Source organism: Salvia splendens, chromosome 15 (assembly GCF_004379255.2).
Source record: "Salvia splendens isolate huo1 chromosome 15, SspV2, whole genome shotgun sequence".
In the NCBI taxonomy this organism is placed as follows: Eukaryota; Viridiplantae; Streptophyta; class Magnoliopsida; order Lamiales; family Lamiaceae; genus Salvia; species Salvia splendens.
This window is the reverse complement of record NC_056046.1, coordinates 24,536,135-24,608,223: the sequence shown is the minus strand read 5'-3', so window position 1 is coordinate 24,608,223 and position 72,089 is coordinate 24,536,135. Positions and strand designations below refer to the sequence as shown.

Sequence of the window (72,089 nt, the reverse complement as noted above, 5' to 3'; positions counted from 1 at the left end):
GTTTGGAAAGTGAGTTGAAGGAGAAAAATACTCCCTCCGTCCCGGGCTACTCGCCCCTTTCCTTTTCGGCACGGAGATTAAGGAATGAGTGTATAGGAAAGTCAAAAATGACGGCTGTAGGTGAAAATTTTTACTAAAAATGGAAAGAGTGCAAGTAACTTGGGACGCCCAAAAAGGAAATAAGTGCGAGTAGCTTGGGACGGAGGGAGTATATGTTAAAAGTGTCTTGGGTTTTTAGAAAAGTGGAGTCATTTTAACTCTAATTGGGATATTTTTATTTTGAGTCACTTTTTAGCCAAATATTCCTCACCTGCCAAAGAGCCTACATTACAACAAAAAATAAAGACCTTTCGGACTTTTGATGCTTAATCACATAGAGTAGAGGAGGGATTAGACTTTGAACAAGCCTATGGTAAACTTTGCATCATGCATGATTTGAGTGCTTACACACTTTACCTTTATACACTTTGAAAGTGAGTGAAAGAATCACTTCCCATATTTGGAAGTTTGCCACATGTGAGTGCATGAATTCAAGGTGTTACACTAGTTAGTAATGAAAGTGCACTAATAAGCCTTGCTTGATTTGATTATGTTAATACATGCTTGATCTTTCTATTCCATACTTTGAGGCAATTACAACGTCTAGTCCTTATGCATTCTGTGCGTCTATTTTGTATCTTTATTATTTTGTTCGAGGACAAACAAAAATGTAAGTTTGGGGGAGTTGATACGCTCGGATTTTGCACTGTTTTAAGGCCTTTATTTGGTCTATTTTTAATGTCAAAATCACAATTTATGTCTATATTTTGCATATTTTCTCTATTTTGGTATTTTTTACGTGTTTTGTGAGATTTGTACGCATTTGAGCCTAAAAAATAGCAAAAAGTCGAAGTTGGAAATCTGGAGAATTCGAGACACCCAGCGGTCCGCTGCAACACGCATAGCGACCGCTGGGGTCCAACGACCGCTGAGCTAGTAGCGGTCTGCTCCGGAGAAAGTTGTGCTGAAACGAAGAACACGCCCAATGACCGTTGGGGAGTGCGCAGCTACTGCTCGAAGTGTTTCCGAAGCTACGGGATTATTCACAGTGACCGCTGCAACATAGTGTAGCGACCGCTATCTAAGAGGCAGAGGCTACGGATCAATGTGCAGCGGCCCGCTGCAAAAACACGGCGCGCGAATTTGACCTACTTTCTCCCCAAGATTTACCAAACTTAGCCACATTTTACCTTATTTCATGCTGCTCGATTTTTTCTCTATATATATCCCTTCAAACCTCTTCATTAGGATCTTTTTGCCTTATAATTCTAGAGCATAAATTTGAGAGAGTTCTTCATTATGCAAGAGATTGAAGAAGAAATCAAGAGAAGATCAAGGCTACAAGGATTCAACCTTTGGGTTTATTATTTTAGTTCTTATGTTCTTTTTGTTTTCCCTTCATTCTATGTTTTTAGATTATTCAATTATTTGTAACTAAATTCATAGGATTCTAGGGATGTGTTAGTAACGACTTTGGTATATAATTTCGTTTTCTATTTAATATCCATTTTATTTTTACTTCGTTTCTTCCCTAAGTTTTTCCATAATACTTCACGTTTGAGTGACATATTCAGTGATGATTTAATATAACGTGCTAGATAATCGTGAGAGGAGATTGGTGAGTTAGATCCACTTAGTAGACACTACAATTAGCTTCCCTTAAAAAGACACTGTTAATTGAGAGTGAGGACTTTTCAAGGGTCTTAGGAGTTTTTTTTTTTTTTGCTTTTAGGAGTTACGGATCTAGGATTGACAACCCTAGTGTTAGTAATCTACGCTTGCGCAGCATGGACAAAACTTACGTGACTCATTCTATCGAAGTATAAACTGTGTTAGGGTATTGTAGTTGGAATTTGTATAACCATAACTGTGAACGCACATCTCTGGAATTCTCTTATCTCTCGTATTTTACCTCTTTAATTATCTGCAATTAGTTGTTTTATTGCTTTCAAACTGTTTTTAGTTTTCAAAATCTCCAAAACTTTTGGTTTTCCAAATAGTGAACGAAGCTTAGTAGAAGGTAGCCAATTTGTGATTATTTTCCCTGTGTTCGATATCCAGAACTGACCTTTAGGTATACTATATATACTATGTATACTTGCAGGTTAATTTAGTGCTAATAAAAAGTGCATCACTTAGCCAAATTGTCAAGACAACGATCATTACACTTCCCAAAAACAGAAAAATCATCCATAAAGACCTCCATCACATTCTCAATCAAATCATGAAAAATGGCCATCATACATCTTTGGAAAGTAGCAGGAGCATTACACAAACCAAAAGACATCTTCCTATAAACTTATGTTGTTCCCCGGGAGCGATTGCAATTTGATTATAACCAGAATAACCATCCAAGAAACAATAGTAATCATATCCCCCTAATCTATCAAGCATTTGATCAATAAAAGGCAAAGGGAAGTGATCTTTCCTAGTGGTTGCTTTTACCATCCTATAATCAATGCAAACTCTCCATCCCGTGGATACTCTCATGGCAATCATCTCACCATCCTTACCGGGTACTACTGTCATCCCCCCTTTCTTAGCTACCACTTGTGTAGGACTTACCCATTCACTATCAGATATAGCATAGATTATCCATGCATCTAGCAACTTAATAACTTCTTTTCTTACTACATCTTGCATGATAGGGTTAAGTCAACGTTGGTTTTGCACACGTGGCTTATGCCCTTCTTCAAGTAAAATCCTAGGCATGCATGCGGTTGGGCTAATCCCTTTTAGATCACCAATAGACCATCCTATAGCACACCTATACTTGTTTAGCACACACAACAACTTCTCACACTCTTTTTCGGTCAAAGCAGAGGAAACCACAACAGTGTTAGTGTTTTCCTTTCCCAAAAATGCATACCTGAGGTGCTCGGGGAGTGGCTTCAATTCTACTTTCTGCGGTTGATAAGGCTAATTTCATGCATAGGTCTAGGGGTTGAATTCATACAATTATAGGGTCTAACACATGTTTTAAGCCAAGTGTGCAGAAGAATTCACCAGGTCGAGGAACAAAGAAGATGAATTACAAGGACCATGCAAATACGACGAATAAGTGAGCAAATTCGTAGGAAAATGACTAGACGGAGGGATCGTAAAACTGAAGGGCAGAATGGAGATTTCTGCGAAGGTTTCTAGAAGATCCTACCGCATCTATATAAGGAAGAGAGCATGCAATGCTCGGGGACTTTTGGCACTTCGGCCTCTAGTTCTTAGCTCACACACTTCTGCATACTTAGGGGATTTTCAGAGTTTCGAAGGGGGTTGCGTTCGCCGTCACTATTGCTTTCAAATTCTCGACATTTGTGGTGTAATACTGTCCTTGCAGAGGGTGAAGAAACAATTTCCCATTTTTATTTAGTGATTGCTGAAGATTTCACCGAGCTTCGCCGTTCGAAGCTCGACTCTATTTTCGGTTAAATTTCTGTAGTTTATGCAATTTCTATTTTCCGTATTTGAGCTGCTGTTGAGTTTTGGTTATGGATGTTCATTATTTTGAGTTTGTTGTGATTACTGAGTTGGATGTTTGAGTTTTGTGTTGGTTGCTGAGTTTGGGTGGAATCGTTGGAATCTGGTGTTGATCGAAGTAGAACTGGGTGAATCGGGAACTATGGAGTTGATTTTGGTTGCTGTTGGGTTCGGTTTGCTTGGATCCGGAGTGGATTGAGTTTTCGACGTTGGATCTGAAGAGTGATTGAGATTTATGCCTAGCTTTCGTGTTTTCATTTCATTTCGCCTAGTATACGTAGATCTGTTTTATTTCCGGTTGTTTGCTAGTTTCCGACGTCTGAATTTTTACATTTTGTTCGAATCCCGGTATGTTCTCTGTTTTCTTTATCTTCGTGTTTGATTCAGTTGAAGTTAAGCATGCCATTGTTAGTTAGGTTCTTAGTTTGTTAGTTGCAGCTTTTCTTCCGTACTTGATATTTCTGGAAGTTGGTCCCCACTTCTATTTGCGTTCTGTTTAGCTATAGTTGGTAATTGTTTGTTTGGTCTAGGAAGTAAGTTTAAAATTACATTTATCTAAGGATGTTCGATGTCTGCATGCTGTTTATAGTTTACTAGGTCTAGTGTTTAATTTCGTGCTTAGGTCTAGAAGTAGTTATATCTCAACCCAAGTTTGCGTGGCAGCAGCCGTTTTCTAACCAAAAATCTCTATATGCTTTCTTACGTGTCCATCTTCGTGGGATCGGCCCCTTACTTCTCTATACTAGTCTATAGTATAACGGGTTGAGGGATCTTTGAAATGCGAGAGTTTGTGTGTCCATCGACAGAGCCTCCCGCGTGGCCTTCAGTTCCTAGACCTAGTGTTTAGTGGATTCATTGGACTTGGCAGCTCGATCTAGAAGTTTATTATACACACACTCACACTAACGACAAGCATGCTTCAAATGGCACCGTTGCCGGGGATGGAAGGCGTAATTTGTGATTGTGTTTAGAGAATTTTGGTGTACACAGTTCTTAATTTTTCTTTCTTTTCCTTTATTTTCAGTTTATGATCAAAGACTCGCGGTTTAGACACTATGGTGACTCATCTGAGTGGAGGAACGAGCAGTTTATTTGGCAAGTCAAGAACACAGCATCTACGGTCACCAACAGATCGGGTTTATCAACAGGAGATCCATTTCCGTTTGGTTCAGAAAGCGACGAGAGTTGGAGTTCGTCAGGAAGGGAGGATCCCAAATCATCTTCAGAGACAGATACAGAAGAGGCAGAAATAGGAGACATGGCACAAGTGGTCGATCCAGATCCGGAGATTGGTTCGCTCACGGCCCATCTCGATGGTGAGCCAGCCCAAGCTATAGTGATGAATCCGCGCCAGAGGGCCATTGAGATTAAGACGAATGTGCTCGGCATTCTGCCAACATTCTCTGGGCGTAGGAATGAGTGCCCGTACAAGTTCTTAAATGAATTCAGCAAATTGTGTAGCATTAGAAGAGGCCAAATGATGCAACGGAGGAGGACTATCGCCTGCGCGCGGTTCCTTTTACCTTGAAGGGGGAAGCCAATACGTGGTTATTGAGGTTACCCCCAGATTCTATTCGCACATGGAGGGACATTAAATTGGAGTTCCTAGATTATTTCTTCCCCTCCAACAAGACAAATGCTCTGAAGAAGGAGATAGTGGAGTGCAAGCAGGATTACGACGAGTCGTTGAGCCAATATTGGTCGCGATTCAACGGTTTGTTGGATGCCTGCCCGAATCACAGAATGATCGAGGCAGAGATTTATTATTTGTTCTATGAAGGAGCAAACCCCGAGTCGAAGGATTTGATGAACTCCTCGAGCGGGGGAAATTTTACGAAGAAGAGGGGTAGCGAGGAAAGAGAGATTCTGGGAAAGTTAATAGAGGCTAAAAAGGCATACGACAGCCCGAGGAATGTTATGAGGAGAGGATCAGCAAATTCCCTAAGGGAGCAGGATGACGAGAGAGTCGAGGCACGAGTAGATAGGCTCGAGAAAGCATTGTTGAATGCAATAGAGAAAACCACTCCGCCAGCTGCACAAGTGAAGGATAAATCTCCAGGTCCAGGAGAAATTCCAACACAACAGTATTATGATCCTCACGGAGGATATTACCAGGCTCAGGATAATGCGATGGGAAGTTGGAACCCAGATGGGAGTTGGAACCCCGGAAGACAGAGGGATGCACCGTGGAGAAACCATCCCAATTTTAGATGGTCAGACAACGATCCGAACCAGCCACCTCCACAACAGAACACTCAGTTGACGCATCAACCAGAAAGATAGACTAATTGGTCTGGGAGAAATCAGGAGGGGCAAAACGGCTGGAACAACCGGAACCAGGGAGATCACTCTAATTGGGGGAACATGAATCAGAATCAGGGGAACTCTTACGTGCCGCCACATCAAAGGAATTACACCGGGAATTATCAAAATCCTCAACCTACCTACCAGGGGAATCAAGGGCTGGGAAATCAGTATAACAACAATTCAGGAGGTCAAGGAAACTTCCACCAGAATCAAGGAAGTGGTCCACATCTGGGTCCAGGACCAAGTGCAGGACAGTCTAATCCTAAACCACCAAGGAATCTAGATGATATGGTACATGATTTAGTCAGTTCACAACAGCATATGCAGAACAACTTGCAGTCCAACAATGACGTGGTGCATAAGCTCCAGGATGCTCAATTAGAACAGAAGGCAGCAATGGATATGTTGGCAAAGCAAATGTCCCAGATCGCTACATCCTTGAGCGAGATGCGAGGAAATGAAGGGAAGATCCCTGCCTCAGTAAGGCCGCCAGACAGAGCTAACATCAGTCAGATTACTTTAAAATCTGGGCAATGATATGAAGGTCCAGCGATGAGGAAGGAGGAAGAAACGCCTTCCGTGAAGGACAATGTAAGGAAGAATCTAACTCCTGAGTCTGAGAATTTGGAATCTGGGGGTTCTAGGAATATAGATGACCTTCAGGAAGGTGATTTGGAGAAACCTTTACCTTGGCTGAGCCATTTTTCCTAGACCCAGAGCCGGAAGTAGAGAATGAGGTGGCGAGAAAAGAAACGGATGAGTTTTCAGCTGGAGGTTCTACGGGTGCAGAGAAACAAATGAAACTGTTCCCACATCGAGGGGAAGCTAGGAAAAAGAAAGAAGAATCGGTAGACTTCATGGACATCTTTGGGAAGTTGGAGATTAATTTGCCGTTCTTACAAGCCTTGAAGTTACCAGTGTTTAGCAAGTTCATTAAGGAATTTATAGCTGGGAAGACAAGACCCAGTGGGAAGATCCTGATAGGCGAGAACGTATCCGCAGTGATTCAAAAACGAAGGATGCCTTCAAAATGTACAGACACTGGTATGTTCACCTTACCCATTTCCATTGGTGATGTACAAATTGAGCATGCAATGTGTGATTTAGGGGCATCAATAAATGTGTTGCCGCTTTCCATTTACAAGAAACTGGTAGGAGTAAGTATGGTAGATACGAAAGTGGTAATCCAGCTAGCGGATAGGTCGTGTATTTGCCCTGAAGGAGTGCTTGAGAATGTGATAGTTAGAGTGCAAGATTTCTTGTACCCAGCTGATTTTCATGTGATAAAGATGAGTGACAATGAGTCTGCTGAGTCTAGTGGTAAACTTCTAGGGCCTTTTCTCCGTACAGCCAAGACCATAATTGATGTTTTTGATGGAACTATATGCCTCGACTACAATGGGGAAAAATATACCTTTACCATCGATGAAACAATGAAAAAACCTCTTGATGTAGAAAATTTGCATGCTATCGATGTTATTAACCCCCTGGTCCAGGAATATCTTGAGACAGAATTGATGCTGGAACAGATTGAAAATTCGGAGATGAGTTACTCTATCGACAGAGAAGTGGCTGGATGGTGTGAAGCAATGAACACAAGTGAATTATCAGATGAAGAGCTGGCTAAAGCAATCTTGGAATTCTGTAAAAATCCAGGAGTAGCTAAGTCAAGGAAGACACCCCATGTGGCGAGCATGGAGACTTCTTCTAGGTCAGGGAAAGAAATGATATCCGATGGAACAGAGAAAAATCCCTTGACCCCGGAGGCAAGCACCCTGAAGAAAGAACTGAAAGTGCTCCCACCAGGCCTCAAGTATGCTTATCTAGAAGAGAATGAGACTTTTCCCGTTATCATCAACAGTAACTTGACCAAAGAACAGGAGGAGGAATTGCTAAATGTGATCAGAAGAAACAAAAAGGCTATAAGATGGACTCTCTCCGACCTAGTGGGAATCAGTCCTGATCTTTGCATGCACCACATTAGGCTTGAGGAAGGTGCGAAGGCATGTAGAGATCCACAACGCAAGCTAAATCCGAACATGAGAGAGGAAGTTTCGAAGGAAGTTTTGAAGCTTCTTTCGCTGGGAATCATTTACTCCATACCCGACAGCAAATGGGTTTGTCCAGTCCATATGGTACCTAAAAAGTCAGGAATACAGGTTGTCAAGAATGACAAGAACGAGCTGTTGCCCACTCGACTAGTTACTGGGTGGAGGATGTGCATCGATTATAGAAAGTTGAATGAAGCGACAAGGAAAGATCATTTTCCCTTACCTTTTATTGATCAGATGCTGGAGCGTTTGGCAGGCAAGCAATATTTCTGTTTCCTGGACTGGTACAGTGGATACTTTCAAATCTACGTGGATCCCGAGGACCAAGAGAAGACTACATTTACGTGTCCCTTCGGAACGTATGCTTATAGAAGGATACCGTTTGGGCTGTGTAATGCACCGGGCACTTTTCAACAGTGCATGATGAGTATCTTCTCGGATTTATTGGAGGATTGCATCGAGATTTTCATGGATGATTTCACCGTGTATGGGAATTCTTTTGACTCCTGTCCAGCAAGTTTGGATGTAGTGTTGAGGAGGTGCCAGGAAAAGCATTTGGTTCTAAATTTTGAAAAATGCCACTTTATGGTCCCTGAAGGAATTGTCCTAGGGCATGTAGTTTCAGAGAGGGGTATACAGGTAGACCAAGCGAAGGTTGATGTGATCTCAAAATTACCTTACCCAACGAATCAGAAAGAAGTTAGAGGATTCCTAGGTCATGCGGGTTTCTACAGAAGATTCATTAAGGATTTTGTGAGGATTGCCCAACCACTCACCCATTTGTTTCATAATGAAGTTGACTCGTTTTCGACGAGGGGTGCAAAGAAGCTTTTCAGCTACTGAAGGATAAACTAGTCTCTGCCCCTATTATCAGGGCGCCTGACTGGAGTTTACCATTTGAAATAATGTGCGACGCGAGCGATTACGCAGTGGGGGCAGTGCTAGGTCAAAGAATTGATGGGAAAAGCTATGTGATTTTTTATGCATCAAAAACACTCAATCAGGCCAAGAAAAATTATGACACCACAGGGAAGGAAATGCTGGCGGTAGTATACTCGTTTGAGAAGTTTCGCGCGTATTTGCTGGGGTCGAGGGTGATAGTCTTCACTGACCACGCAGCTATCAAGTACTTGCTGACGAAGAAAGAATCCATGCCAAGATTAATCCGTTGGGTGTTGCTATTGCAGGAATTTGATTGGGAAGTCAGAGACAAAAAGGGAACAGAAAACAAAGTAGCTGATCACTTGAGGAGGATTTTCCAAGGAGAGACAGATGAAGCTATACCTGATGCATTCCCGGAGGAGCATTTGTACTGTATAGGAACATTTCCTAGACCCATCTATTGGGAAATGGTGATGGCTGAAGGGGTTGGCAGCGGAAGCGTGCAGCATTCAATGATCACATAAATTTTATCTAATTAGCAGATTATTTAGACAAATTCTATTCACGTAATTATCACATGTATCATGCTCATAACTTGAATTAAAACATGCTTTAGCATATAAAAATCCCTAAAACATGCTTACTAAGGAATTAGCCAATTTACCTCGTTGATTCAATCAAGAATCGATGATGGCTTGCTCCGTCTCCACGTGAAGATCTTCAATACTCGACCTTGTATCTTCTTACTGGTGTCCCGGACTATACGCTGATATTTGTATGGGCAAATCTCACCAACGTACTAGGACTTGAATAACGAAGACAGAACTCAGCTCACGGAGGAGGCAAAATTTCGAGCTCTCTCTTTCTTAGAGGGGGACAAAAATTTGATAGAGTAATAATGTGTATTTTCTGTCTCCTTTATTCTCCTATTTATATTAAGTCACATATTGGACCCAGTCAGGGATCTAAGGATGAATTTGGAACATGCCTCACCCAATTAGCTTTTTACCAATTAAATTGAACCCACAATTTAATATAAGCTTATATTGGAATATTACAAGCAGCCACTACAGAATTAATATTGCACTGCCTTCCAAATCTGAAATTACAAGTATTTCGTATTTCCTTTAATTGTATTTAATTTATTTCCCGCGCTTTAGATAGAAACATCCATTAATTAATTATTGTCTTTTATTGACTTAATTAATTAACATATTTTAATCTCCAAGAGTGGACTTAGCAAGAAACTTTTATTTATTATTCATGGAGTAATTAAACTCCAACTAGCTAGGTTCCGAATAATAAAACCTTGTTTCGAGCTCCTCTTGTGGATGTTATCAAACGAGACTCCCCTCGCGCACGATTCAACGTAATAGCAATCCTAGCACCGCCAGATAATGATCGCCACTACCCAATATACCTGGATTGTTGGGTGACGAAAAACCCGCACCTTTGGTAAGTCAAAGTAGTAGATACTCAATATCGTATGCTCAATGCTAACGTACATTGATTAAGAAATTAATTATCAAGACCTCATCTTTCAGTAGATAGCATAAAGACTCGTCTTGCTGTTAGATCCATTCAGTGCTATACCACACCAACGTCATCTTATTTCAATAAGGCTTAGAAATAATCGGACTACATTGCAACCTTTCACGATAGGTAGTCTAGGCCTATCTAGGTTGTGAAATTCTTATTTTTCTTTGTTTAGAACTGACCGTGTTACCTTAAATTGGACGACGCCCACAACCGGTCTACTAAAACAAAGACTTAGACTTTGTTATGTTTGCTTATACATTTAAATATGCAATAAACAACCATTAAATGTAAAACATAACAACATTATGACAAAAAAATAATCTGTTGCATTTATTGGAAAATAACAATTAGAGTTTTATAGTATCCAATCACTCGAAAGGTGATTTCTAGTATACAAAACCCTAACAATCTCCCACTTATACTCAAAACAGCTTTCAAGTATACAAAATGGTAGTGCACACGTCTAAATTTCTCCCACTTATACTGAAAGTGAGTTGAGGTCTTGAATGAGTCGAACGCTCATCCCTTCAACGTGGCACTCGAACGGTTTCACCACCAAAGACCCGAGGCAATCCTAGATCGGAAGGTGCAACAGTTGCGAAACAAGTCGATAGCGTCCGTGAAGGTGTTGTGGAAGCACCATGGTCCCGAGGAAGCCACGTGGGAGTTAGAAGATAAAATGAAAGAAAAGTTTCCCGAGTTGTTTATGTGAGACGATCAAATTTCAGGACGAAATTTCTGTTTAGAGGGGAAGGATGTAACATCCCAAATTTTGTGACATTTATTTAAGATATGTCGATTAGAAATTTCATTTATGAAATTTAAATTGTTGCTACGTGATTGAGTTTGATTATGTGGAATAAATCGTCATGGGGAAATTGGAATGAAGTGCTAGTTATATTTAATGTGGGGAATCAATTTAAATAAAGATCATGCATCTTGTTTTAGCCAAATAAAGTGGCTATTGTCGGCCCCTCCAATTATTGGAAATTTTCTTGGATTTAATTAATTGTTTTGGGATATTCATCCAAATTAAATTCAAATCAAAATATCCCTAAATTGTGCTACATGTAACTCGAACTCTAACCTATTATTTTTGTGAGTTTCGGATATCCTCTACTTGAATTAAGAGAATGAATTAGTTTCTTTGATATAATTGGTACCTTGTTGATTCCTTCATTTATTTTAAATCCAATTAAATCTTGCCACATTTTATTCCCTCACCCCAATAAAATTAAGAGTTGCATTATTTCCTTGTGACTAATTAAGCCAATTTTCGGCCCCCCTATTTGTAGAGGAGAATATATTTGTTTCCTATTTTGTGGAATTCCCTTTATTCAATACCAAATTAATACCTAAGCCAAATTAATTGGGGATGTGAATATTTTCCTTCTATTGTGTCTCCATCCCACACTTTTTTTTAGCTTAATTTCCTTAGGGGAAATCTATTTTATTGCTGCCTATTTTATGGGAGTCTTTTCCTATAAAGAAATTACCAAATTTAAATCATATTCTATTTAATTGAGGTTTAAATAATTTCCTTGTGCACACCATCAAGATTTTTGCCCCTTCCCTCATTATTTCCTACTTGGAGATTTAATTTATTTTGTTCCCTTGTTTATGGAATATTCATTGACTTATTTCCTAAATTGTGAATCTATTTCTCTCCAAGTAAATACCAAATAAATTCCTTATTGACTTTATTAACCTAATTTTCGAAATTTTACCTTCTTTTTAATTGTGGGATTATATTTATTGGCCTCTATTTTATTCCTCCATAATTAATTAATGGGATTAAACCAAGGACTATATAATTACCTAAACTAAACCCTAGCCCCCATTCTCCCTCATAATTTTCGTGCCTCACCTCTCCTCCCTCTCTTCAACCTCTCCAAAATTTCTTCCATCCTTGTTCTTGCATCCATTGAAGTTTTATTTTCAAGAGTTCCCGACGAATCGCATCAATCTTTACTTCTACCGTTTGGTTTTCGATTCAAGAAGGTATAACTAAATCTTTTCCTCATCTTCTCCATTGAAACCTTGTTCTTGATTCATTCATGCATATAGTGAGTGTAGGAATCACAGATCGCAAAATTAATCGGTGGGAATTTGTGTTTGTATGAGAAAAACTATGAATATGCGATTGTGAATGAATATGTGTAAAGTTTGAATGATTCATTGGTGAATGATGTGTGGTTATATGAGAACATGATTGTGAGAACCTTTTGAAGCATGTTTGTGTGTGGGAAGCATGAAAAATTGTGTTTGGTTGAATGAGGAAGAAACCCTAATTTCAAAATTTTGAGACCTGAAAATAGTGGTGTTCGGACAGTGAATTCCGACGTGTGTTTGACTGAGCAAAGGATCTTATTTTGGTTCGAATTTTTAATTGAGTAAACTTCAAGGTGTTTTCTGTGTGGTGTGTAAATTTCAGCCCCTTTTGACAAAAGATGAATATTTAATAAATTTTTGAAGTCGACTGCGCAATTCTGCCAAAAACTTGTATTTTCGCCTAGAAAGTTTCGTTTTCTATTTAACCGACCAAATGGCCTCATTTTGATGTGAATTTTGAACTGGATGAAATTATAAGTGTCTTCTGTGTTTTGTGAAAATTTCAGCCTCATTGGGTATCGGATGAATTTTTGGTGAATTTTTCAAATGAACTGAGCAGTGCTGCCAGAATTTTTATGTTCCGACTAGAGAGTTGCATTAATGTTTTGACTGACCAATCGACATGATTTGAGTGAGAAATTTTAACTGGATGAACTTGAATGTGTCTACTGTGTGGTAAACTTTAGCTTCATATGAGGTCGGATGGATTTTTGGTGATTTTTACAAACAAACCGCGCAGTTCTGCTAGATTTGTTGTTATGTGGAAATATCACTTGTTGCCAAGTTTTAATGAATTATATGATGCATGTATGATTTGGGAAGGTATCCTGTGACGTGATTATGTGTGACACGTTGAGAAATATTATGGCATGTTGTTCCTTAGGTTGATGAATGTTGGGATGGGTAAATTAAGGGAATGATAAAAGGAACGATAGGACATGCATGGTAATGTGAATTTATGGAAGGCTGATTTGTGTTGTGATGATTGGCAAGGGTTATTGTGTGTACGTGAGCACAAGGAACGAGGGTTGCCTTAAGTGGATATTGAATTGATTAAACCAACGAGGTGGGCTTTCTTTACAAATCTTTTTATTTTCCGAAAATATGATGTGGTGTTATAAGGGTGGTTTAACTTGTTATGTCATGCCATGGATTGTCTTGATTGAGATTGTGTGCCTGATGCCTAGTTCGTCTGAGTTTACTCTGTTAGGCTATATGGCTGTGTTGTGCAACGAATTCGGGTCTGAGTAGGGCCGCAAACCCTATCATGCTGTGTACACTGGTGAGATCGGGAGCCGTCCTTGCTAGTCGGCCGGTCTCGTGGGCGAATAGTGTGGCCACACTTTCGTCGCACTGTGGATTGATGATTGTGATAGATGGATTGTTGAGAAAATGGGGAGATTATTTTACTGGCCAGTCTATGAAACGGTTTTGTGTTCTCGATGATATTTCTTTACTACGTATAAAACTCGAGATCACTGGTATGGATGACATAACTGTATAAATGTTTTCAGCATGAGCCCATTGAGTACAACAAGTACTCGGCCCTGCATATGTTTTTCCCTATGTGCAGGTTGAGCGAGATGTTGTGGTGGATGTTGAGTTGGCCTAGGAACTTTGGATGTGTTATGTTTTCATACATAGACGTCATCCTTGACTCTCTTTAAACCTTATTTCTGCTGCTATATTTTTGAACTATGTCTCAAGACTTTATTCTGTTTCGTACTGTGTTTGAGCATGTTTGATTGTGTTAGGCGTTAATCTGATGTTTACCCTCTTACTCTGAAATGGTTTTTCGTGAACTAAACCAAATGTTTTCTTTTGGAAGTTAATTGGATTTTAATATTTATTTTCTCCGCTGCTTCTTTTGAAAAATACTTTGCCATAAGTCGTTCCTAATTAATAATAAATTTATAACATTAAGTTTCTTTAAACTAAAAATTTGTTGTCTAAACTTTTAATGAACTAAAATATTATTCCTTTAAGCTAATTAAGTTTTCATATAAAATGTTATCCTTAAATGTTGTCTTTAATGTTATCTCGTGGTCACTATCGCCTCGTTTGTAGTACCCCTAGTTTGGGCGGTCGTGACAATAAGGAAGTTCTTGAACCATACAGCCTCTTTTGCAGCTTCCGAAGCGGCCACACTCTTCCATGGTCGAGTCCGCAATGTATTTCTGCTTCACACTCTTCCAAATTACGGCTCCACCTCCTAAGGTGAACACATATCCTGAAGTAGATTTTCTCGAGTCCTGATCAGCTTGAAAGTCTGAGTCAGTATATCCCAAAGGACAGAGCTCGACTGCATTGTAAACTAGAGCATAGTCCTTAGTCCATTTAAGGTACTTGAGTATGTTCTTTACGGCAGTCCAATGTCCTTGGCCCGGATTCGACTGATATCTTGCCACCATGCCAACAGCAAAGCAAATATCAGGTCTAGTACAAAGCATAGCATACATGAGACTTCCAACTGCCGAAGCATATGGAATCCTTCTCATTGTTTGTATCTTAGACGGCGTTTTAGGGTACATCTCTTGAGATAAATGGATGTCGTGTCTTAAAGGTAAAAAACCTTTATTGGCATCCTGCATGCTAAAACGACTAAATACTGTGTTGATGTAAGGTTCTTGAGATAAGCACAACATCTTCTTTTCTCGATTCCGAAGAACCTTGATCCCGAGGATGTTTTCTTTTGGAGGTTAATTGGATTTTAATATTTATTTTCTCCGCTGCTTCTTTTGAAAAATCCTTTGCCATAAGTCGTTGCTAATTAATAATAAATTTATAACATTAAGTTTCTTTAAACTAAAAATTTGTTGTCTAAACTTTTAATGAACTAACATATTATTCCTTTAAGCTAATTAAGTTTTCGTATAAAATGTTATCCATAAATGTTGTCTTTAATGTTATCCCGTGGTCACGATCGCCTCGTTTGTAGTACCCCTAGTTTGGGCGGTCGTGACAGAGTGGTATCAGAGCTTTGTTCTTTCGCTCTGGTCCGAGAGTCTTCTTTCACTTTAAGTCTAGATTAGTGAACCCTTATTGACTAGAAGTGTCACGAAGGCTCAACATCCAAGCATCACGCTCAACCAAGGAAAGTGAGGTATGTTTTAAGTTGTTGATGAAATATGAGAACGATGTATAAGATTGATGATATGATGAGGATGGTTTGGGCAAAAGAATGCATGAGCATGTAATTACGTGATGATGTGATGTGATTCTAAATTCGTGAATAAATGATGTGAAAAGGACGTAAATGTGAGCATGATTTGCGTGATGATCTAAACATGTGTTATATGTGTGAAAACGATATTGGGATAGTGTGATTATGTGGAATATGAGCATGATTGGCAATATGATCTAAGCACGTGTTGTATGTGTGAATATGATATTGTTATGGTATGATTATGTGGGACATGAGCAAGATTGGTATGATGACCTAAGTATGTGTTATATGTATGAAAGTGATGACGTAAGCATGTGAACATAGGAAGATGGAGTGTTTTATACGAAAGATGAAGATTGATGAGTTGTTTTGAGAATGTTGTAACTTTTTTAAAAAATATTTGTTTCAAACATACAGGTGAAGTGCATGGTGTCTGATTATGTGGAAAAGAAAACTTTGAGATTGATGTTTTACAATGGTAAGGACTAGTTGTTCATAGTGGAATTTGATTGACAAAACTATAACATGTTATGGGAAATTGTTGAAAATTTCAGAAAATCTTTGAACCTTGAACGAAAGCATGTTAGTTCGTTTCTTTTGGGAAAATTTAGATCTGGAAGTGAATGAGGAATATGACGTAGTTATGCATGGCGATATACGTTTATGCATGTTGAATCTTTTGGTATGTGAATCATGTTTTAAGTTGATGAATTATGAACGTAAAAGTGTGAGGTACTTTATGAAAGTGTTGGTAGAAGAAAGTATGATACTATGAACTTTGTTGCAAACCTAGAATACCCAAGATGTCTATTTGATCGAACGATGTCGAACTTAGTTGTTACAACTACAATATCACTTTTCTGAGGGATAAGATAAATGGAAATATGTAGTGCGAATTCGAACTCCATTAGATGATTACAAATTCATATCGTTTTTCTTGAACGATAAGAATAAAGAGAATACGAAGAGACATTACGTACGAAAAGAACTTCAAGAGGAGATGCTAAATGATTTAATCCTATAACGGGGAGAGATCATACTTGTGATCCAATATGTAAACTCATTCTTGCGTCAAAAGTGGTGGTGCGACGAAGATGATTGTTATAGCACGTTGGGAGCGCGAGTAAAATTGCGATATTTTAAGAGAATGGTTTTTATGAGGTGCAAAGAATATTATGAAGATATGGATTCCGACTAATTATTAGTGGCAACGATACGAAGAATCTCAGCGTGGAACCCACAACTACTAGAGCGATGTTACCAGTTTCGGCTCGTGAAAGATGAATGAGGAGGTGCGATTTTAAAAGCTAGAACGAACTTTTTAATCAACAGTTCTTACTTGAATTCTAAGAAATTGTCTTTCAGGACCTTTCAAATAATCGTGAGCCCCTGTCTATTTAACATCTTGTTTCACTCACTCTTTGCAAGTAACGCTTATTATTTCTTTTCATCCATTGAGTCATAACGCACTTTCAATTCTTGGAAAGTGGTGTTGCCTTCATAACTTTGGACACTTGGATTGGTTGTAGTCTTCCTTGACCTATTAATTATGAACAATATTTTGACCTTGTGAGCCTTTGCTATTAAACTTCATTTCTAAGTTGCTTGCAGTTATGTCCTTCAACATGTTCACGTTTCGCAGACATGTTTTCTATGGGATATTCTTCTTCGAACTAGTTTTTTTTTCAGCCTTCATTCTGTAGCCATGTCTGTTCAAGATCTTTCTTACAGAGTGGAATTCTTTTGGTTCTGTTCCACTATACGTATCATTTCCATATTATAACTTTTCTTTTTACAAAACAAAGTTAAGGCCTACATTTTTTACCTTGCCTTAACGAATTCAATCCACTAGATTTCCTTTCAAAAGTTCCTTTGACCTTCGTAGCCTACTATGAGATTTGAGATTTAATTCGATTTCACCCTATATTCATGATCTATCTTATGTTCTTTCAAACGCCGTGGAGATGATCAAAACCAATTGTTGCAAGTTAGGAAGACCCGGAAGAGTCGAACTAGAGATGTTTTTTTTTCTTGATTAATTCTGCAGCCTTTCTGCTTAAGACACTTTCAGCAGTGTAGCTACAATTTTGAAATCAGTTTATATCCAAGTAAGACTGCTTGATCATTTTTCGAGTTCTTAATGCTACACTTGGAGGAATGGGTGAGGTTGAGCTTTTCGAATGCACTTTATGCGGACGTGTTTGTAGACAGGTTGAATTAGGTTTGAGGTTGTCTTCACCGGTTGGAGGTTTGATTGATTTTGTGCGAACTTGCTCGAACATAGAGTTTGTGTTTGGAGGATTACGAGTAATGGCCCAAGTGATGCACGTTATACCTTTGGAGAACGTAGACATAATTTTGGGAATGGATTGGCTTACCGAGAACCATGCAACGATTTACTATAAAGAGAGACATATTTCTTTTCAAGCCCCGGGCAAAGAGCCGACTATCTTATATGGGATCTCCATGAACCGACGAACCTCCATAATCTCCGCATTGCAAGCAACCACGATGATAAGAAAAGGGCGTCCGGCGTATCTTGTATACTTGAACAGAGAGGTAAAGAAGGATTTGAAAGTGGGATACGTGGCAGTAGTACGAGATTTTCCCGATGTGTTTCCCGAAGCTTTGCCTGGACCGCCACCCGACAGACAGGTAGAGTTCACTATTGATTTGGAACCAGGGTCTGCGGCAGTGTCAAAGGTACCATACCGAATGGCCCCTAAAGAGTTGGCAGAGTTGAAGATCCAGTTGCAAGAACTGTTAGACTTAGGTTTTATTCGACCTAGTGTGTTACCGTGTGGAGCGCCAGTGTTGTTCGTTAAGAAGAAGGATGAAACAATGAGGATGTGCATCGACTATCGTGAGCTTAATAAGATGACCTTGAAGAACAAGTACCCACTGCCAAGGATTGATGATTTATTTGACCAACTTCGAGGAGCGGGCGTATTTTTGAAAATGGACTTGAGATCGGGATATCATCAACTAAAGGTCCGACGAGAGGATGTGCCTAAGACTGCTTTTCGCCCTCGTTATGGCCATTATGAATTCGTCGTGATGCCATTTGGGCTGAACAACACCCCGGCTGTCTTCATGGACTTGATGAACCGAGTTTTCCACGAGTACCTTGACAAGTTTATGTTAGTCTTCATCGACGACGTTTTAGTACACTCGGAGAACGAGGAGGAACATGGATGGCACCTACAAACTGTGTTGGGAACATTACGAAAAGAGAAGCTTTATGCCAAGTTCAGTAAGAGTGAGTTTGGTTGACTCGAGTGAACTTTCTTGGTCCTATCATGACGGATAATGGAATTCAAGAGGACCCAGTGAAGGTCGAGGCTGTGCAAAATCAGAAGTCGCCGAAAACACCGAGTGAAATCCATAGTTTCTTGGGATTGGCGGGATACTACCGACGTTTCATCGAGGGATTCTCTAAAATCGCGAGACCAATGACACAACTGTTGAAGAAAGGAATCAAAGTGGTTTGGACGCCGGAGTGCGAGGCGAGTTTCCAACTGTTGAAAGAGAAGTTGACTACAGCACCTGTTCTAGCTGTACCGGCAGCTGACAAGGACTTCGCTGTCTATACTGATGCATCGAAAGTAGGACTTGGATGCGTGTTGATGCAAGATGGGAAAGTGATAGCATACGCTTCCCGACAGTTGAGACCGAATGAATTGAATTTTCCGACTCACGATTTGGAACGAGCAGCAGTAGTGCATGCACTAAAAATTTGGAGACATCATCTCTATGGAGTGAGATACGAAATATATACGGATCACAAGAGTCTCAAGTATTTCTTCGAGCAAAAGGAGCTAAACATGCGGCAGCGACGTTGGTTAGAGATCGTGAAAGATTACGACTGTGGTATTCACTATCATCCGGGCAAGGCTAACGTAGTAGCCGATGCTTTGAGTAGGAAGAACCAACCGCAATTGGCTTATTTCCTAACGCAAGAGGAAGCGTTGATTCGCGAACTCGATAGAATGAGATTGGAGATAGTGAAAGCGCCCGAGACAGTAGGAGGAAGAATCGCGACACTAGTGATTGAGCCAGATTTGAGAACCAAGCTCATAGAAGCCCAACGACGTGATGAGAAGTTGGAAGAACGTGTGAAGGTGAGAGCCGAGAAGCTTGATCACTACCGTGAGGAGGCGGATAATGTTTTGACGTACGATGAATGATTGTGTGTGCCGAGCGATGAGGCGCTAAAAGATGAGATTTTGAGTGAAGCGCACGACACGCCTTACACAGCTCACCCCGAAAGCACGAAGATGTATCGAGTTTTGAAGCAACATTTTTGGTGGAATGGAATGAAAGGGGACGTAGCGTCGTATGTGGAGCGATGTCTAGCATGTAAACAAGTGAAGGCATTACACCAACGGCCATATGGGAAATTGCTACCACTTGAAATTCCCGAGTGGAAGTGGGAGCATCTAGCTATGGATTTCGTGACAGGTTTGCCGAAGTCACAAAAGGGCAACACTGCGATATGGGTAATTATCAATCGACTTACTAAAAGCGCGCACTTCTTATCGATTAAGATTACTTATGGAGCGGACAAGTTAGCTAAACTCTACGTGAGTGAGATTGTACGTTTGCATGGAGTGCCAAAGACCATTGTATCCGACCGCGATACGAAGTTCACATCAAAATTTTGGATGAGTTTGCAACGGGATTTGGGCACACAATTGAACTCCAGCACTGCTTATCACCCGCAATCGGACGGGCAGTCAGAGAGGACGATTCAAACACTTGGGGATATACTACGAGCCGTTGTCTTAGATCGAATGGAAAGTTGAGAAATTGTTCTACCGTTGGTTGAATTCGCATACAACAATAGCTATCAAGCGACGATCGATATGGCTCCGTATGAAGCTTTGTATGGCAGGAAGTGTCAATCCCCACTCTATTGGGATGAAGTTGGTGAGAGGAAGATGTTAGGACCCGACGCTATAAGGGAAATGACCGAAATTGTACATCAAATCCGCGTAAGGATCAAAGAAGCTCAAGCTAGGCAGAAGTCGTATGCTGACGTGCGTCAAACGGAAATCAAATTCGATGTTGGTGACAAAGTATTCTTGAAAGTATCCCTGACGAAAGGAGTTGTGAGGTTTGGAGTGAAGGGCAAGCTGAAACCGCGTTTTGTAGGCCCTGTAGCGTACCGCTTGGCGTTACCTCCCAGTTTTGGGAACGTGCACAACATGTTCCATGTGTCGCAGTTGCGCAAGTACGTGTTCGACCCCAAGCACGTGATTCATCAAGAAGAAGTGATCTCAACCCCCGACATGAGCTACGAGGAAAGACCCGAGGCAATCCTAGATCGGAAGGTGCAACAGTTGCGAAACAAGTCGATAGCATCCGTGAAGGTGTTGTGGAAGCACCATGGTCCCGAGGAAGCCACGTGGGAGTTAGAAGATAAAATGAAAGAAAAGTTTCCCGAGTTGTTTATGTGAGACGTTCAAATTTCGGGATGAAATTTCTGTTTAGAGGGGAAGGATGTAACATCCCAAATTTTGTGATATTTATTTAAGATATGTCGATTGGAAATTTCATTTATGAAATTTAAATTGTTGCTACGTGATTGAGTTTGATTATGTGGAATAAATCGTCATGGGGATATTGGAATGAAGTGCTAGTTATATTTAATGTGGGGAATCAATTTAAATAAAGATCATGCATCTTGTTTTAGCCAAATAAAGTGACTATTGTCGGCCCCTCCAATTATTGGAAATTTTCTTGGATTTAATTAATTGTTTTGGGATATTCATCCAAATTAAATCCAAATCAAATTATCCCTAAATTGTGCTACATGAAACTCGAACTCTAACCTATTATTTTTGTGAGTTTCGGATATCCTCTACTTGAATTAAGAGGATGAATTAGTTTCTTTGATAAAATTGGTACCTTGTTGATTCCTTCATTTATTTTAAATCCAATTAAATCTTGCCACATTTTATTTCCTCACCCCAATTAAATTAAGAGTTGCATTATTTCCTTGTGGCTAATTAAGTCAATTTTTGCCCCCCCCCCCCTATTTGTAGAGGAGAATATATTTGTTTCCTATTTTTTGGAATTCCCTTTATTCAATACCAAATTAATACCTAAGCCAAATTAATTAGGGATGTGAATATTTTCCTTCTATTGTGTCTCCATCCCACACTTTTTTTAGCTTAATTTCATTGGGGAAATCTATTTTATTGCTGCCTATTTTATGGGAGTCTTTTCCTATAAAGAAATTACCAAATTTAAATCATATTCTATTTAATTGAGGATTTAAATAATTTCCTTGTGCACACCATCAAGATTTTCGCCCCTTCCCTCATTATTTCCTACTTGGAGATTTAATTTATTTTGTTCCCTTGTTTATGGAATATTCATTGACTTATTTCCTAAATTGTGAATCTATTTCTCTCCAAGTAAATACCAAATAAATTCCTTATTGAATTTATTAACCTAATTTTCGAAATTTTGCCTTCTTTTTAATTGTGGGATTATATTTATTGGCCTCTATTTTATTCCTCCACAATTAATTAATTAATTAATTAATGGGATTAAACCTAGGACTATATAATTACCTAAACTAAACCCTAGCCCCCATTCTCCCTCATAATTTTCGTGCCTCACCTCTCCTCCCTCTCTTCAACCTCTCCAAAATTTCTTCCATTCTTGTTCTTGCATCCCTTGAAGTTTTATTTTCAAGAGTTCCCGACGAATCGCATCAATCTTTGCTTCTACCGTTTGGTTTTTGATTCAAGAAGGTATAACTAAATCTGTCACGACCACCCTCTAGGGTTAATAAATACGGGCGATCGTGATTAAAAGAATTAAATAGAAAGACGAAAAGAATTAGGGTTTCAACACAAGATGGACCAACTATTAATATCCAAATAAATAAGCAAGAGTTTAATATTATCCAACAAGAAATTCAGAACATCCAATACCCCAACAATTAAAGTTGTCGGCCCAAATAAATCATAATTTAACGACACGTCACAGCGGAAACGACCAAGAGAAAGAGTGACGTCATGTGTGACGACACAACGACACTCAAGGTTCAAAGACATCAATAACATATTAGGTTCACTTGCTCAACACCACCACATCCTCGTCGCCGCTCAACCTGCACATAGGGAAAACACATACAGGGCTGAGTACTATAAGAATACTCAATGGGCTCACGCCGAAAACATTTTCAATAAAAGTTGTCAATTTATCATGCCATACTTAAGTAACCGTCGGGGTTTAGCTTTAGAAAGGCCCGAGGCACTAAAATCATTTTCCCATAGTAAAAGTCGACTGATCAGTCATTTTCCCATAGACGTTAGCCATATCTGCCAATACATGACTTGGAATGTGGCCACAAACCAAGCCACTAGACCGGCCAGCCCGTACGCTAGCACACGATCTACCATAGGTGTACACTAGTCCAAGTAGGGTTTGCGGCCCTACGAGGACCCGAATTCGATTTATATAACAATGGCACATAGCCATATCAGATAGGCACGTAAAAATCAAATCACGGCATGATAAACACAGTTTCATTTCCATCGATAAAATATTTAGGACATTGTCCTTATTTAAAAGAAAGCCCACCTCGAGTGCTTAATTTGAAATTACGTTCTTTCCCTTGCGATCACGATTCCCTTGAGATGATTCACCTTTAACAATTTATATAATAGATAAATCAACACACTTTCAAATTAAAATAAAAAAAAAAAAAGATGCATGCATCCTAAGCGAAGTTATTTATCTCGTTTTGTCTCGATTATTCGGAGGCCGCTTACGCCCCCTAATTTCCACCGTTGGCTCCTCGTATTTTCTTAATGATATCGAAATAAAATCCCCAAAATAATAAAAATGTGTAGTTAAATTATCGCAACCATTTTCCCTTGTACTATATTTATTTCGGGCTTAGGACATAATTATTCATTCGTTGAAGTATTCCGAAATTAATTAAATAATTCCCCACAATTAATTTAATTATCAATTCAAAGATTTATTTAATTATTGGCCCAACTAAAATACTCCCATCCTTATTTTTTCCCTTAACCAAGTTAAAAGGGCCCAACTCTATTTTTAAACCAAGGCCCAACTCCAATTTTTTTTAAAACCAAAAAGCCCAAAGGGGAAAGAACCCCCCCATCCCACGTCTAACACCATCTCTCTCTCTCTCTCTACCTCTCTTCTTCTTCCTCGACGAAAAACTTGCTGAAGCTCGACATTTCCTCCGACTCCCCGTCGGAATTACGGGGCGGCTGCTGCTGTCGGAAAATCGCGACGCCGCCGCTGCTGCGCAGTTGCCGTCACCGTCAGACGCTGCCGGGAGATGCGACGCCACTGTTGTCGCCGTTCGCGAATTCCAGATCCGTCTGCACAGTCGCTGCCGTCGTCGGGGAGCTGCTGTCGCCGCCGTCGTAGCTGCTGCTGTGCTCCTCGCCGGAGGCCGCCGTCGCGGGGTCAAGCCGCAGCAGGAGACGCAGCGCCGTTCGCCCGTGCCGCCAACCACCGTCGCCGTTATTCAATCGGGCAGTCCCTACTTACTCCGAACAGATCCCACGCAGCCCCGATTAACTCCGAAAGGTAAATTCTCGATCAAAAACGTTTCTTTTCGTTCTTAATTTTGAATTACACAATGAGGGTGTTCAATTGTTGATGGGAGTTTGTTCGTATAATTTGCGAGAGTTTAAGATGGCAGTCATGGGTGAATGCAGAAAGTAAGCGTGTGTTTGATGTGTATAGAGTTCAAATTTAAAAGGAATTTTTACCTTCTGCCTGAAGTTGAATTGGGATGATAATAGTGTTGGGTGAACAAAGAGGTTCCTCCGGATGTGGTTTCTGTCAACAGAGATTACAGATGTTGATTTCGAACAACATTGAGAAGTCCACAAAACGAATTGATGAAATTGATTACCTTGAATAGAAGTTGAAGAATGGTTCTTGCTTTCTTGCTTGCAGGTACGATAGGTGGAGAAAAGAATAACTGATATAGGATTTAATGTAGTGGAGAGGGGGTTGGGGATATGGGAGAGATTTGTGGGAGAGAGAGGAACGGTTTCAACGTGTTGAGGGAATGAATTTGAATTTTCCTTTTTTTTTCTTATTTTTGAATTAATTTGCATTTATCTGGTATTTATTTGCAGATTACGGAGGAGGAGTATCTTTTCACGGAGGAGGAAGATATCTGCAGGATCTTTAATTAATATTTGAATTAAAGATATTTTATTTTAATTAGTTTAGTTTAAATCACAGCCAATTGTATTTTATTTTAAATTGTGCAGTCCATAATTTATTTATCACGGACTGGACCTTTATATTATTTATTTAATTTATCGGATCCAACACGGAATTGAGTCCAATAAATATATACCTCACGGAAAGGAATTATTTATATACGCTTAATGTTTTATTTCACAAATCTCTAGTCCAACAACAATTAATTTGCTGACAATTAATTCACGGCTTCGCGAAAATAATAGCATTAAAAACCAGTAAATTAGGGTTCACAAATTAGGTTTAGAAAACGGGGCGTTACATCCTACCAACCTTAACAGAAATTTCGTCCCGAAATTTGTTACTCTCAAGTAAAGAGTTCTGAGTACAATTCCATCATCTTACACTCATTCTCCCACGTGGCTTCTTCATGCCTATGATTTTTTTTTCAAAGTACCTTCACAAAAGCAACAGGTTTATTTCTCACATTCTGGATCTTTCGGTCCAAAATTGATTGGGGTCTCTCCTCGTAGCTCAAGTCTAGATTTAAGGCGACTTCTTCGTAATGGATCACGTGCTTAGGGTCGAACACGTATTTTCGTAACTGCGACACATGGAAAACGTTGTGCACATTTCCAAGGCTTGGTGGCAGCGCCAATCAGTATGCAACGGGGCCCACTCCTTCAAGAATTTCGTAAGGCCCAATAAATCGCGGCTTCAGTTCGCCCTTGACGCCGAATCGTGTTATCCCTTTCGACGGGGATACTTTCAGGAAAACTTTGTCGCCAGCTTGGAATTGTAAATCAGTTCGTCGGACATTCGCGTATGATTTCTGTCTGTCTTGAGCTTCTCTTATCCTTTCACGAATTGCAACGATTCCCACCATTTCTTCAACTGCATCGTGTCCAAGTATTATTCTCTTGCCGACTTCGTCCCAGTAGAGCGGCGATCTACACTTTCTTCCGTATAGTGCCGCATACGACGCCATATTTATCGCTGCCTGAAAACTATTGTTGTAGGCAAACTCAATCAGTGGTAGTCCTGCCTCCCAACTTCCTCCTCGGTCGAGTACCTCGACTCCCAACATAACCTCGAGAGTTTGGATCGTTCTTTTGGACTGTCCATCGGTTTGCGGGTGAAACGCGGTGCTGAAGTTCAATTTGGTTCAAAGCTCTTTCTGTAGACTTACCCAAAATCTTGAGGTAAATTTTGGGTCATGATCGGGCGTGATAGTCACTGGGACTCCATGTAATCGAACTATCTCCCTTATGTAAATTTGAACTAGCTTGTTGGATCCATAGCTTATAAGAATCGGTATGAAATGCGCACTCTTGGTAAGTCGATCTATAATTACCCAAATAGCGGTGCTCCCTTTTCCACCCAGGAATCTCTAGTGGTTGTAACTTCCCATACGGTCGTTGATGTAGAATCTTCACTTGCTGGCAGACTAGGCATCTCTCGACAAATGATGCTATGTCCCTCTTCATACCATTCCATCAAAAGGACTTCTTCAGATCTTGATACATTTTCGTACTTCCTGGGTGGGCGGTGTAAGGAGTCTCATGTGCTTCACTCATAACCTCATTTTTGAGTTCCTCGTTATCCGGCATGCACAGTCTTCCTTCGGAAGTAAGGGCATGGTCATCTTCTTTGCTAAAATTCTCAGATTCGCCGGTTCGCACTCAAACACGAATTTCTTCCAATTTCGCATCCATCCGTTGTGCTTCAATGATTCTCGACCTTTGATCAGGTTCAACAGCTAAAGTGGCGATTCGCGCTTCTACTGTTTCAAGTGTTCTCACCACTTCCAAACACATCTTACTAAATTCGCGAATCAGGCTTCGTCTTTGGTGATAAAAGTAGCCAGTTGGGAATGGTCCTTCCGGCTCAAAGCATCTGCCACTACATTTGCTTTGCCAGGGTGATAATTGATGCCACAATCGTAGTCCTTCACCAACTCGAGCCATCTTCGTTGCCGCATGTTCAAATATTTCTGCTCGAAGAAGTACTTCAGGCTTTTGTGATCCGTGAAGATCTCACATCGGACTCCGTAGAGATGATGTCCCCAGATCTTTAAGGCGTGTACTACCGCTGCTAGCTCCAAGTCGTGGGTTGGATAGTTCAACTCGTGTGGCCTCAATTGTCGTGACGCGTAAGCAATCACTTTGTTGTTTTGCATCAACACACATCCAAGTCCCACCTTTCAAGCGTCAGAGTATACCACGTAGTTCACTCCAGGTTCTAGCATAGCTAGAATCGGTGCACTAGTTAGCTTTTCCTTACAATCGAAAACTTGCCTCACACTCTGGGGTCCAATTGACTTCTACCCCCTTCTTGAGTTGTTGAGTCATTGGCCTTGCTATCTTCCTCGATGAATCTCCGATAATATTCCGCCAGTCCTAGGAAACTCCGAATTTCGTTAGGTGTGGTTGGTGTTTTCCATTTCTGTACAGCTTCCACCTTTGCGGGGTCTACTCGAATTCCATCTGTGCTCACTATGTGCCCAAGGAATTTCACTTCTTTGAGCCAAAACTCACACTTACTGAACTTGGAGTAGAGTTTCTCGCCCCTTAACATCTCCAAGGTAGTCCTCAAATGTTCTTCATGTTCCTCCTCGTTCTTTGAGTAGATAAGGACACCGTTTATGAGGAGTAAGACGAACTTGTCCAAGTATGGATGAAACACACGATTCATAAGGTCCATAAATACAGCCGGGGCATTTGTTAATCTGAAATGCATCACTATAAACTCATAATGACCATATCTAGTTCGGAAAGCCGTCTTGGGTACAGCTTGTCAGACTCCAGTTGATGGTATTCAGATGTCAAATCCATTTTCACAAAGACACCAACTCCTCGAAGCTGATCAAACCAATCATCTATTCTCGTTTGGTGTTGAAGGTGCTCGCCACTGTTGTACTGCCTCAACCTTGGCGGAATCCATTCGTATTCCTTCTGCCAACACTATGTGACCAAGGAAGTTCACTTCCTTAAGTCAAAATTCGCACTTGGTGCATTTGGCATACAGTTTCTCACTCCTCAACGTCTCGAATGTGATTCGCAGGTGTTCCTCGTGGTCCTTCTCATCCTTCGAGTAGACGAGTACATCATCTATGAAGACCAAAACGAATTTATCCAAATATGGATGGAATACTCGATTCATCAAACCCATGAATACAGCAGGTGCATTTGTCAATCCAGACGGCATAACCACCTCATAATGACCATACCTTGTGCGAAAAGCAGTCTTCGGTATGTCATCTCTTCGGATTCTCAATTGATGGTATCCGGACCTTAAGTCCATCTTTGAGAACACACCGGCTCCTCGAAGTTGATCGAATAGGTCATCTATCCTCGGCAGTGGATATTTGTTCTTGAGAGTCATCTTGTTCAACTCTCTATAATCGATGCACATTCTCATCGATCCATCATTCTTCTTCACAAAAAGCACAGGCGCGCCCCACGGTGAAACACTGGGTATAATGAAACCCAAGTCCATAAGCTCTTGAAGTTATATCTTGAGTTCTTCCAACTCTTTTGGCCCCATTCGATATGAGGCCTTAGACACCGGTGCCGACCCTGGCTCTAGGTCGATTATGAACTCCAATTGTCGATCTGGCTGTGGGCCAGGTAAAGCTTCAGGAAAGACGTCTGGAAATTCTCGTACCACAGCGTCATCTTCCACTTTCCTTTCTTCCTTCTCATCTCCTTGTAGATAGACCAGATAGGCAAGACGCCACTTTCTCAACATCGTAGTGACTTGGAGTGCAGAGATGATAGACATTTTCCGGTTCATCGTGATTTCATGATACACAATTGGTTCCTTTCCAGGGACTTGTAATGATATTTGTCTCTCCTTACAACGAATAGTAGCAAAATTCGCAGTTAACCCATCCATTCCCAAGATTATATCGACATCCCCATTGCCATGACTTGTAAGTTGTGCGCGACTAGCTTAAGTTCTCCTATAAAAAAAATTTCTACATTCGAGCATGTTTGAAAAAATCTCTATTACCCTTTCCACTGGTGAGGTCACCATCATCTTATGTTCAGATTTAATAGCAGGCAACTTAATGTATCCACACATAGTTCTGCCGAATTTCCACTTTCGTGACTCCCTTGTTCAGTCTTGGTTTGTCTAGAACTCAGCGCATATGCTCTAGACTTTGAGGGAAGTCTTGGGCGGTGAGGTTGTTGTTGTCGCGGAGATTGATCACGATTAATCCTTAGTTCAGTCGGTGGTGCCCTCGACTGCTGACGGAATCCTTGATTGTTCTGCCTTGACCCCATCCGCGCATTCTTGCTCGGACACTCTCTAGAGAAGTGGCCATTTACCCCACAGTTAAAGCACTTGGTAGTGTTCTGCATTCTACACTCTCCAAAATGGTACCTGGAGCACACATTGCATTGTGGTGGTCTGGATCGGAAGTCACCCTTTTGGTTAGAGAAAATTTGTCTGCCCCCATACTGTGGTCGGTTTTGGGTGGGCTGGTACCTCTTGTTCTCATTGTGGGTCCTATACCCATCACACTACCTCTTCTCCAGGGAATGATGTGGTGGAGGTAAAGCCAATGTAGTGTTCTCCGTCACTCTCTCATTGGGCATATCTGCCTCAACATCTAGTGCAAGGGCCAACGCTTCTGCAAATGTAAGTCTCCCACGACTAGCTAATGCCATCTTTATCCCATGCCTTAGACCCTCACGGAACTTATCGGCCAGCTTCTCGTCGGTGTCAACTTGTTAAGGTGCATACCGAGTCGTATCGCAGAGTGCGCGATCATATTCAGTCACCGACATGCGCCCTTGGGTTAAGTTGTAAAACTCAGCCGCCTTTGCTTTTTGGTAGCTCTTTGGTACGTACTTATTATATATCTCCTCCTTGAAGTTCTCCCATGTCATTCTACCGACTTGATCTCGTGGCGTAGTCTTCATCTTGGTATCCCACCAGAAGTCGGCTGACCCAGTTAGTTGGTAGGTCACACAAGTCATTCGTTCCTCATCGTTTCACATCAGAACTGTGAAAATGCGCTCTAGTGCGCGTATCCATGTCTCGGCCTTTGCCGGTTCTCCCATTCCATCGAAGACAGGAGGATTTTGCTTTAGCAAAAACTATTCAATATGCCATTCCGGCTTAGGTTGAGGAGGTGATGGTGATGATGCTTGCACGCGTTTCTCCTTTCGATTATTTCCCATTTTAGTTGATTCAATTTCGCCACTGCCAGAACTATTTCCTCTCGTCTACGACCTTTGTTCGTATATCATAATCTATCAGGGTGCTCATATTTTCATTCCAATACTATCGTACAACGATGATCTTATGCGACGATCTTGAATACTCCGACTCACAACTTTCTGTTGTTATCCATATATCCCTTGGTCAACCACTTACATAAATTCTGAGCCGCAAAACATGATAATTTGGTGTACACGGCTTCTCTCAACTTTCTATTTCTCAAGACCTTATATCTAGGTATGGCATAACGTTTGATTCTTCGGCCGCTTGCTACAACTAAGCATAGATGCAAAAATATTCAACTCTGCGTGTTGTTGGTGTATCATCTTTTTGTATGTGTCTCTTCAACTTATTCCTCATATGTGTTTGTAGAGATCGAGCCATTGTCTTTCTTGAGGGTCTTGTATCAAGAATTTAGAAATCTATTTAACAGTCTTACTTGGATCAGAACAAGTTTCAACATGAGGAGCACTATTGAAATTGCCCTTGATTAGAATGGCTCCGAAAATGACTCAAGAGGAACAAGAATGAGTCACTACTTTCATTAAAAGGAAACAGTGATGCATCACTTGCAAATTGCAGGTCAATCAAAGGTTTTAAATGCACGAAAAGAATACCATTGTCAAGGAGCTTCATAGAAAGAAATTTATGATAATCCAAGTAAGTACTGTCAATTAAACTCATCCATTCTAGCTACAAAGGTAGCACTCCTTCATTTCCCGAAGATAATAGAAGCGTTCTCGAAAACTCTAGATTCGAAGTCAAGATTCTTGGTGTCGTTACAGCAATTAACTGTCCTTGAAGATCACACCTTCATATTATTTTTGGCACGCCATAGCGGTCATTCTCACTAAAACATGGTAATAACCCTCCCGGCCTTAACGTGTCATAAGTGTAGTCATATTTGTAACGCGTCGTCGCATTAACATGTTATGCACGATTGCATTCACTTTATTTGATTGCATGCACAAAATCTTGTCGTTGTAAGGATACATCACCTAACATTTCTTCTTGTCTTGATCTCGTTAGAAACTTCCTTTCGTTTTGTTCTTATCATCCAGGGAAGACAATAGGCAATTACAATAATCCGTCTAGTTCGAAGTACATGTTTTCGTTTGTCCCATCACTCAGGAAAGTGATATTGTAGTTACCAGTTTACAACTATGTTCGAGCACGTTCGGCCTAGCATACTTCTTAGGCACTCTATGTTTTCCAGACATAGTTCATAGTCTCATGCTTATACATATATTCGATCATTGCTTAATTCAAGCTTCATATGGATTCTACGTTTGATCCATATGGTTAATAAATACGGGCGATCGTGATTAAAAGAATTAAATAGAAAGACGAAAAGAATTAGGGTTTCAACACAAGATGGACCAACAATTAATATCCAAATAATAAGCAAGAGTTTAATATTATCCAACAAGAAATTCAGAACATCCAATACCCCAACAATTAAAGTTGTCGGCCCAAATAAATCATAATTTAATGACACGTCACAGCGGACACGACCAAGAGAAAGAGTGACGTCATGTGTGACGACACAACGACACTCAAGGTTCAAAGACATCAATAACATATTAGGTTCACTTGCTCAACACCACCACATCCTCGTCGCCGCTCAACCTGCACATAGGGAAAACACATGCAGGGCTGAGTACTATAAGAATACTCAATGGGCTCACGCCGAAAACATTTTCAATAAAAGTTGTCAATTTATCATGCCATACTTAAGTAACCGTCGGGGTTTAGCTTTAGAAAGGCCCGAGGCACTAAAATCATTTTCCCATAGTAAAAGTCGACTGATCAGTCATTTTCCCATAGACGTTAGCCATATCTGTCAATACATGACTTGGAATGTGGCCACAAACCAAGCCACTAGACCGGCCAGCCCGTACGCTAGCACACGATCTACCATAGGTGTACACTAGTCCAAGTATTGCGGCCCTACGAGGACCCGAATTCGATTTATATAACAATGGCACATAGCCATATCAGATAGGCACGTAAAAATCAAATCACGGCATGATAAACACAGTTTCATTTCCATCGATAAAATATTTAGGACATTGTCCTTATTTAAAAGAAAGCCCACCTCGAGTGCTTAATTTGAAATTACGTTCTTTCCCTTGCGATCACGATTCCCTTGCGATGATTCACCTTTAACAATTTATATAATAGATAAATCAACACACTTTCAAATTAAAAAAAAAAAAAAAGATGCATGCATCCTAAGCGAAGTTATTTATCTCGTTTTGTCTCGATTATTCGGCGGCCGCTTACGCCCCCTAATTTCCACCGTTGGCTCCTCGTATTTTCTTAATGATATCGAAATAAAATCCCCAAAATAATAAAAATGTGTAATTAAATTATCGCAACCATTTTCCCTTGTACTATATTTATTTCGGGCTTAGGACATAATTATTCATTCGTTGAAGTATTCCGAAATTAATTAAATAATTCCCCACATTTAATTTAATTATCAATTCAAAGATTTATTTAATTATTGGCCCAACTAAAATACTCCCATCCTTATTTTTTTCCCTTAACCAAGTTAAAAGGGCCCAACTCTATTTTTAAACCAAGGCCCAACTCCAATTTTTTTTAAAACCAAAAAGCCCAAAGGGGAAAAACCCCCCCATCCCACGTCTAACACCATCTCTCTCTCTCTACCTCTCTTCTTCTTCCTCGACGAAAAACTTGCTGAAGCTCGACATTTCCTCCGACTCCCCGTCGGAATTACGGGGCGGCTGCTGCTGTCGGAAAATCGCGACGCCGCCGCTGCTGCGCAGTCGCCTTCACCGTCAGACGCTGCCGGGAGATGCGACGCCACTGTTGTCGCCGATCGCGAATTCCAGATCTGTCTGCACAGTCGCTGCCGTCGTCGGGGAGCTGCTGTCGCCGCCGTCGTAGCTGCTGCTGTGCTCCTCGCCGGAGGCCGCCGTCGCGGGGTCAAGCCGCAGCAGGAGACGCAGCGCCGTTCGCCCGTGCCGCCAACCACCGTCGCCGTTATTCAATCGGGGCAGTCCCTACTTACTCCGAACAGATCCCACGCAGCCCCGATTAACTCCGAAAGGTAAATTCTCGATCAAAAACGTTTCTTTTCGTTCTTAATTTTGAATTACACAATGAGGGTGTTCAATTGTTGATGGGAGTTTGTTCGTATAATTTGCGAGAGTTTAAGATGGCAGTCATGGGTGAATGCAGAAAGTAAGCGTGTGTTTGATGTGTATAGAGTTCAAATTTAAAAGGAATTTTTACCTTCTGCCTGAAGTTGAATTGGGATGATAATAGTGTTGGGTGAACAAAGAGGTTCCTCCGGATGTGGTTTCTGTCAATAGAGATTACAGATGTTGATTTCGAACAACATTGAGAAGTCCACAAAACGTATTGATGAAATTGATTACCTTGAATAGAAGTTGAAGAATGGTTCTTGCTTTCTTGCTTGCAGGTACGATAGGTGGAGAAAAGAATAACTGATATAGGATTTAATGTAGTGGAGAGGGGGTTGGGGATATGGGAGAGATTTGTGGGAGAGAGAGGAACGGTTTCAACGTGTTGAGGGAATGAATTCGAATTTTCCTTTTTTTTTCTTATTTTTGAATTAATTTGCATTTATCTGGTATTTATTTGCAGATTACGGAGGAGGAGTATCTTTTCACGGAGGAGGAAGATATCTGCAGGATCTTTAATTAATATTTGAATTAAAGATATTTTATTTTAATTAGTTTAGTTTAAATCACAGCCCATTGTATTTTATTTTAAATTGTGCAGTCCATAATTTATTTATCACGGACTGGACCTTTATATTATTTATTTAATTTATCGGATCCAACACGGAATTGAGTCCAATAAATATATACCTCACGGAAAGGAATTATTTATATACGCTTAATGTTTTATTTCACAAATCTCTAGTCCAACAACAATTAATTTGCCGACAATTAATTCACGGCTTCGCGAAAATAATAGCATTAAAAACCAGTAAATTAGGGTTCACAAATTAGGTTTAGAAAAACGGGGCGTTACAAAATCTTTTCCTCATCTTCTCCATTGAAACCTTGTTCTTGATTCATTCATGCATATAGTGAGTGTAGGAATCACAGATCGCAAAATTAATCGGTGGGAATTTGTGTTTGTATGAGAAAAACTGTGAATATGCGATTGTGAATGAATATGTGTAAAGTTTGAATGATTCATTGGTGAATGATGTGTGGTTATATGAGAACATGACTGTGAGAACCTTTTGAAACATGTTTGTGTGTGGGAAGCATGAAAAATTGTGTTTGGTTGAATGAGGAAGAAACCCTATTTTCGAAATTTTGAGACCTGAAAACTGTGGTGTTCAGACAGTGATTTCTGACGTGTGTTTGACTGAGCAAAGAATCTTATTTTGGTTCGAATTTTTAACTGAGTAAACTTCAAGGTGTTTTCTGTGTGGTGTGTAAATTTCAGCCCCTTTTGACAAAAGATGAATATTTAATAAATTTTTGAAGTCGACTGCGCAATTCTGCCAAAAACTTGTATTTTCGCCTAGAAAGTTTCGTTTTCTATTTGACCAATAAAATGGCCTCATTTTGATGTGAAATTTGAACTGAATGAAATTTGAAGTGTCTTCTGTGTTTTGTGAAAATTTCAGCCTCATTGGGCATCGGATGAATTTTTGGTGAATTTTTCAAATGAACTGCGCAGTGCTGCCAGAATTTTTATATTCCGACTAGAGAGTTGCATTAATGTTTTGACTGACCAATCGACATGATTTGAGTGAGAAATTTTAACCGGATGAACTTGAATGTGTCTACTGTGTTGTAAATTTTAGCTTCATATGAGGTCGGATGGATTTTTGGTGATTTTTACAAACAAACCGCGCAGTTCTGCCAGATTTGTTGTTATGTGGAAATATCACTTGTTGCCAAGTTTTAATGAATTATATGATGCATGTATGATTTGGGAAGGTATCCTGTGACGTGATTTTGTGTGACACGTTGAGAAATATTATGGCATGTTGTTCCTTAGGTTGATGAATGTTGGGATGGGTAAATTAACGGAATGATAAAAGGAACGATAAGACATGCATGGTAATGTGAATTTATGGAAGGCTGATTTGTGTTGTGATGATTGGCAAGGGTTATTGTGTGTACGTGAGCACAAGGAACGAGGGTTGCCTTAAGTGGATATTGAATTGATTAAACCAACGAGGTGGGCTTTCTTTACAAATCTTTTTATTTTCCAAAAATATGATGTGGTGTTATAATGGTGGTTTAACTTGTTATGTCATGCCATGGATTGTCTTGATTGAGATTGTGTGCCTGATGCCTAGTTCATCTGATTTTACTCCGTTAGGCTATATGGCTGTGTTGTGAAACGAATTCGGGTCTGAGTAGGGCCGCAAACCCTATCAGGCTGTGTACACTGGTGAGATCGGGAGCAGTCCTTGCTAGTCGGCCGGTCTCGTGGCGAATAGTTGTGTCGCACTGTGGATTGATGATTGTGATTGATGGATTGTTGAGAAAATGGGGAGATTATTTTACTAGCCAGTCTATGAAACGTTTTTGAGTTCTCGATGATATTTCTTTACTATGTATAAAACTCGAGATCACTGGTATGGATGACATAACTGTATAAATGTTTTCGGCATGAGCCCATTGAGTACAATAAGTACTCAGCCCTGCATATGTTTTTCCCTATGTGCAGGTTGAGCTGGATGTTGCGGTATATGTTGAGTTGGCCTAGGAACTTTGGATGCGTTGTGTCTTCATACATCCTTGACTCTCTTTAAACCTTATTTTCGCTGCAATATTTTTGAACTATGCCTCAAGACTTTATTCTGTTTCGTATTGTGTTTGAGCATGTTTGATTGTGTTAGGCGTCAATCTTATGTTTACCCTGTTACTCTGAAATGGTTTTTCGTGAACTAAACCAAATGTTTTCTTTTGGATGTTAATTGGATTTTAATATTTATTTTCTCCGTTGCTTCTTTTAAAAAATCCTTTGCCATAAGTTGTTGCTAATTAATAATAAATTTATAACATTAAGTTTCTTTAAACTAAAAATTTGTTGTCTAAACTTTTAATGAACTAAAATATTATTCCTTTAAGCTAATTAAGTTTTCATATAAAATGTTATCCTTAAATGTTGTCTTTAATGTTATCCCGTGGTCACGATCGTCTCGTTTGTAGTGCCCCTAGTTTGGGCGGTCGTGATAATAAGGAAGTTCTTGAACCATACAGCCTCTTTTGCAGCCTCCAAAGCGGCCACATACTCGGCTTCCATGGTCGAGTCCGCGATGCATTTCTGCTTCACACTCTTCTAAGGTGAACACATATCCTGAAGTAGATTTTCTCGAGTCCTGATCAGCTTGAAAGTCTGAGTCAGTATATCCCAAAGGACAGAGCTCCACTGCATTGTAAACTAGAGCATAGTCCTTAGTCCGTTTAAGGTACTTGAGTATGTTCTTTACGGCAGTCCAATGTCCTTGGCCCAGATTCGACTGATATCTTGTCACCATGCCAACAGCAAAGCAAATATCAGGTCTAGTACAAAGCATAGCATACATGAGACTTCCAACTGCCGAAGCGTATGGAATTCTTCTCATTGCTTGTATCTCAGACGGAGTTTTAAGGCACATCTCTTGAGATAAATGGATGTCGTGTCTAAAAGGTAAGAAACCTTTCTTGGCGTCCTGCATGCTAAAACGACTAAGTACTGTGTTGATGTAAGGTTCTTGAGATAAGCACAACATCTTCTTTTCTCGATTCTGAAGAACCTTGATCCCGAGGATGTGTCCCGCGTCTCCCATATCCTTCATCTCGAACTGGTTCGACAACCATTTTCGTACTGATGATAACATCTTTTTATTGTTTCCAATTAGAAGAATGTCATCTACATATAAAACTAAGAACACCGCATTCCCCTTATCAACTTTCTTATACACGCAGCTTTCACTTGGGCACTTTTCGAATCCAAACTAGCGAACAGTTTGATCGAAACATTGGTTCCACGATCCAGATGCTTGCTTGAGGCCATAAATGGCCTTCTTAAGCTTCCAAACCATGTGTTCTTTGCCCTTTATGGCATATCCTTTGGGTTGTTCCATGTAGATGGTCTCCTCAAGACCGCCGTTTAGAAACGCAGTCTTAACGTCCATCTGCCATACATCTCAATCCTTATAAGCTGCAATAGACAATAGTATCCGGATCGATTTGAGCATGGCCACTGGGGAGAAGGTCTCGTCATAATCGATGCCTTCCTTTTGGGTATACCCCTTGGCCACTAGTCTTGCCTTAAAGGCTTTAACTCGTCCATCGGGTCCACGTTTACGCTTATATATCCACTTGCTCCCAATGGCAGTACAGCCTTCGGGTAGGACGGACAAATTGTAGACGTCTTTGTCTATCATAGGTTGTAGTTCCGAATCCATTGCTTTCACCCATTCGCAATGATCGACATCTGTCTGCGCCTCCGTAAAGTTCTAGGGATCTAATACATTGTTGTCCGAGGAGTGATCCATAGATTCTCCCAAACCAATATATTTGTCGGGCTCATGCGAGACCCTCCCACTGCGGCGCGGTACTACAATATTTTGAGTAGAAGTTGAAGTTTCGGGAATTGTTTGTACACTTGGTACTTGTTCTTGGTTAATGTAACTTGTGACATAAGTTAGCTCATCAAGAGCCACTTCACTGTTGGGTTTATGATTCATTACATAGTCTTCCTCTAAGAATATCACGTGAGTACTCACAATTACTTTCTTGTCTCGGAGACTAAAGAATTCATAACCTTTCGTCCCTTTGGGTTATCCTATAAACAAACATACCTCCGTCCTTGATCCTAGCTTAGTTGGATCCTTTTCCAATACATGAGCCGGGCAACCCCAAATCTTGAGATGTGCTAGATTGGGCTTGCGCCCAGTCCACAACTCATAAGGAGTAGTAGGTACGGATTTTGATGGTAAATTGTCTAAAATATGGCTTGCAGAAAGCAAGGCATGTCCCCAAAATGAAATAGGCAGACGTGCATAACTCATCATCGATCGAACCATATTTAACAAGGTCCTGTTCCTTCTTTCAGCCACGCCGTTCTGCTGGGGCGTGCCCAGTGCAGTCAGTTGGGATTCAATACCCGACTCCGATATGTAGTCCAAAAATTCAGCACTAAGGTATTCGCCTCCACGATCAGATCGTAGGCTTTTGATATTCTTTCCATGATACTTCTCTACAAGAGTCTTAAAGTCTTTAAACTTGTCAAAAGACTCTGACTTGTGACGCATCAACTAGACATATACAACTTTCGAGAAGTCATCAATAAATGTGATGAAGTATCGAAAACCACCTCTTGCCTTCGTATACATTGGTCCACATACATCGGAATGAACGAGCTCAAGCACTTCCTTGGCCCTATTGCCCTTAGCCTTAAAAGGCCTCTTGGTCATCTTGCCTTCTAAGCATGACTCACACTTATGATAAGGTTCCTTCTCTAGACCTTTAATTAGATCTTGTTGAACAAGAGAATGGATCCTCCTTTCATTTGCATGACCAAGTCTAAGATGCCATAAGTACGTTTCGTTCATTGAACTTGAAGGTTCATTTCGTTTCTTTGAATTTTTCGATGTTGTATTGAGTTCTGATTTGCGATTATTAAATTGTGTAGAAGTGATTGTGTACAGATTGTTTTCCATGATACCACGACAGATATAAGAACCATCTTTCTTAATAATGCAGTTGTCATTAAAAGAAATCGAATATCCATCAAAAATCAATTTAGAAACTGAAATTAGATTTCTTCTAAAAGAAGGTATCAACAAAACATTCTTCAAAATCAAAAATCTATCACTACTAAAACGCAAATAAATGTCTCCCACTGCAACGGCCGCCACTTTGGTAGCTTCGCCCAGCTGGACTTCGATCTCACGATCATGTAGCCGTCTTGTCACCTGCATTAAGTCAGGATCAAAACAAATATGATCAGTGGCTCTTGTGTCAATAACCCAAGTGCAAGTAGATGTCAAAGTCAAACATGACTCAACTACTAAAGCTTGGTGCATACCTGTAGCCTTGCCCATTTTAGGACAGTCTGGCTTCCAATTCCCCTTTTCTCCGCACTTGAAACACTTCCCCGAGGGCTTCTTATTTGCCATTTTCTTCTTCTCTCCCTTAGCCACTTTGCCCGATTCTGAGTGCGGTGCCTTCCTTTTTCCTTTGCTAGGCTTGAAGCCAGAGGAACGAGGTGCCGAAGTCATCATGGCACCCGTAGCCTGGACCACAAGGTCCTCTGCTTACTGAGGTGGGCTTTATTACTTAAACTCTTTTATTTGAAATGATATGTTATGGTGAAATAAGGGTGGTTTAAAATAGTATGTCATGCCGTATTTTATGTTTTGAATTGCCTATCTGATTGTCTACTGGGATAATATCCTACTAGACTTTGGTAGTTAACGAATTCGGGTCTGACTAGGGAGTGAGTCCCTACTCGGACTAGTGCACTGATAGGGATCGTTAGCCGTCCCCTAGGTCGGCCGGTCCAGTGATCGAGATTGTGGCCACATTCTCGTTTCACATGATAGCTCAGATATGGTACATGATGGGGGATGATGATTGCCTGCAGGCACTATTTTTATTAAAGAAATGATTTAGTGTTTCTCGGCTTTTTTAAAGTAAAACCCGAGATTCACTCGATGATGGCTTGACATGTCTTAAATGATAAATGTATTTCGGGCATGAGTTCACTGAGTGCATCAAGTACTCAGCCCCTGCATATGTTTTCCCTATGTGCAGGTTGAGCGTGGACGGGGGACGGAGGATGTTGAGCATTGGACAGAGACAGTATTCAATAAATGATCCGGTTACTATTGTGTCTTCATACATAGTAGTAGCTAACTCTCAAATGCTTCCGCTATGTCAAGTTTTAAAATTCTGATGTTTTCTGTATTCTGCAGAACTATGTCATTCACACTATGTTACTTCGTGATTTGAAACTTTGATTTGATAATGGAATTTCATCTTTTGATCGATATGTCGTACTCCTTTTGATTGTTCCCCCATCTTTCCCGCTTCTTAAATCCCCCACGAGTCACGATTCCCCGTGCTTCCTATCCTTAGGAAGTGCGGTCGTGACACCCTAGGCAGAAGGGTCGAGAGGGATGGCGGCGCTGGCCGAGAGCAGCCGCGCTGTCGCGTGAGCTGCTGGCCGGGAGCGCTCGCCACCCAGACAATCGGATAGGCCGAGACAGGGGTCCAAGCTGGCCGAGAGCAAGCACGCCACCATGCGCCCTGCAGGCCGAGAGCTCGAGCCGCCCGACGGAACGCTGGCCGAGACGCGTCAGCACCCGACGGTTGACACATCCGAGACGGAGATCGAGATGCTGGCCGAAAGGCGCGCGCCTGGCCGAGAAGTGTCGGCACCCGACGAGCCGAGACGCTGAGACGGGGACTCGCCGCTGGCCGAGAGGAGCCGCGCCTCAACGCACGCTCCTGGCCGAGACGCTGGCGACACCCGACGAGCCACAGGCCGAGACACTGGCGCGCCACCTGCGCGCCGGTGGCCGAGACGCTGCGTGCGTCGTGATTCGACGACGAACTCGTCGGATCTTCATCGTTCATCATTCGTGCGAACCTCGTACGATGAGATAACGATGAAGGATTATTTTAATGATTATTTAAATATTTTATTAAAAGATATCATTAAAATATTATTATTTAACGGAAATAAAATCTTTTTGGAAGATTTGTCTAGATTTTAGTAATATTTTTATTATTTTCTATATCTATGGAAATAAATAATATTATTTTATTCCTAGATTATATAGATGAGAATAATTTAATAGTTTCCTAATATTTATCTAGACTTTAGGAATAATTTTATTATTTTCTATATCTATGAAAATAAATAATATTATTTTGATTCCTAGATGATATAGATGAGAATAGTTTATAGTTTTCTAATATTTATATATCTAAGATCCTAAAAAGGATAGATATGTATGAATACATTAAATAATAAAATATCTCTTCCTAATCTTGAACAAGGAAATAATTTGAATTTATTTTTCATGTCTTATTAAGGATTAAATAATTTGTTTATTTTAGATATACCTTATAGTAGACATGAATAAGAATTAAATTTTAGAATAATAGTTTCCTAAAGGAAGATAACAACATAAAACTAAAGATTTAATTATCCAGTAGATTAAATACCAACAGAATTTAATTAAGCTTTTATCTACCTAAAGGCTTAGGATAATTAAAGAAAAACCATAATCCAAATATCTAAGCTATAATTACGAACTCAACGTTTGTATATGGTCTCCATCAATTGGTCTGCAATTTATGAAGTCTTTTTCTAATATTATCGCCACCTGCTCTGTGGGGACGATAATCCTAAGAAAATAGCAAGTTCATGAGGGCGGACTTCTCAAATATAAATAGTATGAACTAGAATGTGGTTTCCAATATTATCGCCACTTGCTCTGTGGGGACAATAATCTTAAGAAACTACGAAATTCAGAAGTTCACACAGGATTTATGAGATAGCTTCATCTTGTTAGCAGCACATAAGCATTGTTATGGGAGTGTGTTGTAGAAATGAGATTCTGTAATGCTAAATTCAGTGGTCTTGCTTAGGCAACATTAGGCGGCCATGCCACTTTGTGGTCTCTGGACTATTCGTCGGTGTTGTGACCAGTAATATTTTAAGATTTTAATGCGTATTGACTTCCTCTGGAGGGTACAAAATTTTAATTATACAGTTGTAAGATTTTGAAAAGTTTTATGGTTAATCTAATCAAATTTCTTACATAAGTTTATGACAAATAGTAAAATACTCTGTTTTGCAGTGCAATTCAAATCGTCACAATGTCGTTCAATCCTCCTTCTGCAATTCTCAAAGAAAACAAACTCGAGGGCCAAAATTACATAGAATGGAAACAAAATTTGGACATCGTTCTTACAGCTGAAGAATACAACTTTGTGCTCACAACCCCGCGACCTCCAGTACCGGCGGCTAACGCTGCGGTAGGACTCAGAGATGCACATAGAAAGTGGCATAAGGCGAATGAGATGGCTAAGTGCTACATGTTGGCATCTATGTCTTCAGTACTCAAGCATCAGCATTCTGCCATGGAAACTGCCACTGAAATTATGCAGAATCTCAAGAATCTTTTTGGTACTCAGAATCGAACGGCTAAGTCTCAAGCCTTTCGGAGTATCATGTCGAAGACAATGAAGGAAGGCTCGTCTGTGAGGGACCATGTCCTCGAGATGATGGGCCACCTCAACCAGATTGAGGTGTTGGGAGGGACGATCGATCCCGAGTCACAGGTAACAATCATCCTTCAAAGTCTTCCCCCTAGCTTCCAGCAGTTCAAGCTCAACTTTGAGATGAACAAAAGGAATTACACCTTGGCAGAACTATTGACTGAATTTCAGTCAGCAGAGGACCTTATGGTCCAGGCTAAGGCTGCCATGATGACTTCGGCACCTCGTTCCTCTGGCTTCAAGCCTAACAAAGGAAAAAGGAAGGCACCGAACTCAGAATCGGGCAAAGTGGCTAAGGGAATGAAGAAGAAAAGGGCAAATAAGAAGCCCTCGGGGAAGTGTTTCAAGTGCGGAGAAAAGGGGCATTGGAAGCCAGACTGTCCTAAAAGGGGCAAGGCTACAGGTATGCACCAAGCTTTAGTAGTTGAGTCATGTTTGACTTTGACATCTACTTGCACTTGGGTTATTGACACAGGAGCTACTGATCATATTTGTTTTGATCCTGACTTAATGCAGGTGACAAGACGGTTACATGATTGTGAGATCGAAGTCCAGCTGGGCGACGCTACCAAAGTGGCGGTCGTTGCAGTGGGAGACATTTATTTGCGTTTTAGTAGTGATAGATTTTGATTATAAAGAATGTTTTGTTGATACCTTCTTTTAGAAGAAATTTAATTTCAGTTTCTAAATTGGTTTTTGATGGATATTCGATTTCTTTTAATGACAACTGCATTATTAAGAAAGATGGTTCTTATATCTGTCGTGGTATCATTGAAAATAATCTGTACACAATCACTTCTACACAATTTAATAATCGCAAATCAGAACTCAATACAACATCAAAAATTTCAAAGAAACGAAAGGAACCTTCAAGTTCAATGAACGAAACGTACTTATGGCACCTTAGACTTGGTCATGCAAATGAAATGAGGATACATTCTCTTGTTCAACAAGATCTTATTAAAGGTCTAGAGGAGGAACTTTTTCATAAGTGTGAGTCATGCTTAGAAGGCAAGATGACCAAGAGGCCTTTTAAGGCTAAGGGCAATAGGGCCAAGGAAGTACTTGAGCTCGTTCATTCCGATGTATGTGGACCAATGTCTACGGAGGCAAGAGGTGGTTTTCGATACTTCATCACATTTATTGATGACTTCTCAAAAATTGGATATGTCTATTTGATGCGTCACAAGTCAGAGTCTTTTGACAAGTTTAAAAACTTTAAGAGTCTTGTGGAGAAGTATTATGGAAAGAATATCAAAAGCCTACGATCTGATCGTGGAGGCGAATACCTCAGTGCCGAATTTTTGGACTACTTATCGGAGTCGGGTATTGAATCCCAACTGACTGCGCCTGGCATGCCCCAGCAGAACGGCGTGGCTGAAAAAAGGAACAGGACCTTGTTAAATATGGTTCGATCGATGATGAGTTATGCACGTCTGCCTATTTCATTTTGGGGACATGCCTTGCTTTCTGCAAGCCATATTTTAGACAATTTACCATCAAAATCCGTACCTACTACTCCTTATGAGTTGTGGACTGGGTGCAAGCCCAATCTAGCACATCTCAAGATTTGGGGTTGCCCGGCTCATGTATTGGAAAAGGATCCAACTAAGCTAGGATCAAGGACGGAGGTATGTTTGTTTATAGGATACCCCAAAGGGACGAAAGGTTATGAATTCTTTTGTCTCCGAGACAAGAAAGTCATTGTGAGTACTCACGCGACATTCTTAGAGGAAGACTATGTAATGAATCATAAACCTAGCAGTGAAGTGGCTCTTGATGAGCTAACTTCTGTCACAAGTCCCATTAACCAAGAACAAGTACCAAGTGTACAAACAATTCCCGAAACTTCAACTTCTGCTCAAAATATTGTAGTGCCGCACCGCAGTGGGAGGGTCTCGCATGAGCCCGACAGATACATTGGTTTGGGAGAATCTATGGATCACTCCTCGGACAGCAATGTATTAGATCCCTGGAACTTTGCGGAGGCGCAGGCAGATGTCGATCATTACGAATGGGTGAAAGCAATGGATTCGGAACTACAATCTATGATATACAAAGACGTCTACGATTTGTCCGTTTCTAAACGGCGGTCTTGAGGAGACCATCTACATGGAACAACCCGAAGGATATGCCATAAAGGGCAAAGAACGCATGGTTTAGAAGCTTAAGAAGGCCATTTATGGCCTCAAGCAAGCATCTAGATCGTGGAACCAATGTTTCGATCAAACTGTTCGCAAGTTTGGATTCGAAAAGTGCCCAAGTGAAAGCTGCGTGTATAAGAAAATTGATAAGGGGAATGTGGTGTTCTTAGTTTTATATGTAGATGACATTCTTCTAATTGGAAACAATAAAAAGATGTTGTCATCAGTACGAACATGGTTGTCGAACCAGTTCGAGATGAAGGATAGGGAGACGCGATCAAGGTTCTTCGGAATCGAGAAAAGAAGATGTTGTGCTTATCTCAATAACCTTACATCAACACAGTACTTAGTCGTTTTAGCATGCAGGACGCCAAGAAAGGTTTCTTACCTTTTAGACACGGCATCCATTTATCCCAAGAGATGTGCCCTAAAATGTCGTCTGAGATACAAGCAATGAGAAGGATTCCATACGCTTCGCCAGTTGGAAGTCTCATGTATGCTATGCTTTGTACTATACCTGATATTTGCTTTGTTGTTGGCATGGTGGCAAGATATCAGTCGAATCCGGGCCAAGAACATTGGACTGCCGTAAAGAACATACTCAAGTACCTTAAACGTACTAAGAACTATGCTCTAGTTTACAATGCAGTCGAGCTCTGTCCTTTGGGATATACTGACTCAGACTTTCAAGCTGATCAGGACTGGAGAAAATCTACTTCAGGATATGTGTTCACCTTAGGAGGTGGAGCCGTAATTTGGAAGAGTGTGAAGCAGAAATGCATCGCGGACTCGACCATGGAAGCCGAGTATGTGGCCGCTTCGGAGGCTGCAAAAGAGGCTGTATGGTTCAAGAACTTCCTTATGGATTTAGGTGTGGTTTCGAATCTGCCTAAGAGCATCACCATTTATTGTGACAATTCTGGTGTTGTGGCAACCTCGAAAGAACCAAGAGCTCACAAAGCGAGCAAACACATAGAGCGGAAGTATCATATCATCAGGGATATAGTGCAGAGAGGAGACATACAAGTGGTCAAGATTGCGTCAGAGAACAACCTGGCAGATCCTTTTACAAAGGCTTAAGCGGTGAAATCGTTCGAGTGCCACGTTGAAGGGATGGGCGTTCGACTCATTCAAGACCTCAACTCGCTTTCAGTATAAGTGGGAGAAATTTTAGACGTGTGCACAAACATTTTGTATACTCGAAAGCTGTTTTGAGTATAAGTGGGAGATTGTTAGGGTTTTGTATACTAGAAATTCTTATTTTCCAATAAATGCAACAGATTTTTTTTGTCATAATGTTGTTATGTTTTACATTTAAAGGTTGTTTATTACATATTTAAATGTATAAGCAAACGTAACTAAGTCTAAGTCTTTGTTTTAGTAGACCGGTTGTGGGCATCGTCCAATTTAAGGTAACACGGTCAGTTCTAAACAAAGAAAAATAAGAATTTCACAACCTAGATAGGCCTAGACTACCTATCGTGAAAGGTTGCAATGTCAGTCCGATTATTTCTAAGCCTTATTGAAATAAGATGACGTTGGTATGGCATAGCACTGAATAGATCTAACAGCAAGATGAGTCTTTATGCTATCTACTGAAAGACGAGGTCTTGATAATTAATTTCTTAATCAATGTACGGTAGCATTGAGCATACGATATTGAGCATCTACTACTTTGACTTACCAAAGGTGCGGGTTTTTCGTCACCCAACGATCCAGGTATATTGGGTAGTGGCGATCATTATCTAGCGGTGCTAGGATTGCTAATACGTTGAATCGTGCGCGAGGGGAGTCTCGTTTGATTACATCCACAAGAGGAGCTCGAAACAAGGTTTTATTATTCGGAACCTAGCTAGTTGGAGTTTAATTACTCCATGAATAATAAATAAGAGTTTCTTGCAAAGTCTACTCTTGGAGATTAAAATATGTTAATTAATTAAGTCCATAGCAGAAAATAATTAATTAATGGTTGTTTCTATCTTAAGCGCGGGAAATAAATTAAATGCAATTAAAGGAAACCCGGAATACTTGTAATTTCGGATTTGGAATGCAGTGCAATATTACTTCTGTAGTGGCTGCTTGTAATATTCCAATATAAGCTTATATTAAATTGTGGGTTCAATTTAATTGGTAAAAAGCTAATTGGGTGAGGCTTGTTCCAAATTCTTCCTTAGATCCCTGGTTGGGCCCAATATGTGACTTAATATAAATAGGAGAATAAAGGGGACAGAAAATACACATTATTACTCTATCAAATTTTCGTCCCCCTCTAAGAAAGAGAGAGCTCGAAATTTTGCCTCCTCCGTGAGCTGAGTTCTGTCTTCGTTATTCAAGTCCTAGTACGTTGGTGAGATTTGCCCACACAAATATCAGCGTATAGTCCGGGACATTATTCAGAAGATGCAAGGTTGAGTATTGAAGATCTTCACGTGGAGACGGAGCAAGCCATCATCGATTCTTGATTGAATCAACGAGGTAAATTGGCTAATTCTGTAGTAAGCATGTTTTAGAGATTTTATAAGCTAATTACATGTGATACATGTGATAATTACGCGAATAGAATTTGTCTAAATAAACTACTAAATAGATCAAATTTATGTGATCATTAAATGTTGCACGCTTCCGATGCCAACCCCTTCATGAAGTTCAGTCAATAGTTCTGCCAAGGTGTAATTCCTTTTGTTCATCTCAAAGTTGAGCTTGAACTGCTGGAAGCTAGGGGGAAGACTTTGAAGGATGATTGTTACCTGGGACTCGGGATCGATCGTCCCTCCCAACACCTCAATCTGGTTGAGGTGGCCCATCATCTCGAAGACATAGTCCCTCACAGACGAGCCTTCCTGCATTGTCTTCGACATGATACTCCGAAAGGCTTGAGACTTAGCCGTTCGATTCTGAGTACCAAAAAGATTCTTGAGATTCTGCATAATTTCAGTGGCAGTTTCCATGGCAGCAAACTGATGCTTGAGTACTGAAAACATAGATGCCAACATGTAGCACTTAGCCATCTCATTCGCCTTATGCCACTTTCTATGTGCATCTCTGAGTCCTACCGCAGCGTTAGCCGCCGGTATTGGAGGTCGCGGGGTTGTGAGCAAAAAGTTGTATTCTTCAGCTGTAAGAACGATGTCCAAATTTTGTTTCCATTCTATGTAATTTTGGCCCTCGAGTTTGTTTTCTTTGAGAATTGCAGAAAGAGGGTTGAACGACATTGTGACGATTTGAATTGCACTGCAAAACAGAGTAATTTACTATTTCTCATAAACTTATGTAAGAAATTTGATTAGATTAACCATAAAACTTTTCAAAATCTTACAACTGTAAAATTAAAATTTTGTACCCTCCAGAGGAAGTCAATACGCATTAAAATCTTACAATATTACTGGTCACAACACCGACGAATAGTCCAGAGACCACAGAGTGGCATGGCCGCCCAATGTTGCCTAAGCAAGACCACCGAATTTAGCATTACAGAATCTCATTTCTACAACACACTCCCATAACAATACTTATGTGATGCTAACAAGATCAAGCTATCTCATAAATCATGTGTGAACTTCTGAATCTCGTAGTTTCTTAGGATTATTATCCCCACATAGCAGGTGGCGATAATATTGGAAACCAAATTCGAGTTCATACCAAATTCGAGCAGGTGGCGATAATATTTCTTAGGATTATTGTCCCCACAGTGCAGGTGGCGATAATATTAGAAAAAGGCTTCATAAATTGCAGACCAATTGGTGGAGACCATATACAAACGTTGAGTTCGTAATTATAGCTTAGATATTTGGGTTATGGTTTTTCTTTAATTATCCTTAGCCTTAGGGCAAAGAAAGGCTTGATTAAATTCTGTTGGTATTTAATTTGCTGGATAATTAAATCTTTTATTAATTGGTATCTTCCTTTAGGAAATTATTGTTCTAGAATATAATTCTTATTCATGTCTACTATAAGATATGTCTAAAATAAATTATTTAATTTTTAATAAGACATGAAAAATTAAATTCAAATTAATTCCATTGTTCAAGATTAGGAGAAATATTTTATTATTTAATGTATTCATACATATATCCTTTTTAGGATCTTAGATATATAAATATTAGGAAACTATAAATTATTCTCATCTATATCATCTAGGAATCAAAATAATATTATTTATTTCCATAGATATAGAAAATAATAAAAATATTCCTAAAGTCAAGATAAATATTAGGAAACTATTAAATTATTCTCATCTATATCATCTAGGAATAAAATACTATTATTTATTTCCATAGATATAGAAAATAATAAAAATATTCCTAAAATCTAGACAAATCTTCCAAAAAGATTTTATTTCCATTAAATAATAATATTTTAATGATATCTTTTAATAAAATAATTTAATAATCATTAAAATAATCATTCATCGTTATCTCATCGTACGAGGTTCGCACGAACGATGAACGACGAAGATCCGATGAGTTCGTCATCGAATCACGACGCACGCAGCGGCGCGCCAGTGTCTCTGCCAGTGGCTCGTCGGGTGTCGCCAGCGTCTCGGCCAGGAGCATGGCTGAGGCGCGGCTCCTCTCGGCCAGCGGCGAGTCCCCGTCTCGGTGACTCGGCTCGTCGAGTGCCGACGCTTCTCGGCCAGGCGCACACGTGGCGGCGCGCGCCTCTCGGCCAGCGTCTCGACGTCCGTCTCATATGTGTCGACCGTCGGGTACCGACGCGTCTCGGCCAGCGTTCCATCGGGCGGCTCGAGCTCTCGGCCAGCAGGGCGCACGGTGGCGCGCCTGCTCTCGGCCAGCTCGGACCCCCGTCCCGGCCTATCCGATTTTCTGGGTGGCGCGCGCTCCCGGCTAGCAGCTCGCGCGACATCGCGGCTGCTCTCAGCCAGCGCCGCCATCCCTCTCGACCCTTCCGCCTAGGGTTCTCGGCCTGGCGGCTCGGCGCCTCGGCACGTTCTCGTTCGAACTGCCGCGCCATGCCTTCCACTGTGTCGACCTTGACTCGGGTGCTTCTGGGTCATGCGGTCTCGGCCTGCGGCGCGCATGAGCCCTAGCTCGCCTGCGCGTCGCCCCGTGATCGCGAGTCCACTGTGTCGACATCCCTACCTCGATCGCACGTGGTACGTTCGAGCAATTCAAGTTCTTTGATTCGATAGTTCTTGAGTTCAACATTCATAAAAATTAAACAAAACACAAGAATATTCTTCACAATCAAATTGGACATGCATACATGAATTTCGCGAAATTTAAATCCAAATAATCAGAGCCAAAGACTGGCTTTGATACCAATTGAAGGGGTTGGCAGCGGAAGCGTGCAGCATTTAATGATCACATAAATTTGATCTATTTAGCAGATTATTTAGACAAATTCTATTCGCGTAATTATCACATGTATCATGCTCATAACTTTAATTAAAACATGCTTTAGCATATAAAAATCCCTAAAACATGCTTACTACGGAATTAGCCAATTTACCTCGTTGATTCAATCAAGAATCGATGATGGCTTGCTCCGTCTCCACGTGAAGATCTTCAATACTCGACCTTGGATCTTCTGACTGGTGTCCCGGACTATACGCTGATATTTGTGTGGGCAAATCTCACCAACGTACTAGGACTTGAATAACGAAGATAGAACTCAGCTCACAGAGGAGGCAAAATTTCGAGCTCTCTCTTTCTTAGAGGGGGACGAAAATTTGATAGAGTAATAATGTGTATTTTCTGTCTCCTTTATTCTCCTATTTATATTAAGTCACATATTGGGCCCAGTTAGGGATCTAAGGAAGAATTTGGAACATGCCTCACCCAATTAGCTTTTTACCAATTAAATTGAACCCACAATTTAATATAAGCTTATATTGGAATATTACAAGCAGCCACTACAGAAGTAATATTGCACTGCCTTCCAAATCCGAAATTACAAGTATTCCGCGTTTACTTTAATTGCATTTAATTTATTTTCCGCGCTTAAGATAGAAACATCCATTAATTAATTATTGTCTGCTATGGACTTAATTAATTAAGATATTTTAATCTCCAAGACTGGACTTAGCAAGAAACACTTATTTATTATTCATGGAGTAATTAAACTCCAACTAGCTAGGTTCCGAATAATAAAACCTTGTTTCGAGCTCCTTTTGTGGATGTTATCAAACGAGACTCCCCTCGCGCACGATTCAACGTAATAGCAATCCTAGCACCGCTAGATACTGATCGCCACTACCCAATATACCTGGATCGTTGGGTGACAAAAAACTCGCACCTTTGGTAAGTCAAAGTAGTAGATACTCAATATCGTATGCTGAATGCTAGCGTACATTGATTAAGAAATTAATTATCAAGACCTCGTCTTTCAGTAGATAGCATAAAGACTCGTCTTGCTGTTAGATCCATTCAGTGCTATACCACACCAACGTCAGCTTATTTCAATAAGGCTTAGAAATAATCGGACTGACATTGCAACCTTTCACGATAGGTAGTCTAGGCCTATCTAGGTTGTGAAATTCTTATTTTTCTTTGTTTAGAACTGACCGTGTTACCTTAAATTGGACGACGCCCATAACCGGTCTACTAAAACAAAGACTTAGACTTTGTTATGTTTGCTTATACATTTAAATATGCAATAAACAACCATTAAATGTAAAACATAACAACATTATGACAAAAAATTAATCTGTTGCATTTATTGGAAATTAACAATTAGAGTTTTACAGTATTCAATCACTCGAAAGGTGATTTCTAGTATACAAAACCCTAACAATGGCAACAACAGGTCCAGGAGATTCTGAGAAAGGAAAATGTCATCTAAACGCTGAACCTTGGTCACTGGAGAGGTACCAAGCTCTCAATCAATCACCCGGGCCCAGAAGATGAAACTGAAAAGCGAAGCCAAGTATTATTTTTGGGACGACCCATATCTATGGAGAATGGGAGTCGACCAAGTAATTAGGAGGTGTATTCCAGAATGGGAGCAGAAAGATGTGCTTAATCATTGCCATGCCCTAGCGTGTGTAGGTCACTTTGGACCGAGGAAAACAGCAAGGAAGGTGTTAGATAGTGGCTTTTATAGGCCTACGTTACACAAGGATGCCTTCGAATTCTGTCAAAACTGTGAAAGATGCCAACAGACGGGAGGAATTTCGAAGAGAGATGAAATGCCGCATTTCCCAGTAATTGTTTGCGAGATTTTCGACGTTTAGGGGAATGGATTTTATGAGTCCATTTCCATCTTCATATGGGAATGCTTATATACTTGTGGCTGTAGATTATGTCTCGAAGTGGATAGAAGCAAAGGCCACCACGTCTTGTGAGGCCAAAGAAGTGGCCAAGTTCCTTAGAGCCAACATCTTCAATCGATACGGAGTGCCGCGTGCAATTATTTCTGCCCAAGGGATGCACTTCCGTAACAGGACAATAGAGGCTCTGATGAGGAAATACGGGGTCCACCATAGGCTTTCTACCCCGTATCATCCTCAGTCTAATGGACAGGCCGAGATCTCCAACGGGGAGATAAAGGCGATATTGGAGAAGACGGTGAATCCGTCAAGGAAGGACTGGAGTAAGAGGCTAGGAGATGCATTGTGGGCCTACCGGACAGCATACAAAACGCCTATCGGAATGTCACCCTACAGATTGGTTTTTGGCAAGATATGCCATCTGCCTGTAGGAGTGGAGCATAGATCATACTGGACGGTCAAGGAAATTAACATGAACCCTCAGGCTTGTGAGGAAGAGAGGAAACTGCAGCTTCAGGAGCTGGAGGAACTAAGGCTTGAGTCTTATGAATCTGCGATGTGGTATAAGGAGAAAACTAAGCTTTGGTATGACAAAAATCTCCTGGCCAAGGAACTACAAGTGGGGCAGAAAGTTCTCCTGTTTCAATCCAGGCTCAAGCTGATGCCAGGGAAACTGAAGTCCAAATGGGTTGGGCCTTACACTATCGTTAGTCTTTGAGCAAACGGAGCTGTGGAGATCCAGGGAAGTGCCTTAAACTCTACTCCTTTTCTTGTTAATGGTCATCGGGTGAAGATTTTTAGGGATAATTCTGAGTTGTGTGTACTGGAGGAAGTGCCACTACGCGCACTCCCTATTATCGCTTAATTGGTCTGGGTGGAATACTCTCGTTGAATTCCTGGGTCAGGTAAATTAGAACGTTTCTTTTCTTATCTTTTCACTGAACCAGGGAATCTAGAGAGTGCTCAATCGAAAGTGTAAATATTCAGCAATTTTTATAAAAGAAAAAAATACCAAACAAAGAGAAAAAAATTAATCTTCCAAAAATAGTTTCGAATCTCCAGACTCCTCAGGGAAATTGTTTTGTCACGTTTTGAATCCTTGACCTGGGAGTCTGGCGTTTCATTTTCATTTATTTTTTCCTAAGTGTGGTATCGCGGAGAGTAGCATTTACATGGGACAGAGAAACTTAGGTTGGGAGGGAAGTGGTACAGTTTTTGAAATTAACATTCACTAACCCTAACCCGTAAATTCTTTCAAAGTTTTTGAGGAATTTTCAGATTCAGGCAATGGAGAACACATTAAATGCAGGAAGCACCGCCGGATCTGCCGATCCCAACGCGGTGACTTTCATGGCAGAATTGATGCAGAAATTTGGCGGTCCGGAAGAGACAATGAAAGCTTTCGCCCTGCTCACGACAATGATGGGGAAGGCCACGCCCGCCACATCGACATCCACCACGACCACCGCACCACAACCGCCGCAAGTTCCAGAGGATACGATTTCTCGACCATCTACCGTACATACAGAAGTCGACCCGTTTACTGGCGAACCGGAAAAAGAAGTCGCGGTGGGCGAAGAGCAGGAACAAGGGGCAGATCTAGTTGCGGAGGGGGAAACCCCTGTTGTTTCTGCTGTTGGTGATCTTGAGGGGGAAACCCCTGTTGTTTCTGTTGTTGGTGATCTTGAGGGGGAAACCCCTGTTGTTTCTGTTGTTGGTGATCTAGAGGGGGAGACCCCTGTTATTTCTGGTGAAGTTTTGGAGGGGAAACCCCGACTGATAAGGTTGAGGGGGAAACCTCGACTGATAAGGTTGAGGGGGAGACCCCTATTTTCTCTGGTGAAGTTTTGGAGGGGGAAACCCCGACTGAAAAGGTTGAGGGGGCGACCCCTGGTATTTCTGAAGAATTTGTTGGGGGGAGAACCCCGGAAAGGATGGCGGGCTACGATCCCCTAATTTCTGAGAAGGAGGTTGCTGAGGGGGAAACCCCTATTTATATTGAGGGGGAAGCCCCTATTTATATTGAGGGGGCAACCCCTGGGTTGTCTGGGGAGGCAGATACCCCCATTACTGAAGAAGTACAAGAACCCGTTGAGGACGAGGTTAATCTCATTGTGAATCTGACAGATATCCCGGAGGGGACGGATTCGCCGTTGGACAGACGGGAATCCAGGAGACAAGCTCGCCGGAGCTTGTTGGATGAAATTGATAACTCCGACCAGCAAACTGCAAGGGAAGTGCTGGGTCCAGCAACCACAGCAGCTGAGAAGGGAAACTCTCCTAGACCTGGCGAAGAGGAGAGTGCCGAGGAGGAACGCTGTCTGGCGGCCGAGCGGAAGAGGAAGGGAAAGCAAGCCGCTGCTTCCCGGGTCAAGAAGGCTAAGCCTACCACAGGAAGCAAGTCTGAGGCAGCTTCGCTCCCAGCCCCAACTAGAGTTCCCTTCACCAAGGAACCTACCTGCCTTTCTCCGTCTAGTGAATCTGAAAAGGAGCAGGAGGAAGAACTAAATTTCGACCCTGCGGAGGTATGGATTACAAAGGGTTGGCTTGACGCGATGCGGAAGTTTGATGACCCCAAACAGGCGGCGACCTACAAAGAACGGAGTGGCCCGGGTAAGCTCGCCAAGTCTGGCAAACGATATGATCCTGAGGAGTTAAAATAGATAGGTTCTGATGAAGAATTCCGGCAGTTCATTGACGCCATCGGTTTCGATTGGTTGTTGAAGCACACAGTTCTGTGGAGGTCCCGACGGCGCTGGCACGGGAGTTCTTTTCTACATTCCGTTTGAAATCAACCACTAACTTGGACGCCGATTCCATCACCTTCCGTCTGTTCACCGAAAGCACGAAATGAGTATCCACGAATGGTCCCGGTAAGTAGGCCTCACATTTGACTAACTTATTCCACTCACATTGTATTATAAAATTAATAAATAAAAGTGAGACTTATATTCCACTAACTTTTTAACACACTTTCCTTTATATTTCTTAAAACTCGTGCCGGAACCAAAGTGGACAATTAATGGGGGACGGGGGGAGTATAATAATTGCTTATATTATACAATAATATTTTTAATTATATTTTTGACCCCACCAGTTCGGCTTTCTGGATCTGTCATTGGAGAGAGTATAGAAGAGAGCAATTAATCTTCAAGGATAGTTTAGTCATTAACTTAAATCAATAAGAATAATTTTGACAATTATAATTTTATCCTTATTTGTAACTTGTTGTACCAAACACTTAAATAAGATAGCTCATAATTATCTTAAGCTATCAAACACCCAATCAAGATAAAGTAATTAATCGAAACTATGATAATTATCACGAATTGTATTATGTCTAGTCAAAATATGATATAGATACCAAACGATGCTTAGTGGCTAGTGTGACCTACATTATTATTAGTGTTTTGATAGTTGTATAAGTTGTAAATAACTTATGTATAAGGGTAAAATATTTAGATAATTTTCCATAAATGAAATGCCCATATTTTTATGGGACGGATAAAAATAGAACGTAAACATATTTTTATGGGACGGATGGAGTATTTAACATAAATCAATCTATGGATGTATGATGATGATATGATATGATATGATATGAGTAGTTGAGTATGAATGAGGTGCTAATGTTACTAGTATAAAATAGTTGTGGGGCAGAGATGATTCCGGGTACTCCATTATCGATTACAGTAATCTCTCCCCTTCGATTCATTACCTATTTCTCTCGATCCCCAATTTTCTCTTCTTTTCCCATGCAAACATTTGCATTTCTCCCCCCAATTTTAATGCTTTATGCTTTGATTTGATTTCATTTCATTTCATTTTCTAGGGTTCTCAATCATGTGTGTGATCATTCACATTCACCATCGCTGATCAATTTCTCCGTTTGCTCGAAGAATAATGAGCGCCGCCGCTTCTAAATTCATAAAGTGCGTCACGGTCGGTGACGGCGCCGTCGGGAAGACATGTCTATTGATTTCCTACACCAGCAACACCTTCCCTACGGTCTGCATTTCAATCAATTAACTTTCTTGATCATTATTTATTGACCTACTTTACTGCCCAAATTCATTCAAACAAAACAAATATTCACATCTATAATATAATCCTTTTTCTTGCCCCTAATTATGATGTGTATTTAGCTGTTATCTTGTTTTATTTTTCTCAGTGGCTTCCATAAGGAAATAAATCAGCATGTCCAATTTCAATAAGATTTTTTAGTTTTATTATGCAGATTATAAGTAGACCATAGAAATTGTAGAGTTAATATGGTTTGGTCTGCATTGGTTAGAATTTCCATGTACAAACTCGGTCCTTATTGCGTATCTACTGCAACTTTGATTGTGGATGCGATTAAAATGTTGGAATATCCAGTGTATTATGATGTTATACTATTCTCAGTTGTTCGTTGACACAGTTTTTTTAACGTTTTTAACACATTTCTTGAATGCTACAGGATTATGTGCCTACTGTATTTGATAATTTCAGTGCAAATGTTGTCGTTAATGGTGCTACCGTTAACCTAGGCCTCTGGGATACTGCTGGTAAATACTAGTAGAAATCAGTGATCGACACACCTCTACTTTTAACATTGCAGCCATATGTGCTGGCATTAGTATTCATATGTGTAGTATATATTCAGTTGTTGACATACACTTTTTTTTCTGGAACAGGACAGGAGGACTATAATAGATTAAGACCGTTGAGTTATCGTGGAGCTGATGTTTTTATTTTGGCATTTTCACTCATAAGCAAGGCCAGCTATGAAAATGTTTCCAAGAAGGTAAGGATTTGGCTGCTCTCGTGAGTTTTATCCAGCTCTGATAACTTTCCTTTATTTTAATTTGCCCAACAAGACTATATTCTTTTCTAAGGTTATTTGCATTTTCATTCTTTTTCCAGTGGATTCCTGAATTGAAGCATTATGCCCCTGGCGTCCCCATCATTCTTGTTGGCACAAAACTAGGTAAGGTTTCTGATTAATTTTTTATATTACACTTCCTCCTGCTTATAGTAGTGTCAAAAAACAAAATATGAAGGATAGTGATTTCATGAGTTCCAAATTTCCCCTCTGCTACAACTTTCAATAACAATTTTAGCAAGAATTTGTGTTTGCTTTGTTCTTTCCATTTTATGTCCATCCTACAAGTAGAGTATCCACATTAAAGATTTACTTGGCAGTGTGGTGATAGGCTGATAGCTGAGAAGTGATTAACCATCATTTTAGTTTTTGCCTTCTTGGTTTACTTGTTAGCAACTATATCATATTTTAGCTTTGTTTTTATATCTGTGTAGTATGTATTAAAATATTACATTACCTCATACCTTTAGGCTTCTATTTCCAAGTGTAGATCTTACTGTTAAAAGTTTCTTTGTGTGACTCTCGTTAGAAACATCTTGTATACATTAAGGGGAAGCTGTAATTAGTTGCTATTTATTCTTTCATCACCTACTTTCTTATTCTGGGTTAAGATCTTAGCCTTTTAAATGATTATTTCTCTGATCCTGCCTATATATACAATGTTTATTTATGTCATAAAGTTGGATAATCAAGGACATTGGACGGGAAGGAACTTGTCTGGTAATTGATGTATATTCACTATTAAGATTGTCTCTTAGCATCCTGATATGTGGATATAAAGAAATATAGTATCTTGTAAATATGTCGTATAAAGTATTTTTCTGATCACTGGATCATTAACATGGATTCAGATCTTCGAGATGACCAGCAATTTTTTGTCGACCATCCAGGTTCTGTACCAATCACTGCAGTACAGGTGAAATTTATGCACATTTGTTATCCTCAGTTATATTTTAGGGGGGAGGGGCCCAATGCTTTGTGAATTTCCCATCTATTACCGAACATAATGTGACTTCTCAAATATCCAGGGGGAAGAGCTGAGAAATTTGATTGCATCTCCTTCTTATGTCGAATGCAGTTCAAAGACCCAAGAGGTCTTGATTTACTCTATTTTCACTGCATTGATCTATATCTTTCTGTACTGTTTGGAAATATAGTGTTCTTGATATGCTTTCACGCAGAATGTCAAACAAGTTTTTGATGCTGCCATTAAAGTTGTGCTTCAACCGCCAAAGACGAAGAAGAAGAAGGGAAAGGCTCAAAAGGCTTGTTCTATATTGTGATCAGCATATTAGGTGTAATGATATGACCACCAATCTGTCTTTCACGCTCCTCCCTGCCCCGTCATATCGTTTTTTTCCATTTTTTTGCCCCAGGAAGAGAACCAAGAGTGCCCTTGCATTCCCTTTCCATCAAAGCACGCGACCTGTATGGAGTATGAGTAGATCAAATCTCTGCTTTGTGCTTTTTGATATCCAAAGTGTTACCTCAACACTTTTAGGCCTACCCTGTTTTAATTTGTTCTTTTCTTTCATTCATTAATAAAGGTCCTTACATTCTATCTTTGACTTGATTTATATTTTTTTACATATCGAAACAGACATATATACATATCCCTTTTTTAAACTCACTTTTGATGCAATTGTGTGACATGCTCACCACTCAAAAGTGGTGGAGCTCAACTACCTGGGCAATTTTAATTATTGGATCATGTTTTTTTTTTCTTTCTGAAATTGTTGGCTTAATTATCACGTTAGTACTTGCTACTACTCATGCACCATTTTCTGTTTCTATATTTGATTTTACCAAGATTTGCAGTATTCCTCTTCAAAACATTCCAACTCTGAGGAATGAAGAATCCATACCATTGAACTTGCCCATCATCTTTTAGGCATGTTTCATTTTCATTCTGCTTTTTGTCACTAGGAAAGGAATAAACTACAAAATCATATTGGAATAAAATCCTCAAAATGAATTAATGAAATTATCTTGGTGAATGGAATTTGTAGCATATATCATACACTTTTCTCCTATGGCTATATAAAAAAAATATACAATCAGACTCTGGTTAGAAAAGTAAACTACCATAAACATGTACTTTCACCGAATATCAATTGATGAATAATGAGCAGATATAAATTGTTCATACAAGCCTTTAAAATATGTTCACAGATTCACCCATAGTCATCACCCATTCCTCTAAAACATGACAACATTAAGCCTCTACTACACAAAAAAACAATCTCATGATGAAAAGAAACAAAGATCAATAAATACAAACTCGTATCTGTATCTATGGCAGCAATCAAAAGTATACATAATTTTTTCACATCTCCTCTCTTTCCATGGCTTGTCAAAACAACACTCAGTTCACCGGTGCATAGGGGAAGCAAAAATTACAAATTATGTACCACTTTCTTAATAAATGCAATTTTTAACAACAGGCATAACACCTCAAACGTTGTCAGCTAGTCAGCACTGAACTACACTTTACACTCTCTATAGCAGTGCACCGGAGAAGTTAAAATCAGAGTCAGTCGACAAAAAACACAGGCACACACGTTCTCCTAGTCACAAGTGCTCAGAACCTACCAGCCACATTCTCCCCAGTCGGCTCCAGTAAAACCTGGTGCTGAAGATTTGAGACACTAATCTGTAATGAGCATGTACTTATCCCCCACAGCGCCACCTTTGTCCTTCTGGAACTGTATATATCGTAATGTACTCGCAAGAAAGGAATCTGCTGCTGGATCTGACGGTGAAGCATCACCTTGCATCTCATTTCTGATCAATTTAGTTAGGTCGTGAATCGACTCAACAGTAATCTGTGAGACCCCTTTCTCATAGAAGTAGAGATACCTATATTAACATGAACAGGCAATGAATATTCTTAGAAATATAATGAGAAAATAACATGAAATGGGCAAACAGGTTTGGCAGTGTTTCATCACTTGTTTAGTATCTCTATAAAGAGCAAAGCTGATCCACTGCTGCCTCTAGTTGCGTTTGCCATTTGTTGAACAGCATTTGCGATTCTTAATGCGCGCTTCAAACAAAGCAAGACCCTATGGAAAACATTTAATTCAATTATTGTATTTCTTCCAAATGAACTTGGTGGGTGTTATATAGCTATCCCAACTTGCTAAAAAGTGGTACCTTTCTCCATCTTTAATATTATCATGGTCATCAAGCCAGAACAGGTGTGAGCAAGCATAAACAGCTCTACACTGGTCGGGTTTCTTTAACAACTTTGCAGAATACTAAGGATTATAAAGATGAAAAGTTAGTTTCATTCGTAGAGTACATCTAGAAAGATCTGTTATAAGAATTACATAGAACGACAGTATACAGTAGTGCTGCTATCCCGAGGTTATTAGGATCAACGTAGTATTGTTATAATATGATTATATAAGGCTTACAATAATTTACCCCTGTGGCCTTGTGTGTCAATGCATCTCTACTTTCAACACAAAAGATATGCATCCTTTGAAGTGTCCCTATTATCAAGTGTATGGAAGTAACCTGAGTTTTTGAATCCTGGAGAAACAAATTGAAGCAAAATTAAAAGACCAAAACACTCGAGGCAGACCGACAGAATAAATGCCATTGAGCAAAGAATTGGAAACTAAAAGGTTACCTTAATTTCTTCTTCATACAAAATATAAGCTTGGGTAAAAAACTCATATGCTACAGGTTCGAGGTCACGGTCATTTGCAGCCTGAGAATCCACAACATCAGAGACTACTTGTTAGGAAAAATGCAATATGTCAACTAAGTTTTCACATTTCATCAGGTTTAAGAAGAAGAACCTCAGCACATTGCAAATATAATCCCAGAGCTAGTTCAGGAACTGGAATACTTGCCAGGGCCTCAATTGTCTACAATGAAAAAGGTGATATCAAAGCATCTATGATGAAGAGGTTGTACTGGAAAATTAATGTTGAAAGGCAAATTGAAAATCTCTAATCAGCTAGAGACTATCAGCATCTGGAGGAAACGAAATTCGGATGAATTGCACCAGTCACACCACATAACATCGTCCAAATTTTTTCCTAAAGTAGAAATACTATTAATAAGCATTAAAGGCTGAACATCGGGAACAGTATACAAAAGTATTTCCGACATCCCACTACGTATAAGCATGGCCAATGGCTAATAGCAGCGAAAACCAACAGAGACTTACATAAATTTGCAATTAAAATCATTAATACCTGTGTCACTAATTGAAAGATCTTCTTTGGTGTCGTAGGCACCTCATCGCCAGAGACACTTTCATCTTGTCTTTCCAGTCGACGTACCAGCTGCAGACCAGATAATCACCATCATATAGTGCAACCTTAACTCCTGTCGAGAACTGGCTAGAATAGCAAAAAGGGGGAAATACCTGCAGAGAACTAAATATCAGTGGAGGAAGGAAGCCTCTTCCGCCCTCCAGTCAAAATGTGCTTCCTCACAGTTTGGATAACCTGTAATGAAAGAAAGAGAGAAAGAAATGATTGCCATTCGGAGTTAGGTCAAATGAACTGCAACCTACAAGTGTATACGACATAAATATCATTCAGAGTAAGGCAGCCATGGGAAATTATAAGTTTCAAACAATACTGATGAAGAGAAAAACGGAAAGAAAAGAAAGGAAGAAAAAGAAGTGTTGAGTGCAAATGAAATTCCAGTTCCAGGTATGAAGATCTTTCACAGATAGAACCACAAACTGTGAAACAGATACTAACTTATACGGCATGCATTTTAGAATGAGATAAAAACTGCATAATCAATCATTGGCGGATAAATGAGCAAGCTAAATCAGAAACAAAGCCAAACAATGTTGTCGATGGAAAGGGAAAGGGTCAACTAAATAATATAACTGCAGTACCTTTCAACTGTATCAAGATTAAACATTAACATTACAAATACCTTCAACATTTTTTCAGGATCATCACTGTGCAGCATTTGTATAAGACGTGCAACGGAATTCTGTTCCTCTATGAAGTCCTCGTCGAGCTAAGAAAACAAGGAAAAGTAAAACCATCAAGAACGAAAAGCATATTGACCGACTTAGAAGGAAAATAAAAAAATTCAGGAAAATATAATTATCTCTAAAAGCTAAAGCCAAATATTAAATTGCTAGTATCATGTCCAAACCATCTCATCATGAGTATCTCCATCAAGATCTCTGATAAGCCCCTTTATCAATTCAAATAACGCATCTACCTAAAATAATAATAACTATAGGTTAGAAAAGGACCAATTCCTCTATCAATATGGAAGTAAATTCTGGAAGACATTTACCTTCTCTGCAGTTGATATGCAAGTCTTGTTTTTCATTATATTTTGTACAATGACATTGGCCATCTCTCTATGTGTTCTGTCGCTTAGACACTCCATGATCCGGGGATAATTAGATAGCTTCAATGCAGTGTCTATATCCTTATACTTCTCAAGTGGAGCACTTAAAAGTGCAACAATCTGTTTTGTTGCTTTGCTATCATCAAGCTTTTCTCCTCCTGAAAGTTTCCTCACACATGCTCCCTGCAGGAAAATGCATAGTATCTTAGTAATATTGGCGCATGACACATAAAAACCTACAGAGAGTCACTCCCGTTCCATACACTAACATAAATGAAAGTTACAATTAAACCTACATAGACTATTGCAGAAACAAAACAGCCAGATAGCCCTCTATAGAGAGATGTTGAATAATTGTAGCAGTTTCTTATGTGAAGGCATGAAGCACATATGAATTAGTGACTTAAGAGGATCCTGATGATCTACTTTTTCAGACATCTTTAATTTACAGCTTTTGAACAAGAAGAACCTAGCTACTAGTTGATAGTTATGATTTAAATACCAGTTGATATTTATGATTTAAATAATTAATGATTTATTTCCTTGGAGAGAAGAGGTACATAATAAACGCGGCTTTCTATATATGTTCTATCAAATAAACAAAATGTAAGAGTTTACTCCTCCCATGATAAATCCACATACGGCTACTGCAAACTGAAGCTTAACACAAATCATACCCAAAACCGTTGATGCAAACAGAATATGATTATCAACTATTGCCAAAGCAATCATGCTAAGAGGATTAGTCAACTGCTAAAACAGAAGATAAACCTAAACTAATCCAAGGAGATATCATTACCAGCTAAAGGAAACATACCAGAATTTGGTCAACATAATCAAGTCGATCAGGATGTACTTGTAGAGTAAATGTCAAAAGAGACGCATATAAAGTAACAACTCCAGCAATGGGCATATTTTCTTGCGCTTCTACCACCTGCTACCAGAGTAGACAGCTGATTGGCTGGGTAAAACTCAATAAGATGGGGGAGAGGGGTATGGATATCAAACTTGCATAAAGCAGGAGCCAAGTACAAACATATATATATTGAAGGAAAAGCAGTGTATCTTGATGCTGGCCTCACAAGCACTCATATTTATGTAAAAGCACGTCTCAAATGCCAAATCAAGCCTGGGGAACTTAGTAGCTGCATAATTGGTGGAACCACATGCTTACCATTAAAAAGTAACCATCAATATCCTCTACAATATGTTGTTAATAAAATGCCAAGCAATATTAAAAGAATTAACATAGTCCAAATCATCATCTATAAATTCTAAATATCTTTAAATTTCAGGTGGAAACTAAGTTGATATACCTTGCCAATGGCACTATTCAGCTTTGCAAAAGCTTCTACTTGAAAAAATTCAGGTAACACCTGCAGCATGGAACTCGTGAGGCGAAGCCACAATATCTCACACTAAGTTTTATGAAGTTCCCAATTACTTACTTCTGGACCAGAAGCAGCATAATTTGAAAGTCTTTCCATTAGCCGAGAAAGCACTGTTTTTACATCGACAGAAGCCTGCAGTAGAACATTGTGCTTGTTAAAGAAGTTTTAATCAGTAAAAATACAGTAACTGGTCTATAATGAACTTATGAACCTCCAACTTTTAGGTGCTGCGGAGTCCAATATTTCGAGCCTGGAATCTACCTACCTGAAGTTGAGGGCAGGCATTCAATAATGTTTCAAGTGTCTGCAAATGATATTCATCAGGAAAGACTTGAATTATGCAATCCATCAAGCAATATTGGGCAAGTTCATCCTTGCAGTTGACAATCTGAAGCCCAAGATGCGTAACATCAAAATATTATCAGAAACATAGTTAGAAACAGTCCAACACAAGCAACCTTACCTGCTCCAACACTCGGGGAAGCACTATTTCTTTGTACATCTCAAGATCAACACCCTCAATCTGGCTAAGAACATGAAGGTTCTTACCAACCTAACCAAAATAAGTGAAGAAACAAGAATTCAGTGACAGTCAACCATTAATACAGAGAACTATTAATTATCTGAGGATGTTTACCAGATCACGTAGCTCACCCCTTTCTTTACCCCTCTTATCCTTTTCCCTAGCAGGTCCCTGCAAATACGCGATGTAACATTGCGAGCCAGAAATCTAAATTGGGCTATTCTAAAATGAGACTAACGGCCTACATATGGAAAAATAATCAGCTCCTGGATCATTTCTTTTTTCTATTTCTTTTTGTAATACAGATTACAGATAGGATCAGTTCATGGGAATACAGTATCCGTCTTTTCTGATCTTACCTGGTGTTGCATTCTAACCCAAAGTTTGTTCATTTCTGTGAAATTTTGGAGCACAAACTCAACAGCATCCGTGACAGTATCAGCATCCCTGCCAGTGGAAAGGAATATTTAGCAGAAAGTATAATTAGGAGTGCTGGAGAGTGATCAAATCAATAATAGCACATACTTATGGTATAACTCAGCTGGAATACAAATAAAGAAATGAAGTGCCAAAATAAGTAAACAGATGCCTAAAGTGCATTTCAGATGAATGTGTATGTGTATGTAAATTGAATTCATAAACAGGGTCAGTGTTACACGAACTTACTATTCTTAGTACAAAAATGTGCATAAAACACATAGGCAGGAAAGCCCCAATGCAGTTCAAACCTATAATGAAGGCTTAATCCATAGAATTAAACAATTTTAATAAATTTCCAAAACAATGACAACAACACTGTTATTTAGGGTACGAAACGTACTCTATTTTAGACATTGATAACTGAAATTGTTATGCTGAGATACTGGTTTCCTTACTCATGCATATAAAGTTAATTGCAATGACCATAGAACGAACTTCATGCCAGCAACCATAATTTTATGAAATATGTATTTGACAATAATTAACAGAAAAACAACTGTTTCCGTGAGTCTAATTGACAGAAGAAAAAAAAAGCATATAATGGCATTATATCCTTACCCCTCATATTCAGATCCAATGTCAGGCAATTTATCCCTACTGACTTGAGATAGGTAACTCCTTAGAAAAAGACCACGCAGAGGATGTTGGATCCCACGACACATTTCAACCAGATCTTTGAGAACATCCTTTGCTGGAGCTTCTTTCGACTTTATGTAGACAGAGCCAGCAGTACAGAGCAGATATCTAAGAAAAGGAGGACAGAAATTAATAAGGGTGACAAAGATTAACAACTCAAACCTTAACAAACCATATGTTGCAGGTTAGACCACGGATAGAATGTAATAATCATTAGAACAAATTTTAAATACTATGAAACAATCATCAAGTGCTTGGCATACATGAGAATATTACCTAAGGAAGCATATACAAGAAAACTGCGAAGGAAATGAATGCATACCTTTCAGCTGACAGTCCTACAGAAAGACTATTTCCAATCCTTCTGTCAGCATAGGGCTTCTAAATTCATACTACCTCCGTCCACAAAAAATAGACAAATTTTACCATTTTGGAGTGTCCACTAAAATTAGACCAATTCTAAATATGAAAAATTTTAAACAAATACTAACCCTACACATCATTGTAAATGAAGACCCCACAATCTAGTACCACATTTTTCCTCCGTCTCACTTACTTTACCAATTGCACATTAAAACCTGTGTCCTCTATAATTTTGTCTATTTTTTGTATCATGCAAGCAGTAATGCTGGATCCAAATATGCAATTTGACATTTACGACAATCAAGTAAACCTGGATTTATTAGTATTTTTTTGCACATTAAATACAAATCGGAAAAAGAAAGAAATAGACGAGCCCTTACAGTCTGGGCAAGATGTTTCCAGCATGCTGCACGAGTTCATAGAGCTCAACGATGGAGCAACCGCGACTAGTTTCCTCCTTGAAGAAGATTTCTAATTTCCTCAATTCATCAAAAGCCCTCATATCTACACACCAAAACAGAAATTCAATACTATAATTCCGAGGGAAATGAAATGTGAATTATTGAGTTACACACAAAGTTCGTAGTATTTGTGAGGGGAGAGCCTGGAAGTGCAGAGCTCGGAGTGTAAGCCATATTTCTATGCTTTAATGATTTCGATAATGAAATCTAATTCTAGATTTGAATTAATTCAACCATAACATTTATACTATAAAGTGGAGATAAAATCACCAACCTCCATCCATGCTTTCTTCAATTGATGTAGAGGTTGAATCCACCATTTGATGTTTATTCTGTCTTTCGACTGAAATCTCTAATTGATGTTATCCTCTCTTTGACCTCAAGCCTTTAATGATTCTTTTGATGGATAAAGAATCAAGACCGAAAATATATATGTGAATACGCAATACAACTATTTTTGCGTATTCGTGTATTCCTTTTCTATATGTATGCAAAACAAACTTTAGTGCATGTATTTTACCATCATGCATGTGTTTTTCATATATCATGAAATATTGAAAATCGTGTGTGTATATATAGACATCACCACGGCATTCCTCAAAAGGACGTGTCTCTTTAATTTGCTAAACAAATGAATAGACACACCTTTTCAATTATGGAAGTTACTAAAGGAATTAACCACTTCCATAATCCTAATTAACTGCCACATAACCAACTTTATTTGCACCATATAATTTGAATTCACGTCACACATATAGTATATATGTACAATCATTACTTTATTATATATATACATATAATAAGATCTTTCGTACACATATACATATATATATATATATATATATATATATATATATATATTAATACACCCGATTCTAATTCTTTAATCGAAACCGATCCATCAAGGTATCGTCTATTATATTAGAATCTATAACATTTAATATGAACTTGATCCTTATAATTAAACCGATAGACACATAGGTCATATAAGAATATAAATATTCTTACATTCTCCCACTTGACCTTTGTGTCGTCTTGACAGTTTAATAACCATAATGCGCACTTTTATATCAAGTTCAACATATACTTTAAATACCGTGATAAAATTAGAATCAGTCGAATCATGGCGGTCACACATCATTAAGCGACATGATCCCTTCCATGTATCACAAACTAATTCTAACTTTATATTGTCCTTTCATTGAGATGATCCTTTATTCTCAATGTATCATATGTTATCCAAAACCATAATGTATACATACTATAATGATAACATATTTAATAAACAGAAACACAACTTTAATTGAATTCCAAGTGTCTTACACCTTATGAGCACAATATAATTCACGTAGCAAGGCTTTCTCTATAATACCCATATGTTTTTCATGGCCAATAAACATTTGGGTGATAATCCTTTATTTAACGGATCCGCTCTAATTATATTTGTCCTTATATGCTCAACAGACACTTTATGTTTCTGTACTTCTTCCTTTACAGACAAGTACTTCAACTTTATATGTTAATCACCTTTCATGTACTTATCTTCGTTTGTGAAGAAGATATTTGCGAAATTATCCCATACATTCTCAGCAGCTTGGCTATAATGTTAACAATCCCAAGTCCCAAGATTAAATTTCGCAATAACTTTTCACGAACCTTGACCTCAAAGCATGTCAAAATTCAACTTTCATAGTGGAAATAACAATGACAAACTATTTTCCACTTTTCCATAATATTGCTCCCACGACTTAAAGGAACAAATAGCCAAACATCAATTTTCTACCATTGACGCATTCGGCACAGTCTGAATCTGAATATCCAATGACTTTTATGTTATCGGATCCCCTTTTCATAAGCATGTTCTCTTTGGTGCCTTGCAAGTACCTGAGGACTTTCATTGCAGCTTTCCAGTGATCCTTTCGGGATTACTTTGATATCGACCCAACATACCAACAATAATGTAATATTCGGTCGCCTACATGTTTGAACATAGTTCAAACTCCCAACCACTGATGCATATGGAATTCTTTCCATTTCTTTACGCTCCAATTCTATTTTAAGACATTGTCTCCTTTCTGAATTTGAGTTTTCTTTATAGAGCAATTTTTCATTCTATATCTCTCCAAATTTTATTGATATATCATTTATGAGACAAATTCAACAATCCTTGCGATCTAACTTAAAATATTTCTATTTCGATCACATAAGATGTCTCACTCATATCTTCATTTCAAAATCCTTATGCTCCAATTCACTTTTAAGACATTTCATTTTACCGAACTTGTCTCCCTTCTGAATTGGAGCAATCCTTATAGAGAGATATTATTTGTTAAGATCATGTAACATACCTATGTCACTTGCAACAAGCAAAATATTATCAACATAAAAGACTTACTTATAAACTTGCTCCCACTGATTTTTACATAGATACATCGATCAATAATGGTCTCTACAAATCATATGACGCAATGGTATAATTAAACTTTCAAATACCATTTCCAGGAAGCTTATTTTTAGTCCATATATTGACTTACTCAGCTTACACACTAATTTTCCTTTTCAAGTGATCAAGAATCCTTCAGGTTGGTTCGTATCTATTTTCTCTATAATTTCCTCCATTCATAAAGGTGATTTTCTCATCCATTTTGATTAAGCTCGAGATCATGATGAGCTTACCTAGCCAAATTAATTCTTAAAGAATTGTCACTTTTCATGGCTTGTTAGAATGAGTGAATATTTACCACGCCTTATGTCACATTCACTTTTAATAGTGTAAACCATAATCATTTGAAACGATATATTTTCCTTACTAATCGCCTCAATATTTATTGTGGATCACTATTCTCTTCTTGAATCGTGACAAGTTCATTTACTTCATTTTTGGTTAGTGGGTTTTACACATCATCATGTTGTTCTATTGTGGCTATTGACTGTGATACAATAAAAACAACAACCTTAGGCGCAATAACTTGTGGATGAAACTTGTTATGGACTTTTGAATATCCACCTTTCTGGTTTCACCACTCCCACTAGTTTTCAACATTTTCAATGAACCTAGCATTTCCCGCATTCTCGTACTATGGTTAGAATAATAAATGTGTACCCCTTCGATTTTCTGGATAGCCAATAAATAATTGCTGACAATCCTTGAACCAAGAATCTTTTCATGTGGATCATATATAACATTACTTATGCTCGACAACCTCAAATACGAATATGTCTTAAGCAAAGTTCCCTTTCCATCCACAGTTCAAAATTAGTTTTAGGAACTGTCTTACTAGGAACATGATTAAGCATATAAGTAGTCTTTAAAGCATAAATCCACAATAAACAGGGTAAAATACAACAACTTAACATAAATCTAACCATTTTCCTTAAAGTACGATTCCACCTTTCCGTTTTAGAGTATTAGGCATTGTATATCATGCACAAATGCCTCTACTTCGAGTAACTTTACAAATACATAAACTCTACAACTTTATCCGATCTCACAACTTTAACTTTTCCATCTAACTGTCATCCATCTTGTCAACGAATACCTTTAGGATATTCACTGACTTGGATCTTTCATGCAGTAGACATTTATTCTATAATGTGAGTAATCGTCAATAAAGATGATAGAAGTATTTCTTACCAACCCAAGAAGGAGTATCAAAAAACCACATTTATAGTATGTATTAACATAATAAGCTGAGTGCTTCACGTGGCTGATTTCCTTATAATGTGTTTAGTTTGCTTCCCTTTAATGCAATCTATACACATATCTTAGGATGCTAAATTCCAATTTTGAGGAAAACTTTCATACTGTACCAACCTCATAATCCTTTATTTGGAAATAGAACCTAATCTTTAGCCACAAGAACGCCAAACTTTTACTTGACGAAAAAACATTTAACGCATATTAAATAAGGATTCAGAAAACTTTGCATCAAGATTGTATCTATTAAGTGAATCAAATAATGTACCATTACCATCATAGTAATCATTTCGGTACGATGTAGATACACCATATCCAATCTTGTTATTAAAACTTAAGTTATCCAATCTACTTACGAAAACAAGAGTTATAGCATATTCAGGCTCATAGAGATAATCTTTAAGATCTAAATGACATTCGATGTCTAAGATCAATCTGTAAGTCTCAATGCCTCTATTCAATGCTTTCGTCATGTTTTCCATGAACAAATATTGTTCAACTCCTTTTATAAATTGGATTGAACTGAATCGATGTTTAATATGAGACATATGAAATATAGCACCAAAACTTAACCACCAAGTATCACTAGGCTTTTCGATATGATTTAAATCAAAGTAAACAAAACCGTTATGTTTAATTTTCTTATCGAACAAGCCTTCCTTTTCGGAAAAAAACTTTCAAGAAGTGTTCTATTTACTTGCAAATGAAATACTTCTTTTCCTTATGGATTTACTTTTCCGTACCCTTCAGAAAAGGTTAATCCTTCCTCTTTTTTTTTTCTTTCTTTCTTACTTGGTTTTCTTTACTGGTGCCAACACCTCCAAGAACTATGAGATTCGTAATTTTATAATTTATCTTCTTTAATCTCCCTTCCTTTTAAACTAACATAGCCTTTGATTCTTTAAACGTCCCATTTATCTTTAATGGTGTAATAATTCACCTGGAACTGGCTAAATTCAACATGTAGGGAGTTCATGATAAATTTGGGCTGAGATTTGCTCAAGAACCTCCATTCTCAAGGTCTTTAACTTTACTGCCAAGCAAAACATGTTTGTCACATGATCGTAATTTGCTGAGACCAGTCAAACTTCTTTGTAGTCAGCTCATGCATTATGCTTCCTACAATTGACTTATCAGCCAAACCCGATTGAAAATACTCTTTAATTTTCTTAATGAATTCCCTTGCATTTCTGTCATGGGCAAAGATGACTTTAAATTTTCTGCCATCATCATTCTCATAAGGGTCAACCTGTTTGATCACTCTCAAGTCTCACATTGAGATTTTTATTTACAGAGTGATATCTATAATGGTTGAGGATTACTCTTCCGTTAGTATGACATGGTCCAATATCTTTACACCCAGCGTTAGCCGGATCTATTCAGACCATTCTCCATAATTTTGCCCATTAATTTAATGACAGAGTTAGCATATGCATACATATTTTATAAAGCTGCAACATTTATACATGCTTATCTATACGTGCTTGAGATCTTTAACACAGATTCATAAACAGTAATAAAACTTTAAATAACATGCATTCAAGTAACCTTTGGGTAATACTTAAGCACATGTACTTTCAGCGATGCTAAATATATACTTTAACAATTAATCAAACTAAACATATATCAAATAAGCATGTTGCCTTTGGGTGTACATACTAAATGACACATGAATAAATGATTAATCCACTTCGTATTTATTAACTATATACAATGATCCACCTTTGGGTGATCTCCTAGCATATAGATAATAAAATAATTGATCAATCAAACTCTTATGTCATTTATAGCATCCCTATAATCATGATCAATTAATCATCATTTATTATTTTTAATAAATAAATGCAATATAACAAGACCACTTTGGTGATAAACAAGTTATATATTATTTAAATATTAAAATCTTTAATGGGTAGAATATCCTTATATTGTTTTTAACATTTCATAAAACAATTACCCAACACACAAGCGGAAGCATATTAACCAAAACCGAAAAATCCAAGGCCATTCAAATTTCGATTTTGAAATCACATAAATGGTGAATTAACCAAATCTAGATTGGCTCTGATACCAACTGTAAGCCATATTTCTATGCTTTAATGATTTCGATAATGAAATCTAATTCTAGATTTGAATTAATTCAACCATAACATTTATACTATAAAGTGGAGATAAAATCACCAACCTCCATCCATGCTTTCTTCAATTGATGTAGAGGTTGAATCCACCATTTGATGTTTATTCTGTCTTTCGACTGAAATCTCTAATTGATGTTATCCCCTCTTTGACCTCAAGCCTTTAATGATTCTTTTGATGGATAAAGAATCAAGACCGAAAATATATATGTGAATACGCAATACAACTATTTTTGCGTATTCGTGTATTCCTTTTCTATATGTATGCAAAACAAACTTTAGTGCATGTATTTTACCATCATGCATGTGTTTTTCATATATCATGAAATATTGAAAATCGTGTGTGTATATATAGACATCACCACGGCATTCCTCAAAAGGACGTGTCTCTTTAATTTGCTAAACAAATGAATAGACACACCTTTTCAATTATGGAAGTTACTAAAGGAATTAACCACTTCCATAATCCTAATTAACTGCCACTTAACCAACTTTATTTGCACCATATAATTTGAATTCACGTCACACATATAGTATATATGTACAATCATT

General features: G+C 39.2%; 1 protein-coding gene, 2 long non-coding RNA genes and 1 pseudogene across 3 annotated transcripts; 1 reads left to right on the top strand and 3 right to left on the bottom strand.

The window, feature by feature from the left end:
* Positions 1–22,350: 22,350 nt before the first annotated feature.
* Positions 22,351–24,561, bottom strand: LOC121768043. The gene is made up of 3 exons (XR_006043268.1): positions 24,488–24,561; positions 24,342–24,411; positions 22,351–22,696 (listed from the first exon to the last, which is right to left on the bottom strand). It is a non-coding gene; the product is annotated as an uncharacterized LOC121768043 (long non-coding RNA).
* A 6,918-nt stretch (positions 24,562–31,479) lies between these two features.
* On the bottom strand, positions 31,480–33,502 carry LOC121768192. The gene is made up of 3 exons (XR_006043304.1): positions 33,429–33,502; positions 33,283–33,352; positions 31,480–31,647 (listed from the first exon to the last, which is right to left on the bottom strand). It is a non-coding gene; the product is annotated as an uncharacterized LOC121768192 (long non-coding RNA).
* A 21,799-nt stretch (positions 33,503–55,301) lies between these two features.
* LOC121768701 (rac-like GTP-binding protein RHO1) lies at positions 55,302–58,071 on the top strand. The gene is made up of 8 exons (XM_042165238.1): positions 55,302–55,336; positions 55,477–55,652; positions 56,104–56,191; positions 56,321–56,430; positions 56,550–56,613; positions 57,360–57,424; positions 57,537–57,602; positions 57,690–58,071. Exons 2-8 carry the CDS (start codon positions 55,548–55,550, stop codon positions 57,789–57,791), a joined length of 600 nt encoding a protein of 199 aa, XP_042021172.1. The 5' UTR covers positions 55,302–55,336; positions 55,477–55,547; the 3' UTR covers positions 57,792–58,071.
* A 600-nt stretch (positions 58,072–58,671) lies between these two features.
* LOC121768700 lies at positions 58,672–65,848 on the bottom strand (annotated as a pseudogene).
* Between the last annotated feature and the right edge of the window lie 6,241 nt (positions 65,849–72,089).

What these genes read in the sequence shown, in the direction of transcription:
- LOC121768701 (XM_042165238.1), top strand. Translation starts at nt 55,548, where the DNA reads ATGAGCGCCGCCGCTTCTAAATTCATAAAGTGCGTCACGGTCGGTGAC. An exon ending in CCAGCAACACCTTCCCTACG is followed by an intron (nt 55,653 to 56,103) that starts GTCTGCATTTCA and finishes TGAATGCTACAG; the next exon opens with GATTATGTGCCTACTGTATT. An exon ending in GCAGTTCAAAGACCCAAGAG is followed by an intron (nt 57,603 to 57,689) that starts GTCTTGATTTAC and finishes GCTTTCACGCAG; the next exon opens with AATGTCAAACAAGTTTTTGA.